This window comes from Hibiscus syriacus, unplaced genomic scaffold (genome assembly GCF_006381635.1).
Source record: "Hibiscus syriacus cultivar Baekdansim isolate YM2019G1 unplaced genomic scaffold, ASM638163v2 tig00112609_pilon, whole genome shotgun sequence".
In the NCBI taxonomy this organism is placed as follows: Eukaryota; Viridiplantae; Streptophyta; class Magnoliopsida; order Malvales; family Malvaceae; genus Hibiscus; species Hibiscus syriacus.
Window position 1 is genome coordinate 316,477 of NW_024063367.1, and position 60,948 is coordinate 377,424.

The 60,948-nt window shown below is 32.0% G+C and overlaps 2 protein-coding genes and 1 pseudogene across 2 annotated transcripts; 2 read left to right on the forward strand and 1 right to left on the reverse strand.

Moving 5' to 3' along the window:
* Positions 1-2,368: 2,368 nt before the first annotated feature.
* On the forward strand, positions 2,369-3,600 carry LOC120181920 (transcription factor CYCLOIDEA-like). Its single transcript, XM_039186946.1, has 2 exons — positions 2,369-3,437; positions 3,562-3,600. Exons 1-2 carry the CDS (start codon positions 2,544-2,546, stop codon positions 3,598-3,600), a joined length of 933 nt encoding a protein of 310 aa, XP_039042877.1. The 5' UTR covers positions 2,369-2,543.
* A 15,387-nt stretch (positions 3,601-18,987) lies between these two features.
* On the forward strand, positions 18,988-19,452 carry LOC120181921. Its single transcript, XM_039186947.1, has one exon. It carries the CDS (start codon positions 18,988-18,990, stop codon positions 19,450-19,452), a length of 465 nt encoding a protein of 154 aa, XP_039042878.1.
* Positions 19,453-47,264: 27,812 nt separating this feature from the next.
* On the reverse strand, positions 47,265-52,620 carry LOC120181923 (annotated as a pseudogene).
* Between the last annotated feature and the right edge of the window lie 8,328 nt (positions 52,621-60,948).

The window sequence follows — 60,948 nt, forward strand, 5'->3', positions numbered from 1 at the left end:
TATATATATATATATATATATATATATATATTAATATGACTAGAATAAAATAAAAATAATAATCAAAGTATTATATTGAAATTGAAATGATAATAAATTACATTGCAATTAAATAGTGACTAAAAAACATAAAATTAAAATAATAGGATTAAAATATAAAATATTAAAATTCATGGTCAAAAATGAAAAGAATTAAAAAATTAGTAACTAAAATATAAAATATAAAACCTAAAAGTCCTAATTCAAATTATTATAAAATTCTAATGCTAACAGTGTAATTTATCCATAATTAATTATTCGGGATTAAAATAAAAACAAATAAAATTAAAAGGACTAATCATGATATTTTACCTTAAACATATAAATATACAGGTAAGGAATAAAATAGAATAAAATAAAATTCGAAGACAATATTAATATGCTCAGAAATGTAATTCCAGTTACTAAAACGTAAAATTATAAAACTTGAATGACTGCGGAAAGGGTTTTCCCATTAGAAAATTACACATATACCCCTCCCCAAAACGACGTCTTTCGGGGAGGGGTATAAATACCCATTAATCGATCCTCTTGGACCAAATTTTTCATTTTTTTTCATTTTCTCTCTAGGAGAGAGAATTTCAAATTCTCTCTCTCCTCTCTCTAGAAACCTCCCACCGGAGGTTGGCTGGCCACCAGCCGGCGGTCAAGTTCCGACGCCGATCGCCACCGCCGGGCACCATTCACGATGGCCAGAACTCTGGAAAATGACACCGAATTTCCCTCTTTTAACCCTAAGGCCGAATATGGCCTCCATTTCCCCTAAAAATCCCTGTAATTTCCTAGATCTAAGAAAATACCTTCAGTATTTTCAGTTCTCTGATGACATTTGGGGTTCTCTGGCAAGGTAAGTTCTTCTTCTTCTCTCCTTTTTCTTTTCTTTGGTTTTGTTGCTTGCTGTTGGTGTTCGTCATTGATGTTCGTGCCTTTTTCTTTCGCAGGATCGGTGGCTTTTATAACCACCACGAACCTTGCCACGGACCGGTTATAAGAATGGCCCTCGGTGAGTCACTGAACCTCTAGTGGTGACTCACAGTAGGGTCTCGACGTGGGTGGTCATCTGTGCTTTCTGGAAGCTTCTTAGAGGCGGTGATGTCGTGGCTGCAGCGGGTTGGGTCACCTGGCAGTGGGAGCGTCGGCAGTGGTGTGGCAGAGGCGGCTGGAAGCTTGAGGCGGTGGCGGCGACGCTAGGGTTAGAAACCCTAGCAAAAACCCTTAATGGGTTTAGGTTTCCATCTGGTTTGGGCCGGTTCTGGTTGTGTAAAACGGGCCTCAGGATCTTGGGCTTGTAATTATAAATAATAATAATAATATTATTAATAATAATAATAATAAAATGAAAATGAAAAATTAGTGTCTACACATGTACAATTGGATTAACATCTTATGAAGATGATAATGAAGGTCTAATTAAAAATTTTACCCCTTTAGTTTCTAAATGATGATAAGATACTCCCTTTAATTTATGAGAATCTGGTATCCCATTTTACAAAGTCTGAGATGTTAGTCTATTCGTTTGTAAACACATAAACCGGAATTGCATATTTTGGTCCGTCAACTTCAACAATTAATATGCAACATATTAATCAAAGTTAATGAGGTAGAATTCACTTACGGTATATAAATTTGATTAATTTTACATAAAAAGATAATCAATGGATGAATGATTTCTTTTTTCTTTTTTTATGTAGCAATTGGAAAGGAAAAATTGATACTACTAATATACAAAGTTTAATCTCATTCATTCATTTAGATTCATCTAATAACTATATTTTCATGTAAAACTAATCAGTTTTATGATATGTAAGTGGATTATATCCTAAAATTAATAATTAAAGTTTGTGTTTACGAACAATTAGACTAATATTTTAATTTCTGTAAAGTTTGAGGATCAAATTCTTGACAAATTAAAGCAAATAGACAAGCTTTTTAGCTACCACTTTCAGAATTTTTTTATGAATTCTAAAGTATGTTTGGTATTGCATTTCGAAACCCGTAAAAGGGTTTAGAAACATTACTCCATTGACAAAAGTCTTAGTTTTAGTAAAGTATAAGGATCGACTTCATGTCTTTCGTAAAAGTAGAGGGATGGAATTTAGAATTAAACCTAATAATAAAAGATGGTTTTATTATGTGTGGTATCGGTTCTTAGGGGTATATCTCCCCACAAGTGTTATTCAATTCCCTGGTTTCCTCTCTCTCTTACGACAGTGACATAGCACAGTGTTCATCATCTCTGCTGTCTTTCCCAGGCTGTAGTCGTCCTTGCTTTGCCTTTTTTGAATGCTAGCTAGTTAAGTATCAAAGCAAGCAACAACACAGAGTTTTCGCTTGCAGATCATGGAAGCTGTTCAACGGAAACACCATGATTATATTGCTTTTTTTAGAGATAAAAATGTTGCATTATGATTCATGTGTCATTCTCAAGTTTGCTACAACCATCTAGCTAGCTCCTTAGGGTAGGGTTGTTTGATTGTTTCCGGTTGCAAAAAATCTCTTGAAAAATGTTTCCTTCAAACGGCAATGGCTGCAGCAGTGACCCAATGGCACATTTCGCTGCAGATCCATCACTTTCCTTCTTCAATTTCCCCTCTCCTTATAACAACCAATGTGAGCTAGAAGCACTGCAAGACTATGATGTTTTTCTCCAACAAGACCGTGATCTATTACTTCATAACCACACCTTGTTGGCGGCTGATTCTGTCTCGGCCGACACCATCACTAACGTGCCTGATTCCAGCAAGAAGAGCAACGATGCAAGCGAAGTAGGGAAGAAGACACCTGGGAAGAGATCGTCGAGTTCCAAGAGATACCTACACAGCAAGATTAACACGGCGAACGGGCCGAGAGACCGGAGAATGAGGCTCTCGCTTGACGTTGCTCGGGAGTTCTTCGGTCTGCAGGACATGTTGGGCTACGACAAGGCTAGTAGAACCGTCGAGTGGTTGCTCATACAGGCGAGGCAAGAAATCAAGAGGCTAGCGAGAACCCATGCCAACGGCGGCGGCTTTGCATCCGCCGCAGCAAAGAGCCCTTCCTCGACATCGGAGGGTGAAGTGTTATCCGCAGCGGAACCTAAAGCGATAGAGAAAAATATCAAACATCAAGCTAAAACCACTTTCAATCCACTCGCGAGAGATTTAAGGGACAAGGCCAGGGCGAGGGCAAAGGAGAGAACAAAAGCAAAGAAGATTTTGACTCAAACGCCATGGGGTTCCTTTGAGAGCACTGCTGAAGAATCTGGTAATCTTCAACAGGTTGAAGAACTCGGCTCTCGAGGCATCGAGCACTTAAGGATTAATCATGACAATATGATTGATGAATCTTCGGCAGTTCTTAATAAATGGAGCCCGAATTCGATTCTCAATTGTCTGCAAAACTCTGGAATTAACCAAGTGGTAAGTCTCTTCAGCAAAAGTTTCTTGATTTTACCTAATTATAACAATGAAAAAACCACCTTCACGTATGATGAACACACACACATATATATATATACACACACATGTATTTGTTTGTTTGCAGCATCAGGTCACAGGCTTTCTGTCTTTCGGCAAATCATAGGAGACCTACAACAATAGCAATCTATGAAAACGTGGTTCACTAGAGGGCATATGGATAAATTTTAGAGGCATCATGCACTGTTAATTGCTTACTTTCTGTATGGTATGTAATATGGTATGAACTATGAACAAGCTTTTCATTTCATTTCATTTCCCCCCTCTGTAACATATTTCGGATTTTGTTGTGGACTGATCTTTTAATTGTTAATGATATTATGCTTTTCCCTTATCTTAGCTTTCATCGTATAACCTTAATTAGAACAACCGAATCAAAGAGTCCGATATATTAATGTTGGTATGATCTTATTGGATATATACCACTTTCAAATCATGTCATCTCTTCCAAGTAACATTATTCCACTTTCAAACCATGTTTTTCAATGTGTAAAGGAACATAAGAAGACATGTTTCAACATACCAATCATTTTGTTCTCCTAGTATTTCACACTACTAGATATATACCTTAAAATGTGCACAAGCAAGACATATATATATAGAGAGAGAGTACAAATTATGGATATTTTTCATTTATGATAGAATTTACATGTCAACAAGATACTGATTCAGTGACAATACTTGGCATAGGTTGTGTAAACCCTTCGATGGTTTGGAAACCACTTAGGCATTAGATGAACTTTTCCTATAGGAAGTAGTAGCCAATTAGGTTGTGCAAATATTTAACCATGTTTTTCTTTTTACAACTCAAAACCATTCCTGGATATGAACACACATACTAAGAGGTATGCTACATTATCTAAATATCACGAAATTATTATTTTCTTATTAAAAGATATATTTAATAGAATATATAATCTTATCATTTTTGAAATTTCAAACAAAAATTATGATGTATAATTAATGTCTTTCGTCTCTCTAAGGTGTGACATAAGCACACGCTAATAGGTATGTTTACATTTGATATATTATCTAATATGATTTTGTGAATGCTATGATAAGATGTAATTAAATATTAAAGTATATAGATTTATTTTTAATCAATTGACTAACAATTATAGGATTACATTGTCCATGTATTGAATATGAAATCTGATTAAATTAAAGATAATTATTATATTAAAAATTATTATTATTTTGAAATAAACCTATTTTTTAAATAGCAATAGATTAATTTTTTTTGGACAGTACTAAACTAGGTTAGGGCGTTAATAACAATAAAAAGAAGTCTAAAGTAACACAAAGCCAGAGATGTCATCGTTATTAATGGAAAATGAAAACATCATAACAGAATAATTTCATTTTTTGGTGACAAAAGCAATCACTTGACAATTGATGGGAAATTAAAAGCTCTAATACTAATACTTTCCCAAATATTTGTTCTTACGTACTACGGAGGATGTAGATTTTTATATTAATAGTGTGAATTTTTAAAAATACTACATTAAAATTTTAAGGAATGTGAACTTTTAAAATTTTAGGATATATAAAATTAAATCATTAATAAAAATTATAAAAAATACTTAAATATAATATAAAAAAAGATTTTTTTTTAAAATTATGAAAATACAATTGGATATAAAAATCAATTGATTTAAAAGCAACTAATTCAATAATGTAAAAAAAATCCAATTTAATTGGTCTACCTTCTCATATAAGTTTAATGCCTAAAGTTTCCAACGAAGCATTATGCCCACTGGCCAGCATCTTCAATAGTTTGCACGCTTGATGCTTCCATGTCTAATGGAATTTGGTGAATATTCAATAACCTTTTTTGTCGATGGGCCATTGGTTTTTTGTGAATATTGAAAAACATGTCTAGTTATGATAATATTATCTAAAAATTTTAAATTTTTATATAGTTTACGTATTTATTTATATTTTTATTGATGATCTAATTTCACAATATTCTCTAAAGTTTTATATTTTTAAATAGCTTTCTTACACTCTTAATGTAAAATATGGTGTTTGTTCTTATTTAGATAGTAAATTCCGAGAGTAGTATAAGAGTTGTTTTCCAAAGAAATACAAGATATAGAAAAGCAATAGAGCCCCATGATATTGGTCATTCTTGCACTTAATTGATCATATGTTGAAACTAGAACTCACCTCATCATTGATATGCTACAACAAATGTTACCCATTCCATGGGATAGGCTCCTAAAGGAAGTAAAGGTAAAACACGTGGAAGACAAATGAACCTACAAAAAGAACAAATAGAAAAATCATATATATATATATATATTATGTTTTAGTTTTTAAAATTAATATAAACAATTGATATTGACTCATTTAAAATATGGCTTAGTTCAATTTAAAATGTAAGCGAGGTTTAATATGATTATCAGGAGATTTTCAAACACAAAAAATTCAAATGACAATGTATATTTACTCTCAAGTCATTTGTCCAACAAAGTAATGAAAAGAAATAGGGCTTTCCTACAAATACAAAGAGATCTTATTATATCCTGTATTGGCTAACACAATAGATAAATCCATGTCTGTCCTATGACATCTCGAGACAAGAGACTCGAACTATAAATATCTAAACCCCAAGTACTCTTAATCTCTCGATCATATTTTAATCACCCTACTTAACAATCTTCCGTCTTGAACTAAACGGGATGAACGGTGAGATTAGGCATTGCAATATTGCATCCCCAACGGTAACAGTGGGAGTCAGGACATTGCACAAATCTCATAAGATTTGAGTGCTGGATCTACCCATATGAAGTGAATAAGTGTCTGTCTGAAACCACAAAAGGGAAAACAGAACGAGTACTTTGACCCCAAACTCTTTTGATCATTTCTTTAATTTCATTTCTTCCCACCTCTCCTTTTGAGCATACGCAGTTAAACCCCTCCATTGAAGCTTTTGGACCTGTCCTCCAAATCCCACCCTAGTTTACAGAGATGAAGCGAAAACCCTAAAGCCGCTAACCCCTAAAACTGCTGTTTCCCAGTTCTCTCAGCTTAGAACACAGATCAGGCAAAGAGGAAAGACCCTAAGTTTTTGGGATCCCATTGTTTTAAAGGTTTGATTTGTGGTCAAAATTAACCTAAATTATACTGCGTGTTGTGTGTGTGTGTGTGTGAGATAGAGAGGGGGATCCAAGTTATCAGCAGCAAACCCTAGATAGACCCCAAAACCTAGAACATGGAAATTGAAGATCTGAGTCATCGGGGGGTCACTTCTTGTGAAACCCTAAAAGGAGATGTAACAAGCTTTGAGGTTTCATCATCAATGGAAGAAGAAAAGATGCGCTTTAAATCCGTATGGCAGAAGCTAGGGATTATTATGAGTGGTTGGAACAATTGTAGTGGTGGAGAACAATTACAGAGGGTTGAGTGACTCCTCATACCAATCAAAGGACACTAGCTCTTGTTTATGTTACTGTTTTTTTTATATTGTATGATTTTGTTAGAACTCGTATTTGTCATCTATGAGACTCGAATCTTGATATACAATTGAATCGTGTTGGTTATTATTATATAATTTACACATATAGGTGGAATTTATTAAATTGTATAAGTGGTAAAGATAAGTGTTGTTCTTTCTCAATGGTCGAGTAGTTATGTCTTAGGGTGTCTATGCGTTGTCAATAAATTAAAAAATATATTTGAACAAATATTATGCTCATAAAGATTAATGATTTAATTGTATTTTACACATATAATATTTTTAAAAGGCATAATACTAAAATTAGTCCCCCAACGTTTATCAAATTAGTCATTTTCCCCCTATTCAATTTTTTAAAGTGTTTTGACCCCCCAACTTTTATTTTAGGACAAAAATATCTCTAATATTTGATAGAATAATCAATTTGCCCCATATTCTTTTTTTCTGAATATTTAGCTCTCACGTTTCATTTAGGTTAAAAAAGTTCTTATATATTTTGGAGCCATGATCGCATGTTAACTAATTGTTTTCATTTATAAAGAGAGTTTTTTGTCTTAAAGTGAAACGTTAGGTGCTAAAATGCTCTAAAAAATAATAAGGGTCAAAATAACTATTTTAGTAAACGTGGGAGATATTTTTAGCATTATGCCATTTTAAAACCATTAAAACTAAATCATGTCTCATTCTAAAAAACTAGTTTTAGAATTAATGAATTAAACATGTGAATTAACCTAAAAGTAATCAACTATTTTATTAGTGATGTGAATTAAGACAAAGAAACATGTCAAGTTCAAGAGTACTCCTTTGCAACAATCATTCTTATCATCTCTTCGAGTTCCAACAGTTTTGTACTGTCATTTAAACATCTGCAACCCATGTGTTTTTGGTCCTGTCTTGAACCAATTACCATGTGGATCATCAAGTTGATTCATATTTCTAATAAATGCATCCCCACTATCTTTTGCAAAAGGTTGTTCTCTCATCTTATCCTGACTCATATAGACATCGCATGTCTTAACTAAAATTTCCCAAGTTTTTCTACACACCCATCATAGCATTTGAATCCTACCCACGATTATCCTTTGTTTATGTCACTTCATGTTGACTCAACACTCTTCACCTCTTGGTAGCAATTATCCCTATAGAGAGAGAAAATTACACTATATCAAATAAGATATTTTTAATTTTGGACTTGAATTTGATTCGATCTTGTTCTCAAAATTCTATTTAATTCAAATTTGACTCTAATAAGATCGATTCAGATAAGAACCCGTCAAATTTATATTAAATTATCATCACTAATTAGATCCTCAAACCTTCATATATTAAGATAATTAATACCTATTTCATAAGTTCATCAACCACTCAATTCTATCCTCATCAAGGCATCCAAGCCCCTCAACCTCACCTAGGATTCCAAGGCCTAAACTAGTAATTTTCGTTCAGTAAAAACCATTCCTCCTCGTAAGTAAATTTTGTACCATTTGACCTAAGTTCTTCCAAAAATCAATCACTTGCTAGTGTCATTTATAATCCTATTTACGATACATATGTGTCGTTGCTACCAACCCTGGAATTACAAATTAATCCAACATGCATTTTAGGACAGAACAAAAGCACAAACCCCTTTGTTCTAGGTTGTCTCAGATGTTTCCCGTAGCTTGGTAGGTTCTAGACAAGTGTTGAGCCACCTAAAACATGCTCCCAACCATAAGAAAAAAGAGAGGAGAAAGTCACTGCTGCTACAATATCACTAATATATATGAATGGCATGCGAGTTTGATATTAATTTAGCATAGCAGATGTGACTATTTTCTATATGGTTTGTGGATGGAAATGTAGGCTTGCCAGGAAGGCAGGAATATAGAGTAGCTCTCCACTTAGAACTCGCCAATACCACCTCCAATAAGCAGAAGGTTAATTTTTTTTCGTCGTTCGACTTTGATTAACGATTTATCTGTGATCTTTCAATAGTTTGATTCTTTTTTGTGGTTGGTTTTTTATGCGATCAGATATATTCGTATGTATATTTTATCTGAGTTTAATTGGTTTTTTAACCTTCTCCTTATTTGGTATTTATGTGATGGCTAATTTATTGTGTAAATAATTACAAAAAAAATATCATTATTATTTATTTAATTTACGGTTGTGATCGTAAATTTTTTTTATATTTTAATTTTTTTTATTTTTCATAAAACTAACGCGTTCAAACTAGAAAAAAGAATGATGAATTATGATTTAATTAATATAATTTTAAAATTAAAAAGGATCTAAAAGGAAAATTGTTAACATCAAATTCACATCTAAAACGAAAATTTGTCATGTGTATATATGTGATAACCAAGTGTGAAATGGACTGACAAATATAAAAATATAACGATAAGATATATACAACACTTTTAAAATAAAAAATTTCGTTCAAATTTTATGATGATGTTATAGAGAGAGACAATTTTAAATTGTTTTCACACTGGGCCTAAATTTTTATGCACTGTACTGCTGGGTATACTCCTCATTCTGTACTACGGGCCCAACTATATGAACTCCTAATTTGTAACTGGAAAAAAGCCCTAAATGCACGGTTTAGCCTTTAACTGTAGGGTAAAATACGTTATTTCTCACTAAATTATACTCTATCTCCTATTTTACTCATCGTACTTTTAATTTTTTTAATTTACTTACTGAACTTTTGAATTGCTCATGTTCTGATCACTCTGAATTATTTTTTTATTATTTTTGTATGACATGATTTTTTATTATTTAATTTCAAATATAAAATAAAACAAAAGGTGGCTGGATGCCACCGTCTACCACCGTAAATCGTGGTCGTTCCGTCACAAATTTCATGGGTCTTCTTCGTCTCGACCCCCTAGGTCCGAATATAGTGGTTGTTTCATCAGAAAATGTCTAAAATCCATGAATCTCGACTGAAATGTTTTGTCTTCCACTTTTGAGCTCCAATTCATGGACTTAAGAGCAAGTTTCGGAAAAATGGAGGGTGGATTCGAACTCAGAATGTCGAGACAAAACGACCCATGAAATTTGGGACCAAACGACCATCATCTAAGGAGGTCGACGGTGGTCGGCGATGGCGTCCGACCACCTTCTATTTTTATTTTATATTTTTAATTATTTTATATTAAATAATAAAAAATGTCAAGTAATAAAATAATAATAATAATAAAATAATTCAGAGCTATCAAAACATGAGCAATTCAAATTTTAATGAGTAAATTAGAAAATTTGAAAGTACAATACGTAAAATAGGAGAGATAATATAGTTTAGTGAGGAACAATATAGTTTACCCATAACTGTATCAATCTTTTCACTTTAATATTTAAATATTTTTGTTTGAAATTAATATTTAAATAATGTAATCATAAAACTATTCTATTTATTAATTATATATAAATCTCGTATAACCCCACTCATAACTACATATTGAACAATTTTTTAGAATTATATGTTTCTACGTAAAATATTTAATTATTTATCTTCATAAAATAATTATCACGAGTTTAACATTAAATGCATGGAACATAACAAGTAACTGTTACTGTTTACTTCATAGACAATAACAAAAAGACAAATGAAATGAAACTAGGAAGAGATAGGACGAAAAGACAGAAAAAGGATTGTATTAATTTCTTAATATTAATATAAAAAATATTTATTATATTTGTTATAGTATTATAAATAATATAATAAATCATAAGATTTCTCAAAAAATATTTAAAAAATAAAATCTTATCATTTTTCAAATTATAATAAATTCACATTTTTTAATTTTAATATTTTTTTATATCATAAATTTATTAGATATTGTCATTTCTTTTAGTTAATTAACGATACTGGTCCAACAAATAAAAAGTAGGATAGAATTAAAATTTTAAAAAATATAAAAATAGAATTTGAAATATTTAATTACTAACTTATATTCCTAAATAAGTATTTATAAAATAAAACAATTATTTAACAAAAACTAAATAAATACAAAGGCAGTAATTTCCCATTAATGAAAGTGACAGAACAGATATCGAAAGCAGCACTTGTTCCCATGCAATAAAAGCTAAATTGTCGCTCTTTGACCTCATTTAACACGCTTCATTTTTGTATAACCTATGACTTCACTTAATTAATGTCTAGAAAATTGGTTAAATTTTATTTAATATTTTTATCTTTTAAGTGTTTGATTAAATTTGAAATTTAATTTCATTGAGTCTTGTCTAGAATAAATTAGAAGGATAAGTTCTTTTAAAATTTTCGTATTTATATATCTTGAATATAATATTAATAAAAAAAATTGTGATTCGTATATTATTTGATTCAATTAAAAAAAAATCTCTGACATAACATGTTTGATCAAGGATTAAAATTAAAAGAGAAAGTTATGATATATGTACTTAAGATCAATACGTATGTTCTGTTTTTGTTTCTTTTATTTAATATATTATTTTTTTATCATTTAATTATGTAGACATTGATAGAAATTAACATTTAGCTTAATATGTTAGGCATTTATGAGAATAATACCTGTTAAAATTATTTAGATAAATAATATAAAAAAGATTATTTAAAAATTATATTTTCTAATAAAGATGCGTCACATAACCCACATTTTTCATAAACGATCCTTTGGTGATTTCAGGCGTAAATTTCAACACTTAAACGAATGAGTTGGTCGACTGATCTTTATATTTTAACCTAAATAACTATTATAGCTTATTATAACAAAGGAGAAATAATTCACTTTTAATGACTTCAAAAAAAAGTACAAAAACAGCAATGATTACTCAGAATCCTAGGATTTTAAACAAATAAAAAGGCTTAATTTGTGCAAGTGTTTATTACCTTCGACAAAGCCACTTCAACCGCAGTTTCTATATTTCTTCTTACAGCTGCCCAAGTTTGACCCGCCATCATCATTACCATGCAAAACGAACGAGGCCAAAACAAGTCAAAAAACAAAACTGCAAGCAATAATGTTTGTTAACACCACAATACAATGATTCTCTTACATTACATATGTATCATATGTATGTAAGAACATCCACCTTAGTTCCATGACGTTTAAGCCCAAAGCTGCTGCATCTGAAGGAGAGATCGATTTATATAGACAAGGAAGAAGAAGAAGAAGAAGAAGAAGAAGAAGAAGAAATTATAATAATAGTAGCTGTTGAATTTGAGAACAGCAAGAAAAGGAACAAGACGGGGTATTTTGCAGATATAAATAATATTATACTATATGTTTACAACTACTAAAAGACGATAAGGAAAGTACTGGAACAGGAAGCTAGGTCTGTAAGGCTGTAAGATCTTTATTTATGGTAGTTTATTGCTTTCTAGCTATCTATGCAATTTAGGTTTCAACTACGAAGCTTTTGCGTGTGGGCGCTGGCTGCTCCGTTCTGTTTTTCTCTTCTCAACCACTTTCATCTTTTCATGCCTTTCCATCGACACGTTTCACTTTAGTACTAAATTCTGGTTGTAGTAAAAGTTTTGAATGCGGTTGTGATTGTTACAAATTATGAAGATGAAATAAGAGGATTGAAGAGAATATTGAAGAAATGAAGAGATTGAAGAAAAAAAATAGACAGAGGAAAGTGAAGGTGGAAGCATATGAAAAAGGGAGAGAAAACACTGGTGGATTCCCCTTATGCTTAGGGGGGACAAAGGAACATTCTGAAATTTGAATTATATTTGATTATATATAGTAGCTATTAATTGTATTTATTTTAAGATTTTATTTGTGTCTGTCTATTTTGTATTATTAATATACGTGTTAATTCTAAAAAATATATTTTAAAATCTGTCACCGAGAGAAAAGATGAATTATGTTAACCTAAAAACAAGTATGTGTGAGTGTACCTTAAATTTAATTTTGCTCTAATTTTGACATACTCTTCCAAGAAACTCATTTACCTTGTCAGGAATTCAAATTTTAAAAAAAAAAATATCTTATAAGATAAAATCAAAATACATAATTTTTAATTTTTTTACCCATATCTAATTCAACTAAGGGGGCGTTTGGATGGGGGAATGTGGGATTTCCCCGGGAATGGAATCCACATTCCCCCGTTTGGTTTGGCCGGTAATGTCATTCCCGGTAATGTTTTATTACCAATAGTGGATTTTTTGGGGTATATTACCGGGAATGTCATTACCTCCATTCCCTTAGGTATTGTAACATTACCGGCGTTTTGGACTAAAATGCCCTTAAATTTTTATTTTTTTTCCAAATATCATTATTCTGTCATTGAATAATAAAAATTCTACGAATGTTAAATTACAAATTTATCCTTAAATTATTTTAGATTTACAAAAAAAAGTCTATAATTAAAATTTTTATGAAGTTCAGGGGTTAAAAAAAATTTTACCCTTTCATTAAACCTTTTTTTTATATTTTTAATTTTGTAAAAAAATTATATAAATATTATGAATTTAATTTTTTGAAGAAATATATAAATATTTTACAACTTGTAATATTACAAATATAATAAGGACAATTTGGTCAAATATACATTCCAATCTTTTATTCCTTTAACCAAACACAGTAATCTTACATTCCTGCTAAACCAACCAAACACAAAATACAACATTCCCAGTAATCCTATTCCCTGGTAATCTTTTATTCCTACTGGTAATCTTACATTCCGTGAACCAAACGCACCCTAAAGTGTTAATGCCAACTCGTTGGGTGTGCTTACTGGCCATCCATTCACCACATAAAAACAAAATAAAGAAATTGATGCGCAGCTTTTGCTATATATAGTTGCTGTAGATTAATACCTTACCTTTGTGTGACTACTGACACACACACATCATCAGATATGTATATATAGCTGTGAAACATAATGAGAATGTGAAATGGTGCAGCACAGTCCCTCTCTTTTGACTTTCTGAAACCCTGAATCTAGACGATGAAACAATTAGGGCTGAGATCTTTAAGGATCCCCCACACAGGAATTGCAAAAACTTTAGACCCCAAAGTGATGTTTTGGTACACCCTACCCTAGCAGCAGCAGCTGATTCGAGAGCGAACTACACAAACTGTTCATGTTATAAATCTGGGATCAACTTTCCCATGTTTCTGTAATCAATATTGAGAAAGGAGAGAAGCATTAAATTAAATAAACGAATTTATTCACGAACCTAAATGAAATAAATATGCATTTGTTAGCGAAATTTTTCATAGGACATATTACAGGCCAAGGCATCAGTTCAGCCATGGAAGCATACCAGATATCCTATTTAGCACCTGACTTAAAGATAAATTATCAGCACTGTAAACATGCTCTATCTGCCCACGAGCCTATATCTCACAACATCGTAGGCTTCTCTACTCCATTAGTGGAGCTCACTCAAGTCTCTGGTCCCGGCGACAGCTTTCCGATCACTCTCGCGATGACATGGTACACGATAATCACTTTTCAAAGTTAGAACAAAATTACATCACTCAACAAGCACAAGCCTCTTTACTGCACTCATTCGAAGAGATATGCAATTAGTTACATAGTTCCATGTCTAGCGCTTATTGGTATCGTTCTCTGTCAATCAAGTCGTGGTACAGTAATAAACTTGTTAAATTTAAGTTTTGATTAACACCTGATTGTGAATTCGATTTTATACAATCTCTCTCTCTAGATAAAAAAAGGATAAATCGATGAGTAACTTTTCCAATAATTAAGCTATTCTCTTTTCCTTTCTTTTTTTTTGGTTACAAAGCTATTCTTCATGCTTCGTCGTTATGAATCGATTTTAAAATATTCATTCATTTAGGTTTAGAGATGTTTTTAATGAGATACTTGAGGGGTGTATTTTGTAATTGATTATAATACAAAACCTTCTTTAAAAAAAATTAAATTCAAATCCCTTATTAACAAAATCAAATTAATTTTAAAGAGTTAATTGCATCACATATCCTCAAAATATGACTGCTATAGTAAATTGGTCTAAAAAACTTTTGAACATTTTAAATTCATCTCCAAAATACTTAATTTTATATAAGTCCCCAAACTTTGAATATTCGAATTTCATCCCCAAACATTTGAACATTCCAATAATGTCTCCCAACGTCATTCAAAAATTTAGGGATGAAACTGAAACATTCTAAGGACCAAAAGAATTAGGGTCATTGCTTGGGATGAATTTAAAATGTCCAAAAATTCATGGACCAATTAAAAATGGGGATCATTTTAAGGATAAATTAACATATTTAAAAGTTTAGATATCAATTTAAATAAGATTCATTTAGAGGTGTATAATGTAATTGAATCAACTTTAAATAAATAATTTATATATTATTGTTTAATCTAATTTCAATCAATCTCACTCTCAAAGGTTCAATTTCAATTTCAACCAAAAATATAATTAATAATTAAACTTGTTTATAAATTGAATGATTTTTTTGTCTAGATTAGATATGGTAAAGATTTTGAACTTATAAAAATAAAAAGATATATATTTTACTAATAAATTAAACGATTTTAATCATTTAAATTGGATCAGATCGACCATGTCTACCCTAGTGTGGGTTAGACGGTATTTGTATGGTAACCAAGCACTAAGCAATATGCCCCAATGGCTCATCACCATTGAATATCTACGCTTAAAATTAAAACAACGCATAATTGTCAATGTCAAAAACCATAAGTCGGCTACACAAATTCACACACCACCAAAATCATCAAATGTGTGGGTATATTTATTAGGTGATAGTGACTGATTGATGTACATATTTATAGTTAGAGGACAGAAATTAAAATCGAATTCCACTTAAAACCATCAACTTGGTTAATCCACTATAACTAAATTAAAATGGAAGGTAACCTACCATATATAATATGGACGGAACGTAATCAAGGCTATATATATATATATATATTCACCTTGAGTTTTAGGTCACCAGACACTAACCTTTCTAATATGACTTTAGTTTATCTATCTATGGTAAAGTACACAAGATTCACCTTGATGTTTAGGTCACCCGACACTCATGCTTTTCCAATATGAGTTTGCTTTTATCTATGAGAAAAGTTTGACTTAGAACTGATACCATAAAGGTTATTCACGTTTATTTGAGATCATTAATTAATTATCCATAGCTCATAATTTCTGGGTTGCTTCCTTGGAATCATACAAATGAGGATTGATATATACATATAATATATTCTTAGTTGCTTCCTTGGAATCATGCAAATGACCGTTGATACTCGTTGCACTAGGTGAACAATTCAAGGAAGTTCCTTGATCTAAAAAAAATGTCATTTTAATGTCACCTTTTAGTGATTTTATGGCAATAGTCTCGCATGATAATCAATGATTTGAATTTTAAATTATTGACATAATTGTAAGATGTCTTTCAAGTATGATTCTATTTTAAAATTTAAAATGTTTTATATCAGTTTTTAAATTATAATTTCATCCTAAATTGATTTTTAAATTTTAAAAATATTACATATCATTCTCTAAAATATTAGTATTATTCTATTTTGATCATCTTGTTAGTGTGTTGTTAATTTTATTGGTTAAAAAATTAAAATGATTTTAATATATTGAAAATTGAATCTATGGCCTTTTAAAAAATTCTCAAACCTTAAAAATATAATTTTTTAGAAGGTCGCAAGATCAATTCACATGATCTCCAAAAGCAAATTATTAAAAAAAAAAGTTATGAGTTCGATTCTTAAGACCATCAAAAACTAATAGAGTTAACGATTTGTTAACATAAGGGTCAAAATAAAATGATATTAATAGTTTGATGGCTGATATAAAATATTTTAAAACTTAGAGACTAATATAGAACATAGGTCATAATTTGAAAATTGATATAGATTATTTTGAAATTTAAGGATTAGTTTAAAATGGATTATAATTTAAGATCCTCTTATATAATTAACTTTAAATTATTTATATTAATTATCACGTCAACTCTAATTAGATTTGCTAATATAAATTAATTTTTAGAATAAGTCTAAAGTTTATTCAAAAAAAATTATTTGAATAATGAAGTAGAAAATAATGCATGCTCTAGGTTAATCAGAATAATAAGATTAATTAATACCCTAAAATATAAATTTTTTGAAAAAACCCATACGTTATGAATCCCCAACAAACATTCTATTGACAAAACAAATATTCTTTTTACAGAAAAAATAATAATGATATATTCTTCAATCACGAATTATTGTTATTGCAATTCCCGACATGCACAAGCATTTTTGTTTATTGATTAAGGGAGTACAATTTCCAATAATGAGAAATTGGGATTCAATATTTCAATTAGTATAAAAAAATTAAATAAATTTTGAATTAGCATCGAGGTTTGATTAATATATTATTAATTTTCTGTATAATTCAATCATTACTCTTTTTGAATGAATATATGATGTATTGACTGTGTATTTTCATATATTATCCATAAATTAGATTATGGTATATTAATAATGATAACTTTAATTTTAAAATTTTATAATGATATTATCATAATTTGTTTAATTAACGATACATCAAATTATAAATTATCATATTTGAAAATTTATAGATAAGAGTATAATGGAGAATAACATAAAAAGTTTCAGAATTAAACGATAATTTAAACCCAATTTAATAACATTTATATATTTTATCTAAATGAGAAGTCCGAACAACAAAAGGTTGTGGTGGGTCCAAATGAAGGGATAAACACACAATTTGTACAAGTCTCGAAGGATGAGTCCAAGTGGGGCACAATCCCCCTAAGTCCACTTCAATTAAAATAATCAATAAATTAATACGAACCAAGAAATTAAAGTAGTTAAAACAATATTATTATTTTGAGATATTTTAGAATTAAATACAATGTTTAAAGAGATGTTTGATAATTTACTATTAAAAATTTCAATCAAATATGACATCATAATCATTTAAATAAATAGAATAATAATAGTAATAATAAATTAAAAAGGTTGCGAAGACTTGGGATGGCGGAATGGCCAAACGAGTTGACCTACCCACTTGTTTTTCTTTACTTCAACTGAGTGCACGACACGTAGAAAATCCATGATCCGGTGCTTCCCTTCACTTGTTTCCTGAAACTGCAATCGCCAATTACTTCCTTACACGTGGATTTAATATTTGTTATATATTTTCTTTTTAATCCTTTTTTAACATTTCGAATTCATTTTCGAAATCATCTTATTCTTTTTGGTAATAAACGGAGCTCAATGCTGATGTCATGTAAAGATTGATATAAAATTCAAATATTTAATTGATTATGAATGTATGTTAAAAAATTAAAGATTAAATTGTATGCCAGAATTATAGTCAGAAGTTAAATTGCATACTATAAGTCTAAAATAAATAAAAGGGATAAATAATTTTTTAATCCTTGAATTTAACATATTTTTAACTAAATCATCGAACTCTTTTATTTATATTGACCAACTTGGATCCTTAGTCAATCTTTTTGTCTCTACAATGATACAGCTCACGAAAAGTATGTTATGTAATACAGTCTTAAAATATCGTATCAGCGAAAAGAATTAAATTAAAAATTATCAAGTTCTTGAATTAAAATAAAATTTGAAAACTTATTATACATTAATGAAAAAATATCATTGTAATATTGATTAATATTATATCTTCAATTCAATCCTAAACAACTCTTCCTTTTCTATAATATAACAAAATAAAATAAAAACTTAACTACTAATAACTCATATTGCAGTTAGATACCAAATTTTAATTAATATAATTAAATAGATTAATTTATTTTAATCGTTAATCACAATTTTCTCAAAATAACTTTCGTTAATCACATTTTATGGTTGATCAATCAACTTAACCGAATTATTTTTTTTCTTAACTAAAACTAAATAAAATAATAAATTATTTCCCAGTGAATACTCTCCAATACCTACCAAAATAAATAAATAAATAAATAAAATAACCGGTAAACCGGTCCACACCTCTCTCGTCTATATATACCGCCAAGCCTCTAAAACCGCCAAAAATTCCATTCCACGAAAAGCAAAATAAACGAAGAGCTGAGAATGGATTCATCGGCACACGGCTCTGCTTCACACAAACAGCGGCTAACTCTCGGCTTCCTTATCTCATTCATGGCTATATGCGCCAAGCGCGCCGGCCGACTTTCCAAGAAGCTCAAGTTAAAGCCTAAGGGAAACGGTTTAGCTTCCGGTACTCCGAGATTCTACTCGCCGAAATCGCCTCTGAGATCACCGACACCGAAGCAGCTCCTTACGACGATAAGCAACAAGGCGATCACGCTGGTGCAGGGGAAAAAGCACGGAGACGGATACGGTAAAGGTGCGGAGGATGACTACGGAGACGGCGGGGTATGGCAGAGGTCGATCCTTATGGGGGATAAGTGTCAGCCGTTGGACTTTTCGGGCGTGATTTATTACGATAGCAAAGGGAATCAGCTCGACGAGTTGCCCATGCGCTCGCCGCGTGCCAGTCCCTTGCCGGGTTACCTCGCTCAGAGAAGGCTTTGATTAGATCACCGACCGAGGTCGTTTGAAATACGGTTTTTGTTCAGTTGTGTTTTCTTTCTTTCGTGGGGTAAGCTACGTGTTGCGTTCCTATTTGGTGGTTATGGATTGAGATCGAAGCTCTCAGGTGATGACCTCTTCCCCGCCTGGACCCTTTAAAAGAAAATTTGCTCTACTATATAAATTAGTGAGTTAATTCCGCATCATAGATTTTCATGTTCATTTTTTTTTCTAAACGTATTTGTACAAATATTTAGGAAAATAAAAATTGCATTCCACAACTTCTATTAATGCAATATTCTCTTGCGTTTGATACAAATATTCTCATTTAATAATGATATTTTTGTTATACCTATAATAATATTATATTAGCGAAATCCACTAAAGTTTTTATCGATTATCATATTTTAATCATGTTATAAATTTAAGAACAATAAGTCTCGGATAAAAAAATATTATTTCATTTTCAATATTTTCCGATATCAGAGTACTCATTTACTCTTAAAACTCTCATCATAGTAATCAAACCAGATTCGACCACCATAATAAAACTCTTTATATGCTTGAACAAAATACAAGGAACAATGGGTTTGGGATGTTTGTAGGAGTTGGGGTTAGAGGGATGGAATGTCAAAGTCTGAATATAAAAGGGGATAGGTCATGCAATTACATTGTTGTTTACTTAGGTAGGAGCTTGGAATAATTAATTGAGTGGTGCCTCAATTTTAGCCTACAAACTGTATTTTTTAAGTTCAATTCTCACTTCTCCAAACTATTAATTGTTGAAATTTCAAACTGAGAAAACCTTCAAATCTTTTAAAATCAACACATTTTTATCAATGACCCTTCAGCACATAAAGGACTAATTTCAAAAGTTGAAATTTGAAGAGGTCCTACAAAAGAAGTTTCCAATCAATTATATATATAAACAATTTTTTAATTAATTTCGAATGATGTCAGGGCTGACAAAATATTAAAATATGTATTTATATAAATACATCATATGTAGAGACAACGACGCATAATAAGGGATGGGGCATGCCCCTAAATTTTGGTTTTATTGTTTTTTTGGTCCTAATTTTTGAGTTAGATAAATTAAGTTTTGAATCCTAATTTTTTAGATTCAATTACTTTTTAAGCCTCTCTTGATTTGAAAAAGAAAAAGAAAAAATTTAGCTACTTTTTTTCCGTTTAAATATTATTCAGTTGCTTTTAATTTTAAAATTAAATAAATTAAATTTTGATCTCTCAGTTTTAATTTTAAATTAATAGATTAACAAATAACAATTAGACTTTGACCATCATTTAGTTCTTTTATATATATATATATATATTAAAGTTTACATAAGATTGTCCATTTTAATATTATGTATCTTATTTCGAGTTTTATGATTTATGGTTTATGTTTATAAATTAAAATTTAGAATCTGAGGTTTCAAGTTTCATATTTAAAGGTTTAAATATCTCTCTCTCTTTTATATATCCAAATAGTCCCGTAGATATGAGTCATGTGTTGAAATTAAGTTGATTTGCAGATTTAATAAAATTTGTTTTGATTTAAACAAAATAAAATTTTGTTAAAATAAAACTGGAATGAGAAAACTGAAATGAAAATTTTGATGCGAAAACTGAAATGAAAATTTTGATTCAGAGAGAATTTTATTATTTGGATACGGAAATGAGGTCGTGTCTCTTAACATAATTTTAGAGCCTTTTATAGAGAGCTCCAGTCTCTTTTTACGTCCTTTTCCAATTAATAAGGATAATTAAAGTTATACAATAATTCAAAAGATAATAGTTTGAAATGATAGAAGGCTGAACCAAGGTCTTCTCGTTCTTTTGCCTTGTAATGAAATCAACTTTTTCTATTTGGTCCATCATGGATTGCAGGAACAATAGTGTTTGGCTTGTATTTCTTGATCCATTTTCATAGACTACTAGTCATCTTTCTTTTGGTGTTGCAGGGAATCTTGAATGCTACAACTTTTACTATTGCTTCATCACGGGTTACCGGAACAATGGTGCTTCCATTATTATGGACTATTATTCATCTTTGGTGCTTTATGGACTACTATTGATCTTTATTTTGGTGTTGCAGGGAATCTTGAATGCTTTTCAATAAGTTTTTTTTCTTTTTTTTCTTTTTGGTCTTGATAATCTCGACGGTGGTAGTATCATCAGCAAGATCCACTATTTTCATTGATGAGGATTGGGAGTCTTGCTCTTCATTTCTTGGTTCAGATTCAGAATTCATTGAACTTAGCATTTCTGCCATCAATTTCTTGTATTCCTTCTTGCCTTTTACTTGAGCTAATATCATACTAGCATTAGATTTTGCTTGTAAAAATCTTGTTACGTCTTTGTCTGGAGAGGCTGATTTGCAGAGACTTGGATTTTTGGCAAAGAAATTATCCAAGTATTTAGAGTCATACTTTTCGTCATTGAATTTGTCCTACCATTTAGTTTTGAAAACTCGAACCAAATATGGAATTCTCAGGTAGTCATCACGTTCATATTCATAACTCCAAGAAACAATCCAAGAGATGTATAATTTTGAGAAAAAAATGGATACTTGGGTAGAGATGTGTTTGATCCATTTCGGGTTGGTATTTGTCAAAGAATTTGGACCAAATGTCTTTGATTTTTTTAGGTAATATTTCAGAATATGATCCGTACCAACTTGAAATATATACCAAATATATATTGATATATTGATTCATCGGGAATGCCACACACCAGGCTGCATGGTAGTCCCAGTACGAGAAATGGGTACAATGGGAATTTTTTTTCTTCAGAAAATGATGTTGGAAATTTCATCAAGGTTGATGGGTTTTCATCCCAATCTTTTGGTCTAAGCGCTTTAATGATATGAGCTGTAGAATAGGTAATAAAATTCAAATCTTTTAGATCATTGTAGTATTTAAATGCCACAAATCCTGTTTAGATTAAAATATTTATATATTATTAATGGGGTTTCCCCATTTTTATTGGCATAAAATGAGATCCATTAAAAATTTGTTTAACAAAAATATGTGGAGATTTACTGGAAAAAACAAAATCATCCTCCAGTGCAAAAATATGTTGAACATCTTTATTTTGAAAATATTGTAAAGAGTTTTTAGTAGAGTTTTGTGATATCACTATTCATTTTGAAAAAAAATTCTTGAAGAGATGTTTGTTTTGAAACATTTGTGAGACTTTGGTTTATGTAAAACAATCTCTTTGTTTTTTAAAAAAATTTTACTTCTTCAACAACAATTTTTTGGAGAGGATTTTCGTCCTTGATTTGTGTAAAAGCCATTGCAACTTCTGGAGATTAAGATAGAGACTCAATCCATTTTTTGACTTGAGATGACATCTCATTTGGATCTTGAGCATCTTGGAGTGATACATTAGCTGAAGATTTTGACGAAGAGGTTTTTTCATTTGATTCATTTTGAAAAATCTAGGACTAAAATTTGATTGGTTTTGCTGAAATTGGGTTTTTTGATGGTGCTTCTTGCATTTTTTTCCTTTCCCTTTATCTCTCAATTTGGGGGCATTTTTTAAGAAACTCTCTAGTGAGGAAATCGGGTGAAGAATTAGATTATCCTTTAATATATTCAATGTCAAAATAAAAAATACTTTAAATAGCTTGCCATCTTGTAAAAATTTGTTTGGAAGCAATATTTTGAACATCTTTTTGTATAACTTCTTTTGCTGACTTACAATCAATTCGTAAAAGAAATTTTTGATTTAATATGTAAACCCCTCAGACCGATGCGGGTAATCCAATCTGATCTGGAGTGTCACATTAGGGCCATCAGAGCGACCCACTGTAAAACAAATAGCGGAAAATTTAAAACTTTTATTAAAACACACACACACACACACACACACACACACATATATATATATATATATACCCCCATCCGTTCACATCATAAATGTCAGAACTAATAATTGTTAACTTGTCAATTCATTAACCTTCCAGGGTATTTACTCTTTAATACCAAATATTCTTATCCACAAATCATCTTCTGAGTTATTGCTGAACATATCTTAAGGAGACGAACATATATTCTAATGCTTTTAATTTCATGTTCACGCTTTCACTATATCATGAACTGCTGACGTGCTTGATTTGTAGTTCATGATCCATAAGAACATTACATTATGTATGTTCATTAACATTTCCAGACTCATCCAAATCAGTTAGTTAATCCTTGGTCCTTGAGGTTACTTAATTCATTTAGTAGTCAAGTCTATTACAGTTACTTCGGGGTTTTTCAGGGTAATCCAAACGTTTCTGAATTTCATATACAAATTGTACTTCGTTCAATTTAATTTGGTCTTCGTGGTTGATTTGTCTAACGAATATCCATTTCTTATTACCGAATGTGATATATAGTTGAGCTGAGCTGAGTACTTTCAAAATTATCATCGAACCACACTTGAGAAGACGAACACGCATTCAAGTAACATCTATGCCGTTCAGATACTGACATATCATTAAGATTGATCAACTCACTTAAGCTGTGTTCCATAACTTCTAAAGGTAGTCCAACACCTATGCTTATTTGGATTCCTTAATTAATCCAAGACATTTACTTAGTATAGGCTATAAGGGTATTTTGGTCATTTTGGTATTCGATTTTATTTCATTCATTTAAGAGCTTGAGGATATCCACTCATTCCTGAGCTTGGTGATATTCTTGGTCATTTGCATTCTAAAGGTATTCTAGTAATTTTACAGATCCATTGTAGTCCAATAATTCATTCAGTCCGATCTTATTATTAAATTCAAACTTATCATTTATGTCAGTCCCATCGAACTATTCTGACAGATCCGATGTATTTCAATTCTTTCTATCTATCTGATCTTATTATTTAATTCAAACGTATCATCTTTTCCAAACCTTTTGAACAATTCTGACAAAAGAGCACCCTCAATAATTTATTCTTAACTTGGAGATTTTCAGGTCAATTGTCTTCTCAAAAGTTACCAACAGGTTATCAGGAATTTTCTATACAAAGACATGATCTTAATAATTAAATATGTACTTTATCGAGTTAAGTACGAACCCTCAAAGTATTTTCTCATTCAGAGTCTACTCGGACTATTTTTACATTTCAAGGGCATTTTCGTAATTTCTTAACCAAATAGTTTCGGTATTAACTCTTAACAAAAAATAACTATAATTTAGAGATCATATAGTTAATTCTTTCCTGAACATTCTCTTATCTTGAAATAATTCCTTAACAGACTTCTAGTATCCTGCACAAACCCTTATGAAAACCGGTTATCCAAATTTTCCAAGCAAAACTAGCATTTCTTATACACATCTGTAGTTTTATCAGATCAATAAGTCTTTTCAGAGTTATTAATTAACTTACAGGGATAATTCTTGTCATTTTACAATATAAGGGTATTTTCATAATTTTACCCAACTAGAGTATTCTCATAATTTCTCATCCGAGTATCTTTAGTATTTAACCTTTGTTGATATAAAATATAAGTTACAAATCCATGTCTGATTCTTTTATCACTAATCACAAAACTTGTAATTTAATTCTAATAATCCCTCAATCTCTTATTTTAGTCATTCGATCCGTATTCAGTTACCGAATTTCTACCGCATTCATAACGAGTGTATAAATTAATCAACTCCACAAAAGTGACCAACATTATCTTATTCATGCATTTACCAATAACAACATGTTCCATAAAGCATAAAGAGGTAGTAAATTATTACCTCGATTTCCGTGCCATATTGATCGACCATAAAAATTCCATTTGAATGCCCCCAATCTTGAAATCATCTTCCAATAACTCCTCAAATGCATATCAACAGGAATTATATAAAAAAACGGAGCTTAACTCCGAAAAACAGATCGAATTGGGTGATAAATCAGTCAAAAATAGTTTACCGAGTTCGAGTTTGGCGAAACGGACCCCAAAACAGATTCAGAACATCGAAAAATGTCAGAATAGGTATACCCGATCAAAGTCAAAGGTCTTTTAACTCCCGGTCAACACAGTCAAAGTTCTGGTCAATAGTGGTCAATGGTCAACGCCGGTCAATGGTCAACAGTCGACCGTTTTACACAAATATCACCCTAACATAAATTAATTACAAAATTAGCCACCTTCTAAAAATATTTACAAAACTAACACCCGTATTTTTACACAAATAGCACCTAAACAGAAATTAATTGCAAAATTAACACCTAGACAATGCCCACTCTCAGGGGTGGCGCGTGCGGTGCGTGAACAATAACACGGTGTCGGAAAATTCACGAAAAAATTCCTAAAAATTATTTTAAGCGATTTTGAGGCACTTACAAAGCTCAGTTCACAATTTTGAACGGCGGAGAGCTCGATTATGAAACATCAGAAACTTTGACGGTCTCACCCCTCCATGCATCAGCGACGACGGAGAAACGGAGGACACCGGCAGACTCGGAACAATGTAAGGAACACGATGGTGCGGGAGGTGTCGAAAACAGATGGTCGGATCGTCGTGAATCGTTGAAAAACCAACGGAAATTGAGTTAAAACCGACGATACTTCCGACTGAAATTAACGACGAACGATGTCGATTCAGAACGAGAGGTTTGAGGGGTTTTGTTCATCGGTCGACAAGGAACACAGTGGTGGTTTTGGTTTGTCGATCGGAGGTCGGATGACGAGTAGATCAGAGTTGAAAGGAGGGTTGAGGGGGAGGGAAAACTGAGAAAATCCCTCTGGAAAACTAACGGGGGAGAGTTTATAATTCTCTCATATATAAAATTGGCTAAATTATTAGTTTAGCCACTGAATTTCATGCACTTTATAAAATAGTCTTCCAACTTTGAAATTTTATAATTTAATCCTCAATTTCTTCCAAATACCATTTAAATCCACACCTTTATAATTTCTTAAATTTAGCCCCTAAATTGGGGTGTTACATAATAAATCACTTTGAAAATTTTTAATACATAAAACTATTGATAAAATTTCTTTTTTAATAGTACTATAATTTTGTTGAATCGGACTCCAATGCTTAGATGTGAATTGTACTATCTGTTCTTTTCCATTTTTGACTTGTTTTAAAATTCCTCCATATCCTATTTCTGAATCATCTGTTTCTAGGGATGGCAACGGGCCGAGTTCGGGCCGGGTATTGGTCCCCTCATCCCCGTCTCGTTTAAAAAATCCATACCCGTCCTGCTTAAAAAACCGCAGGGATTTAAACGGGGATCCCCATTGGGTAATCGAGGAAAACCACTGGGAAACGGGTATCCCCGTTTAGCATAAACGGTTATTTAAACGGGTAATTTAATACTTCAAAATTGTATCAAATTAAAATAATTTAATATTTCAGTAAATTTAAAATAAGTTAAATGGAATCGAAACACGAACCAAAATTGGGTGAGTAGTATATTACAGGGAGCTAATAATCTTCTTTACTGGTTGTCATGATTTCCAGTGACGGGTACAAGGCCAGCTGATATTATGAATAATTCTCCATCATATTTGGCACATATCTGATTGTTCAGCAATGTACAGATAATTGAAAAATTGATTGATACTGGAGATAGTGAACAAATATTCCATAAAGCAATTCAGGAGTAGGGACGAGGTCAGGTTTGTCTTAAGTTTCCTTTTTTTAATTAATAGAATTTTCTTATGTGATTTCAGGAATCTTATAGTAAAATAATGGAAGGATGGTTGGGAAATTAAATGCAGAAAACAACAAACTCAAATCAAAATATAAAAACAAAGGGAAATGTTGTCTTAATATGAAGAAAACCAAACTGAAATAACAAAGAGCACTTCGCTGTTGTGACCCCAAATGATTGAAATAAAATTAGCAATAAAGCATGATAAATGTGAATCACTCCTCCGACTCAGACTCGATATTCTGGAGCCACTCAATGAAGGGCTTGACGCCACCACCGTCATCAAACAGTTGTGACCCCTAATTGCTACAATTAGACAAAAAAATTATAAGCCGCCAAAATTTATATAAAAAAGTTAATGATATCACGTAAAACTTGTATATCAATTTAGTACCTCGTCACCATCATTACAATCATATTCGATGCTTTTACAATATGCTTCGGACTCTTGTGAACAAGTTGTTGTATTTATTAATTTATATAACATATCATATCAACAATATAATTGAAAAAATAAACTTATAAGTAAAAGAAATGATTGATTACCTTTTATTTCGTTTATTAACCAAATTTGGGCACACATTAGCGCTTCCAACGTCTTTGGATGAAGACGACTCTGATGAGGACTCACCAATCTACCACTTGTACTAAAGGCAGACTCAGACGCAACAGTGGATATTGGAATTGCTAATATGTCTCGGTTAATTTTTTGTAATGTTGGATACTTGAAACCATTTGTTTTCCACCAAGACAAAATATCAAGATCTGAATTTTGTGTCCTTACTTTATCTTGAAGATAATGATTAAGCTCCGACATGATACCTACAATAATAATTTTATACATTTAAAACATAAATAAAACAATCAAAAGATAAATAAAACAAACTCATATAGTGATATCTGTATGATTATCATCTTCAATGAATGTAAAATAGTCGTTGAAAAACCCCCCTCCACCTGAACCTCCATGTCACTAGTGTTGCGACTTGAATCAACATCCCGATTCCGTGAACTTTCATAATTACAAGTTTTATAATCTTGAAACAAACGAGACACAAGCACCTTTAGTTTTACAATTTCAACATCAGACTTTTCAAAACCATAAATCTTCGGGAAAGCATACTCCATCATTTTGAACTTGTATCTTGGATTTAATACAACTGTAACTCCCATAACTCCATATATAACTGACCAATATTTATCAAACTTAACAAGCATCCTCTCCCCCATTGCTTTTATCACTTCATCTTGATCTTCACTCCACTTACTTAATGCAATTCTTATCTCACATATGGATGGGAAAAATACATTAGCCGTAGGATACTTGGTACACGAAAACATCAAAGTCACCTTATAAAACAGTTGCAATTTTCCACAAATAATTGAAGCTAACTCCCAATCTCTATATGTAGGTAAACTTCTATATTGTGCTTCTCGTTGCTTTAAACGTTTGAAAACATCCTTGTACACTATAGCAACACTCAACATCAAATATTTGAGTTCTAACGTGTTTTACAATCAAGAGACAATTTTTTTGAGCAATCAATTGTCAAGTGATGAGCCACTTCTTCAAACTTTTCTATTCTTTTTTGTGTTGCGCTCCAAAAATAAACACTATCCCTAATTCTCTCAATTCCATCCCCAATAATAGATAAACCATCTTGAACTATCAAGTTCAAGATGTGTGCACAACATCTCATATGAAATAACTCTCCTCCTAAAATCAACAAGTTCAAAGACAACTTGTCTAATAATAAATGAATCATCAGATCATTTGTGCTACAATTATCAACTGGAACTATTGATATTTTTCTATCAATGTTCCAATCACATAGAGATTCATACAACACGTCAGCAAGAACTTCAGCAGTATGAGGACAAGGCACGTATATAAACCTAGTAAATAAGTAATTAGAATCAATTTAGTTCTTATATTTAGTACCTAGCTAGCAAAGGTAAGTTTAAAGTACCTCATTATTCGGCTTTGCATTCCCAGTTATCATCAATCAAATGCGATGTGATTGACATAAAACCTTTTTTTTTATTACTTGATGTCCACATATCTGTCGTAATGGCAATCTTGCTTCAATTCTTCTCCAATAGACTGAAATAAATACAACATACAAATTAGAAACCAAATAAATACAAGATACAAATTAGAAACCGATTAAACAAATAAACATATTGCATTGTTTTTTCTTTCTCGAAGTCATAAATCTTGAGAATATTATTTTTTAAGGTATTCCTAGATGGAACCTTAAATAAAGGTTGAAGACCAACCACAAACTTTCGAAACCCATGATGTTCCACCATTACAAGTGGATATTCATGCATTATTACCATCTCTGCAAGATCTTTTCTTAATTTTTCGGGGTCAAAATTTAAACATGATATTTTTGTTTGTCCATCCGTTGTTTTTTGCCCCATCCCAATCACTTGTTGACGTATATCTCTACAAGTTCGCCTTGGACAACTCTTGAAATGATCATGCAAGTGTTGTGTCCCATTCTTACTATTTGCTCCTAATTTTTTCTTGCAATAACGACACTCTGCCTTATCCTCACCGTTAACATTCACCTTCTCAAAGTGATTCCATACAATAGAAGTAAGTTTTCGCTTTCTACTATTTGTACCAACATTGCTATCATCGATTTGTGTTTGTTCTTCTTCTATTGGTGAAATGGATGGGCCTTGGTTATTTCGCATCGGAGATGATTGAGTCATGTTATTGCTTTCAACTTGTGATTGTGCTTGTGCCCATGCATTAGAATTATCATCTATGGAACGCTGACCTTCCATTATTGCTATGAAACAACCTTCATTAAGAAAAGTAGCTATTAATGATCAGAAATGGTATTAGCAATTAGCAGGTGATTTCTATGGTTTGAGGTAGTAATAATTAGATAATTAATGTTCTCAACTATGAACAAGAACTTCTCATCAGGACAAAGCTATAAAAGTTAAAAGGAAGTCATCTCGAAAATAGATCAGACATTCACATTCGCCTATTTGATCAACCTATCAAAATAAATAGGGAAAGAAAAATATTTTCATTTCTAGTTCTATGTATAAAATCACAACCACCCTACATGTAAGAAAATTAAATTGATTAAACTTGTTAGGGGATGCATAAATGGACACAGAAACGTTGCTCTTTTACAATGGAAGACACAAGGCTAAATCATTCTAAGTTGCTTCACTTGCTTGTAATACCCTAAACCAAGCAGTGTCACCTTCCTAGCCCCTGGTTTGGAAAGGAACCAGCAGAGTTTTTAAATTTTACTAATTATATCCTCAACATATCTATGAATGGCTCCTCCGTCTGGACGGATGATATATTCACATATTAGGAAGTATGTTTACAATTTCACTTTAAAGGTCTATGGAGGTCACATCAACTGTATTATTTTTACCTCATTATTGATATATAAGAAATAACAATGTAAAACCGTAGATTTCAATAACCTACCAAGTAAGATTGAAGAATAACATAAATGGAAATTATCATAAGAGTGATGAATGTCGTATTCTACATTACTTTATTGACAATCACCCAGTCCACTGGCCAGATAACAACAAGATGGTAATAGGCCAGAAATAATTTACATTTTAAGATTCTAGTGTTTCACCATGATGAAACAAAAATGCTTTTCCAATATATTATACTTCTAAGGATGTTTTCTTTTTCCAACGATGAGAAAATTGAAGTATTAAATCCTAAATATCTGGTTCCACCTCAGTTGACATGCATGCACGTAGCCTTCTTTGGGAATTTAGAAGTTGCTTTCTGCCATTCTATGTCAACAACAACACTAAAGGGAAGTGTTTCACAGTCCTAAGCTGGCTTATACTGAAAAGACAGATTCGCGAGACTAATATTTTGATCAGAAGCTGCACCAATTATACCCACATGATAAATGCAATCTGTAATAAGAGAGACGAAAATGCATGAATGTTTTGCCTATACATGTAAAGGAAAGCCATAGAATCATTAGAAACTAGGACATAATGAAAGGAATTAAGAACACTTGGGAATAAAAGGATCAAAATACATAAACAATAATTATGGGCTAAACAATAATACTAACAATAATCTTAACCATCAAAATAAAAATACAAAATGAGAGATAGCAAGCATCATAACAAAAATTATCGCAATACAAACCATGCATGTAGGACAGATTGTTTAGGAATCATAAAAGAAAATTATTTGTGTCATAAATGGGTCCAACGTTCCTATCAAAGGCAGACCAAATCCTATTGAGAAATCTGACTCTTCATATCTTAGTAAAACAAAGCCAGTAAAAATTGATAATAACTTGCTGTAAAATAACCTCAAAAGAAGGGAAGAAAGGCAGATCACAATCTCAAATCCGTCTAAAAAACGGGACAAGAAAACAAAACAAAAAAGAATTGAATTATCCTATAAAAAAGAGCTAACATCCATTAATTAAGAGTTGATTAAAAGTATGAACATTATTTAACATCCACCAAGAGTGCATGAATTATAATAATAATAATATCAAAACAGTAATGAATAAGAAAATTTGAGAGGAGAAAATGCACCATAAACAAAAGTTACGGTAGAGTAAACCTAAAGAGATCTTGAGAAAATGTAAAAGACGAAGAAAAGGGTTATGGTGCTGAGAGCCTTAGTGGGTCCGTAGACTTCAGCTTATTGGGCTATTTGAGTCTGAAACAAATTAAGTATGAATACCCGAGTATCTGGTCGGGTATCGGGCCGGGTAATCAGTCCGGGTAATCGTGTAATCGGGGCGGGGATTACCAAACCCGTCCCCGTCCCCGTTTATCATCCCCGAACCCGCCCCATTTAATTCAATTTTCAGGTTTCCCCGTCGGGTTCGGTTTTTTTTGTCATCCCTATATGTTTCAACTTCCTAAGAATATATGTCTAAGGTTGTGGATTCTTTTTGAGTCTATCATATAAGGGTTTACATAATTTGCTAAGTCTCGGGTAAAAATCAATGACATAATTTAAACTTCCTAAGAATTTTTGTAATTGGACTTTGTTAAGGATTTGATTTGGAAATTTGCCAGTAAATTCTATAGATCTTTCCATTGGGGTAATGGTTCCTTGTGTAATGTAATGACTTAGGAATCTAATTTTTGTTTGAAATAAACTTAAAGTAGATTTGGAAACAACTAAACCATTATTCTCAATTATTTTAATGAAGATATGTAAATATTTAAAGTGTTTATCTAAATTTTCTGAAAATACGAGTACATCATCTATATAAACAATTGTGAATGGAGAGTATGGACTAAAAATGTCATTCATTATTCTTTGAAATTCAGAAGGAGCATTTTTTAAACCAAACGACATTCCATTCCATTCATATTGTCCAAATGGAACTGTAAAAGTTGTTTTATATCTCTCTTCTTCTTTGATTTGGATATGCCAGAATCCTGTTTTCATGTCAAATTTGAAAAAAAAAATATTGACATTCAGAGTTTTTGTAACATGTCTTTTTTATTAGGAATTGGGTATCTGTTCCATTTAAAGGTTTATAATTAATAACTAATCTTGGTGTTCCTCTTTCTAGTTCTACATTTTTTATAACATAAAAAGATGAACAACTCCGAGAACTACTTTTTCTGATCAATTTTTTGTTGAGAAGATCTTGTATTTCCTTTTTACAAAATTCTTCCATTTCTTTATTCATTTGAATTTGTCTTACTTTTGTAGGAATTTGTCTTTCATCAAAGTCATTTTAATAGGGTAATGTTATCACATGTTTCTTTATATTCCAAAAAACATTTGGAATATTTGAGCATATAGTTGATTATATTTCTTCTGTTATTTGATTTATTCTTTTTATAATTTCTCTTTTTTGTAATTGCTCGTTTAATTTTTGAAAACTTGTTTATTCTTTCAGAAAAGAGATTTGCTTATGTTTATGGTTAATAAGGTTATTTATATGTTTATTATGGATAGATAAGGATTTTAATAAATTAAGGTTTCTTATTTTAGGTTTTTCTAAGAAAGCAAATTCGACTTTAGTGTTTAAAATTTTACAATTAATTGAGTGTTATGTAACTTTATAAGGCTTGAGTAATGAAATGAATGGTGTTCCTAAGATAACGTTTTGAGTAATATCTTCTACTATTAAAAAAATGTTTGATATTTAGTTCATTTATTACAAATTTCTGCCTTATGAATTTTATAAGTGGTTTTTAATTTTTTACCATTTGTTGCCTTAAGGTTTTTGGAAGTTTTGTCATAGTATTTTGTTGAAATTATACCTTATCTGATACAGTTTTGGTCTGCCCATGTATAAAAAATGGCTATCATTTGTAAAGAGGTTCATTTTTGTTACTAAATTTACTTTTATTAAATATCTTTAGATTGATACTTCAGTAAGAATCATTATTATTTTTTGTGTATTTTCTTCAGGTTCAAATTCTTCTGTAGAAGAAGTTTCATGTCAATCTTCATGTTTTAGATATTGGATACGTTTTTCATCTGTTGTTGTTTATTCTTTAAATGTGAAAATTCTTTTTTTAATTTCTTTTATTTTCGTTTGTAATTCTAAATTTGTAATTTGCTTAGATTTTGTATTTTTATATCTATTGAAAATTATGCCTTGCAAATTATACATCTGTGAAGGATTTGAAATAATTTCTTTTTCTTTATCTTTTAAGGAATGTTTTAATTTTAATAAATATTCTTATTTAAGGTTTGGATCTTGAATTTTATCAATAACTTCAATTATAAATTCTTGATCTTTAGTTAACATATTTATTGCGGATTCATTTTCTTTAGAGGATTATGATGTTGTATGTAATTTGTAAATTTTCTAATTCTGTTGATGTATTTTGTTCAGAAGACGTAGATTCTAACATAATTTCATTATTATTATTTTTCAATATCTTCATTCAGATTTAAGTTATTAATTTTTCTTTTGATTCTACAATATTTTAAAATATGTATTGTTTTTCCACATTTGTAACATTTTATTGTTTTGTCTAATTTATTTTCTGACCTTTGTTGTTTCTTTTTTTTTTGTATTTTTTATATCTTGGTTTCTTATAATATTCTCAGATGTTTTTTTCTTTCTGTTGGCTATATTGGACAACATAGTTTTGAAAGGGGATACTCATCTCTAATGTCAAATTGACGACAGAATGATCCTAATTCTTTTTTTTTGTTGCAAATATATCTTTCTTTTTTAAGTTGTTTTTGTAGTTTTAAACCCTTACAAACTTTTAATCTTTCCTTATGGGTAAAACTAATCAATTCGTCGTATGTGAGTTTCTCGTATGGGATTACTTCTTTGTAATTTTCTCTAATTTGGTTTCTAACTTTTCTCCTAGAAGATTAAGAAGTCATGGTAAAAATTTTTCTTACTAAAACAGTTGTTGATTGTCAGATCTTTGCATTACTCTTGTTGCAAAAACGTATTTATACCATTTAAAATCTATTAATTTTTTACATTTTAAGTTTGATAATAATTCTGAATTTCTATCTTTAAGGTGAGATGGATCACCTATAAAATGTTTGGAGATTGAAAAAATCAAAGTTGCAACTGCATCTTGAATTTCTCTTCCCTGGTCATTTAAAATAATTCTTCATTGATCATCTTTTTTAATAGCTTTTAATATTTCTTCATGTTGTTCTTTGGTAAGTGCATGATCCCACCATCCTTTTAGTTGGTCAGTAAATCCAACAACTAAAAGGCTGCATATAGCTTGATCACTAATTAGACCATTTTGGTTTTGTGTTTTATAAACATTCGAAACCATTTTCATTTGTTGTAATAAACTTAGGATATTATTTTCAGATATACCATCTATGTTCCATTCGTAGATAGTATTAGCATTGTATTTATTTTGGAAAACTGTTTTTCTTCTATATTGAGGTCTGGTGCAATTGTTTTTGGATAATATAATTTTTACGTTCTGTCCAATTCATTTTATTGATTTGGTTATTTTCAGATTGTTCTGAATCAGACTGAGAAGTCTAGTTCAGAGTATTTATTGAGTTTTGAGTTGATATGGGAGTATCTGGAGCTATAAGCCCAGATTCTAAGGTATTAAGTCTATATTGTATTTCAGTTTAAAAATGTCTTATGAAAATTTTTAGGAATTTTTTAAGGCGTAAATATTGGCTCTATCGAGTATTCTTTGATAATTTCTTTTGCTATATGTTTTTGGGTTTGATTCAACTAGATTTTCTATATAATCTAATTGTTTTTCTATGGAATGAAGGCTAAGATTCGACAAATTATTTTGCTCGACAAATTATTTTAATATCTTTAGATGATATTTGTTCTCCTTCATTAGGACTCCTCGTTTTTAAAGGACTTGCTTTTATACCATTATTTTTATGAATATATTGAACTTCTGTTAAAGGAGCATGTTAAGACTCAACTTCTCCTTTATTAGTTTACCATTTGGTATAATTTTTTTATCGCATTAACGAAACCTAAAAAGTATTCCTCGAACCATTTAAAGAATTTTATATGGACTTTATGAGTGTTCATAAACTCGTAATATTGTCGAAGGATTTCTTCCTTTTCATTTTTGAAAATTTTAAAATATTTTTCCCTTAGTTGTTTGTTTTTTTTTTTTGGAAAAGAAATGTTTTCTACACCATTCTTTATTAATTTCAAAAGGCTTTTGTAAAACATAAATTTATGAATCTTTTTCTATTTTAACATTACTAGTTATTGAAGAGTATGTTGGTGACATTATTAGCGAGTTATGAGGGTTCTCTATATGTCTAACATTTGAGGAACTTTCTGTTTGCCTAGTATAAATAGGTTAGGCTATTTTTGAGGAATTGTATATTCCTTGTAAATTAGTTCTAAATGAACTAGGTACAGAAGATATAGAAGCTCTAGCTGTTTTGAAATCATGGTGTTGATTTTCTATAAATGAGATTGGAACAGAAGAGACAAATGTTCTAGTTGTTCTAAAATCTTGTTGTTGGGGGGTCTATGATTGATTCTTTTACTATATTTAGTTTTTGGAAGGCTGAACGTGAACTAGCTATATCAAAAGAATATCTTGGAGGCAATCTATTTGGTCTATTAAGTATTAATTCGACGGTGTCATCTTGATTTGAGAAATTTCTTTTAATGAATTATTTCTAATAGGGACTAATTCTACAGGTCTGTAGTACCTTTCAGTTTTCAACTTTCATGAAGGTTAACCTCATGCCAATGAATAGTTTTTGGTATTACCATTTGAGTGCTAGTAGTGTTACTTTTCTATTAAAATTGTAGTTTCTCCTTTTTGGGCTTTGAAGTAATGCCTACAGAATACATAGTTTTGAAATGCAACCTGTAAATTAAAGTTAAAACTTCAGATCCATGAAGCATTTTATAATTATGGGTATGGATTTGAAGAGTTAATGACTGCAAGATATTCTTATCAGTTAGAGATAACCATAAAATTTGGATAACAATTTAAATGTATTGGACCCATAAAAAGGCTTGGTTCTATGGTTCTTAATAAGGAATCATTGAACATATTATGTCTTTGGTCTCTTAGAACTATTAAAGTTGATGTATTTTTAGTGGCTTCCACACTTAGAGGCTTGACACCTACTTGGACTAATCCAAAATGAACGGACTTATACTTTTGATCTTTGAGTTTATTAATGATTGTTTTATCTAATAATTGAATAGTTTGGTATTTGTAATCCCCTAGACCCAACTTAAGCATTACGATCAGATCTAGCGGATTACAATAAAAAATATTCCAAAATTTTTCTCAATAATTTAAAAACCATATTACGAATAAACATCTTTTAAAAATATAATAAATAACATTAAAGTTCAATTCCAGTAAATTAAAGTCGTAATGTCTGAGTAAAATAAAATGTTCCATAATCAGTAACAAAAACAACATATGTCATAAACCAAGTATTTTCAAAACATAGGCACATGTCACCCAAATTAAACGCGACTCGGAAGATAAAAACATTACAACCAAAATAATACTGTGCGAATGTGTCGATCCTCCAAGTGCCAGGCTTGAGATGCTTATCCAAAATATCTGAAAGAGAGAAGTTTGGGGAAGTGAGCTAGAGAGCTCAGTGTGTTCCAACAGTGCAGAAATAAAACATATAGTTAAGTTTTCCAAAATCAGTTCATAATTAAAGTCATGAAATGCAACTGTAGTTTTTAGTTTGAAAATACAAAATCACCCTCCAACCATACACCATATGTAATTCTCCAGAATTGCATCCATAACGACTTACCCTAGGCCCAAAGGGCGTAGGTTCCAACCTATGTGAACACCTTGGGTCCATAAGGTCTTACCCTAGCCGAAGCGTAGGTGCCCACCTGAGGGGTGTGCCCTCAAGCCCATAAGGAGTTACCCAATGCACATAGCAGAGGTGTCACCCTAAATGAGTACCTTAGTGTTCATAAGGTCTTACGACTAGGCACATTGGGCCCAAGAGCCCACCCAAGGGTCACCTTAGGTCCATAAAGAATTACCAGTTGATCGATGTTGAACCTATATAAGGAATTACCATCTTGATCAGAACTGAACTTGCATAGACTTCATATCAGATCCCAGAGTACCCCAAAAAAAATAATTTCAGACAGTAACTAACAATAGCACAGGAATCAGAGTTCAAACATATATCAATTCAGTATAAACGGTAACCAGAGATCATGAATCAGACAATCAAGCTTAAAACTTTAGTCAATAAAAAATCAGGTTGAAACAGATAAACCATGCGAAATCATGTCAAAACAGATAGTCACATTATAAATCAGGTAAAACAGTCATGTGCACATGATATTTCAAACATGTATTTAAAACATATATATATAGAACATAAGGAACACACCTTGCAAAAAGAATTAGTCCGGGAGATCTATCAAGCACCGGCTTCACTACGCTCTTCGATTATACAAGAACCTAAGTCATATCATGACAGGGTTATAATCAGAGTAATATTCTGAACTGGGTATTTAACAGGATTTCAGAGCTATACGAGTAATCACGAGATCACGAGGACGGATAGATCATGAGGAACCAGGTCAAGTAGACGAATGATCAGGAGATGCACGAGTACCTTAATTAATGACATCATCATAAATTACTCAGTTATGACCTTAAATTAAATGAACTTAATTAAGTTACTTAAATTACATATGCATAATCGAGTTTGACAATCAATTCAGAGGCTTTCGAGTTCGAATTTGGTAAAACAGACTTCAGATTCGAACTCATAATATCGATAAACATATAATATGACTTTTTGAAAAATTTGACTTTTTGGTCAAAGTTAACAGGAAGATTAACGGTTAGGTCAAACTCATACTGTTCTAGAAAGGTTTTTGTGGGCGATGACGAGCCCTACGCGTACGCGGTGGCGCATGACTGCGCGTGATGACATAGACTGGTCGAGGGGCGACAACTGACTACTCTGATAGTTTCCACTCACTCAAAATGATCCACAACCCATTAAATCAACCCAAAATAGTTTAATAAACCTAAAATATTCAAAACTTACCCCAAAATGACGATCAGTGACGGGACGGATTTGGACAACGAACCCAATCGGGTTTCAGACGGATGTCGACGAGGAGTTTAGCTACGGTGGTGGTGAGGCGAGCCGACGCCTTGAACAATCGGGAAAATCAATTAACCGAGATGACAGGGGGTGGTTTCGAATAACTTACAAATGCTCCTCAGTGGCATATGGTAAGTTATTTCAGCGAGTGACCGGCTGAGTTTGCTTTGCAGTGGCCTGACGCTTCAGATGGTGTCGGCGGTGGCACCCACCGGCAGGTAGTGGCTTTGTTGAAAACATTTTGATGTTTCGATATAACAAATTAAGTTAAATGAATTTTAAGATTTTACAAAAGATTTTCTAAGTATATTCGATGTAATTATTCGAATATCAAAATATTACTCCAAGTTTTTCAAAGTTCATTTTAATACTTACTAAAGTGTAAAATTGTGTTTTATACTTAAACTATTTTAAAACAATTTTACAAAGTATTTCGAGCCTTAATCAAGCCAAAAATATTTTCTTTTTAAAGGGTTTCAAGAAAAATCAGATTGCCTAGGAGGTACAGATTCCCCCCCAGGGGTACCGATTCCCCCTGTCTAACGGTCAAAAACATATTACACTTAGGGAATCGATTCCCCCCACGCTCCAAGCTATTTTATTAATTGTTTCTCATCCCCAAATGGCTCCAAAACATCCCCAACGACTATATACGACTTCAAACACATTCCAGGCTATAAATACAAGCTAAGGACACTTGAAGAAGCAATAGCACAACTATCCAAGTAATCAAACACAAGAGAAGAGTTTTTCATTCTTATTTCATCTTTCTCTTGTATATATTTTGTTCTTGTGAGCTCAATCTTGTAAACACCTACCTTAGAGAGGTTTTCTTGTTTACATTTTTTATCCTTTTGTAAAGGGGAAAGGTTATAGCTAATCTCGTGTAAAAGCTAGGGAAATGTTCTAGTTTAGCCCGGAAAAACTAGGGAGTTTGTAAGGTTACTCTTTATCCTCAAAAGAAAGAATAAATTAGTGAATTTGTTGGAAAATCCTTGGTGAGGAGCTAAGGTAGTGGACGTAGACTTTGATTGAGAAAGTCGAACCACTATAAATCGCTGTGCAATTCTCTATCTTTCAATCTCCTTACTCCCTAAACACAAAACCGTTCTGACCCCTCTTTGCAAACCGTTCCGGTTGTCGATTCGAGCTTCCGAAAATCCCAACAATTGGTATCAGAGCCTAACTCGTTAAGAAGGTTTAACCACCTTGAGATGGTCCTCGAAGAAGCTCTACCAATTCCCGATGCAACCGACAAAGAAATGGCTTTTTCCTCCGGTGCTTATTATCTTGAAGAATATCCTATTATGGATTCACAACCGGTCAACAAGCCACCTTTCTTCAATGGAGAAAATTATGCACATCGGAAGAATAAGATGATGTACTTTATTCAATCCTACAATCTAGGAGCTTGGAACTCAATCATGGACGGTTACTGATCTTCACCTGGCAAGTACAACGACTGGAGTAGAGAAGAGTATAAATATTTACAGCTTAATTCTAAGGCCATGCATATTCTATTTTGTGCTTTAGGCCCAAATGAATATGGAAGAGTCTCATCTTGTTTTAGTGCAAAGAGATTTGGGATAAGCTCCAAGTCACTCATGAAGGAACCAACGAAGACAAGTCTTCTCAACCATAGCTACGAGAACTTCAAGATGAAACCCGATGAAGACATCAAAGCTATGACGGATAGATTTTCCGTGATTGTCAGCGGTCTCAAGGGATATGGAGAAGTAATCCCAAATGAGAATCTTGTGAGGAAGATGACCATTATCAAAGCAAGAAACCTAAAGTCTCTCACTCTCGACGATCTAATTGGTTCCCTTCTCACTCATGAGATGATGGTGAAGGAAGATGAAGAAAGGGAAGAGAAGAAAAAGAAGAAGAAGAAGAAGAAGAAGAATGAGGACGTAGGCATCAATGAAAGCTATCAAGATTCAAGTGATGAGGTGGATGAAGACGATGATGAACAAAAAGAAGAGATGGTCAATCTCTTGAAGGAACTCAAGATATTCATGATTTCCAAGGAAGTGAAACATGAATCAACCAAGAAGAAGAGTCCCCCGATATGTTTCGATTGTCAAAGAAAGGGGCATGTCATGTATGAATGTCCTCTTCTAAATAAAAAAGGGGAATAAGGCATTTGTTGCATCTTGGAGTGATGAAGATGATTCCAATGATGAAGATGAAGTAGTCAACCTATGCCTCATGACCACTCAAGAAGAATTCGAGGTATCTTCTAACTCAAATGAATTTAATTCATTTACTTTTGATGAGTTACAAGATGCTTATAATAGGTTGTATTTGGGATTTGAGACCATGAATTCCAAATATACGAAATTAATTTCAAAACTCAAAAACAAAGATAATTTGATTTTGAAAGCAAAAGTTGATTTTGAAAATCAAAATGAAATTTTGAAAAATAATTTAGAGCTTTCAAAAATCAAAATAAATGATTTAGAAAAAGAAAATTTTGAGTTAGGTGTTAAGTTTGAAAGCTTAATAAAACAAAAAGAATTAATTTCTAAAAACAACCTATTATGTTTAAATATGGCAAAATGCTCACATTGTCATTATCATGGTCATATGGAACATACTTTTCCTTTGAAGAAAGGAAAACGGTTTTAAAATTAGGCAAGTATGGGTTCCAAAAGGAACAAGGGGCATTGTAACTAACGTTCAAGGATCCAAAGCAATTTGGATACCAAAATCTACTTAAATGTCTCTTGTAGGTGTGTGGAAGCAATTGCGATGAAAATGATGATATTCAAGATGCTCTAGCCACACATGAAAAAGGAATGGGTAACCTCTAAGCTTAATACTTTTAATTTTGGATTATTTGGTTGCTCATTTGATTTTAAGCATGCATGAGTTTTGGTTTTAAATGATTATGCATCATTGTTTTAATCTCATGTATGTTGAAAACATGATTATGATGAACATTTTAAAGTTGTAATGATTTTTCAGAATTTTTAGTTCATCATAATAAAATTTTGGTCAAAATTTGTCTTAATGCAAATGATATCTCTCTAACAATTGATATCAACTTTTCAAATACTTTTATTTTATAAATCTTTAAAAAAAATTGACCTAAATTTGAATGTTTATGCATGCGGTTTAAATAAAAATGATATATCTCTAATAATTGATATCAAAATTTTTCAAATGCATAGCATTTTTAGAAAACTTTATGCATATGATCTTAAATTCAACAATTGATATTGCATAAAGTATTTTAGTCTTGGATATACTGAATTTCATATGCTACTAACATGTTTGTTATTCTTTGTTGAAATTCAATTTTGTTTAAGTGTCAAGATCCTAAAAGCAAAATTTTATTTGGAATGCATTTATTGAGGGGGAGCTTTGATTTTTTCAAATGATTTTTAAAATGTAAAATTTACTACTTACTCTCCAAAGTTATTTTGAACTTCAAAGATTAGAGTCTTTTTGATTTAACAAAAAGGGGGAGAAGTGTTAAGGTGTTAAAGGGGAGAAGTGTTAAAGCAAGAGGGAGTAATTTCAAACTTTATTTCAAAATCTTAAAATTACTCAAATGTTTTGTTATATCAAAAAGGGAAAGATTGCTGAAAACATTTTGATGTTTCGATATAACAAATTAAGTTAAATGAATTTTAAGATTTTACAAAAGATTTTCTAAGTATATTCGATGTAATTATTCGAATATCAAAATATTACTCCAAGTCTTTCAAAGTTCATTTTAATCCTTACTAAAGTGTAAAATTGTGTTTTATACTTAAACTATTTTAAAACAATTTTACAAAGTATTTCGAGCCTTAATCGAGCCAAAAATATTTTGTTTTTAAAGGGTTTCAAGAAAAATCATATTGCCCAGGGGGTACCGATTCCCCCCCAGGGGGTACCGATTCCCCCCAGGGGGAACAGATTCCCCCAGGGGTACCGATTCCCCCCTGTCTAACGGTCAAAAACAAATTGCACTTAGGGAATCGATTCCCCATGAGGGGGTACCGATTCCCCCCACGCTCCAGCTGTTTTATTAATTGTTTCTCATCCCCAAACAGCTCCAAAACATCCCCAACGACTATATACGACTTCAAACACATTCCAGGCTATAAATACAAGCTAAAGACACTTGAAGAAGCAATAGAACAACTATCCAAGCAATCAAACACAAGAGAAGAGTTTTTCATTCTTATTTCATCTTTCTCTTGTATATATTTTGTTCTTGTGAGCTCAATCTTGTAAACACCTACCTTAGAGAGGTTTTCTTGTTTATATTTCTTATCCTTTTGTAAAGGGGAAAGGTTCTAGCTAATCCCGTGTAAAAGCTAGGGAAAGGTTCTAGTTTAGCCCGGAAAAACTAGGGAGTTTGTAAGGTTACTCTTTATCCTCAAAAGAAGAACAAAATAGTGAATTTGTTGGAAAATTCTTGGTGAGGAGCTAAGGTAGTGGACGTAAACTTTGATTGAGAAAGTCGAACCACTATAAATCGCTGTGCAATTCTCTATCTTTCAATCTCCTTACTCCCTAAACACAAAACCGTTCCGACCCCTCTTTGCAAACCGTTCCGGTTGTCGATTCGAGCTTCCGAAAATCCCAACAGGCTTCAAACGAGGAGGGGGCGATCCAACGGGGAAAACTTGACCGGGAGGGGGTTATGGGAATTGGTTTCACGAATGGGGTTGAAAAATGGGTTATAACTGAAACCAAACTATAATAAATCATATATTTATTAATTAAAAAAACAAATAAGATCCTAGCCTAATGGTTACGGCATGGGTACCCATGGCCCTAGGGTTACGGGTTCAAGCCCCCTAAGCCATACCTAATCCATTTTTTTATTTTTCAATTGATCAAAAAATAGGATATTTATGAGACTAGTCCTTGAACTTCCTATATATTTGAACTTGACCCAATTTGTTTTTCAAAATTATCTATTTTGGTCATTTAATTAAATTAAATAAATTTTAAATTAAAATTTCGGGGTGTGACAATATTCTTTTTGAATAGGAAGACTTTTTTCGTTTTTATAATGTAATTACAAAAAAATATTTAAACTCTCAAAAGTGGTTTTCTTATAAATTTGATTTATAAGGACAATAGGAATGTTCCAATTGTCGAATTTTTGGGGAATATTTTCATAATGTTCTTCTTGTTTATTAACAGTTTGAGCGGTTTAGTCAAATTCTTGGGATTGATTGGAAACAAAGCTTGTAGAAGAATTGGTTCTCCTAAGAAATGGAAACATTTTTTGTTTTCTGATTTCCTACGAAATGGGGTTCAACCTTCAATATTACTAAATGACTACAATTACCTACGAGGATACTAAATCCATGACACACCTAACCCATGGGTTACTGGACTACTGTATCAAAACTTAGCAATCATAGTAACATTTTAATAAAGATATTTAAACCAGAACTCATAAATCCTTTAATATATTGATTTGGGTGGATTGATTAGAAATAGACATGAGACCCGAATTTAATGGGTTTCGACTCAATTCAACCTTATAAGATCATTTTTTGTTTAAAAATTCAAGTTTGGATCATGTTTTTTTAATAACAAGGACGTTCGAGTTCATATTTAGTATAAAAATCATTGATTCAAGATAATAGTAAAATTATCTCTTATATATATAGAGATAATTATAATAATACATATATCTCTACATCTTTTCAATCAAGTCCCTAGTTTACCTAATAAAAATAATTAGACATATGTGTGTCTCAGATTAGGTCGTGTGCGAGTTATTATCCTAAAAATATAATCGAGTAAAATCTCTTTAAATAAAAGATCAGATGACAAATAAGGAAATTAAATCGACAAAAAATCTAACCTAATTCGAACCAAAAATTATCATTGGATTAGTCTTTTTGCGTTCTTGAATTAAATGAAAAATAATTTTATTCACTTCACAAAGTTAATAATTTTTAAATATAAATATTTTGATTTTATCTACTCTTAACAAAAATTTCTAACTTCACCCTTGACTCCGGACGAGTAAACTATGTATTTAAAAATAAATGAGATAGTTTCGTATATATTTTATTTGAGAAGAGAAATAAATAAATATTGATGGATATACATTCTTCTTCTCTCATCTCAGTGTACTTTCAAACATTTGAATAATATTAAAAATTTATTATAAAAAAAGATATAAAAATGGTCGTGCAAAGTTTCATCTCGCTTTCTCCACTAAAGGGGATGTATTCTTTTCGAAGGATATAACACATATATTTAATATCAATTACAAATTTAATTATTTTATAATTACGATAATTAGTTTATAATTATATAATTAATTTAATTTAATTAGATTAATAATTATCCTAATTGAATATTTAGTTTATTTTAAATAATTTTTAAATTAACTTATTTAAAATAATAATTATATTTTTTCTTTTTATATTTAAAAATAAATACTACAATATATTTCTCTAATTAAGTCTTTATTTTATTGAATAAAAAACTTTATTATATATGTGTCGGATTGAGTCGTGCAGATTTTTATCTAGTTTGAGTTTTGATTTGGGTGAAATCTTTCTAAACTCAGGTCAAATTGAATTTTGAATAGATGATACGCTACTCAAATTAGATCGAATTTTAAACATTATAACTAGAATAAATTGAATAAAAGAATTTATCTTATAATAAACATTATAATATTTAATTTAAATTAATTAATTAATTAATGATAAAATATCAATAATTATATTAATTTTATCCATTCAATTTGGCATTGATTTTAAAGAGATATGGTTTGGATTATAGGTGGCGGCACTAATTTAATGTGTTAAAATTAGTTTTAGGGTAAGAGAGGTGTATGTTGGATCTGCCCTTTTTTGATAGAAAATTAATTAGAGCGAATAGTCTATGGCCGCATGATCGGTGTGAAGAGGAGACATCTAGAGGTTTTCGAGTCGACTTCCTTAATTTCGTCGTCATATTTGATACGCCATTATTATAATATCCATATCTTCCACCTTATCGCTTCCTTTGACTCGTATTGTAGTATTTTAAGATTTTAAATAAAAGTTTAATCTTTACGAATTATTTACATAAAAATATAATATTTTAAAATAATTAAATAATAATCTAATATTTTTATATCGACTTAAATCAGAACAATGACAATTAAAGAAAAAGAAAATAAAACGCATGCAACTGGAGCCGCATCGTTTACCTTACTTTGCAAGTATAGCTAGCGTCTGACATTGCACAAAACGGGGAATAACCGTATTTTGATAATTTATTTGTTAAACTTAAGGTTAATGTTTTATTTTGGGAATTTAGTGTAAAGTAGGGATGTGTTAGTGTATGATTGTATTCATGCAACAGAAAGAGACAACTGTCTATTACCAAAATAAAGAAGATGCTTCTTTAAAAGGTTGCTCCAAAAAAATGTTTGAGCTTAAAGAACGGGTGGAAAAATCACATAAAAATCAGATTAGACGAACTACTAAGATGACAATTGTTAATTTGATGATGCATATTTTATCTGTTTTTGCATCTCATTTTTATAAATTGTTGTTAGTGTGTATAGTTTATTCATGAAACTATAAGCATGAATTAATGAATAATAGTATTTTCATAGGTTGAGTTAAAGATGAAAATGTCAACCGCGAGGCTCAAACTACAGTTGAAAGAGGAGCGAGTGACACGTAAGAAGACTGATATACATGCTAAGTTTGCCCAAAAACATCAAATGAGGAAATTCACAAGCTTTGAGAGGATCTAGAAAAAAGCACTGAGGGAGAACGAGGGGTTCCACAGGAAAAAAAACCAAAAGCAAATGTATCATCCTCTAAGTTTGCTATTGACATAACTGTAAAAATTACCACCCAAATTTCTAGAGCTACTGGTAATGTTGCATGCCCAAAATTATTGACATGAATAAAATAGGGGTGATATATGGTGGATATATACATTTTAATGATGGTTTAATGTGAGATATGGTGGATATATGTACTATATACTTAGATTAGAGACATGTTATACTTTGTTTTAAGCATGTTATATGATAGTTTGAGGTATTTGATGCATTTTGGCACGATCATGTTAAATTTAGGGACTAAAAGATTAAATAGTTGAAGATAAAGTTGATTGAACATTGTTGTTGAAATCTAATACAACTTCTAGGTAAATATATAATTATCATTTAGGAGATATATCTTGAGAATATTCTAGATTAATATAGAAAGAGTAGATGTCTAGAAATATTCATAAAATAATATAGATATTTATATTATTTAATATTATGTCTATAATTATCTATTATAGGAATCTAGATCTGTAATGTTAAATAGCTAAGATATTAACATGTGTCAATAATCCAATGACCACTAAAATCTATAAATAAGGGCGAATTTTATCATTGTAATAAGAGTGAAAAAGAGAGGAGATTAGCTAGACTAGTTTTTTTTCTCCCCCTTTTTCAAGGCAAAAATACTAAAATTATAATTTAAATTCTTAAAATTTTCAAAATTTTTAATTTGACCCCCTCAAATTTTTTTTATAAATTTATATTAAACTTTAAAAAATTTTAATGTTCTTAATTAAACTTTATCCTATAATTTTTAAAAATTCTCATTAAGTCTTTCAAAATTTCAAAAATTTTGGTTAGTCCCTAATTTTTGGGGAAAAAATTAGCAGTACAAATTGAGGTATTAGCTATAGTTGCAACAACAGCCAATTCCATCAACCTCTTGTAGTTAATTTCGGTTGATTTATATTTTAACTTGAGACCTTCCTCGGTTCATGATCTGATACATAAGATAGCTTGTGCGCTATCATATGGCATACAATATCGTTGCTTATCGATCTCATCGCCTTTGCTGCAAAGTAGTTCCTCGGGTTTCATTGAAGTTGCTTGGACAGTTAGAAAGTCTCTAGTCATTGTGGAGAGCCGAGGGTAGTGTGTACTGTTGACCTTCCACCATTTCAAAATATTTACCTTTGTAGGAGTTGGAGACTCGGAAAGGTACTGAGTGAGCTCATAGGTGGCATTGCTCATTCTCGATCTTCGCTTCTTTCGAGCGGTTTCCTCGGTGAAAGAAACACTTCCTCCGTTATCAATATCTTGAGCAGAGTATCCACTTGTCATGGATAAAAAATGGTTGCTAAAATAATTTCTAATGAAATGGGATCTTACTTCTTTTAGATAGTTTTCCGAGTTGAGACTCTTGGGTATGAGTTCACATTTAATCCGGGGATCGAGATGGTTGTCATGTAGATGAACATATTACAACCTGATCATTGTAACTTATGAGCTTTTCAAACATTTCTTCAGCTGGATTCTTTAGTCAATCTAATGGTTGTCGAGCTGCAATCGTATCCAAAATGTGATCTATATAGACAATAACCATCCCGATAGTAGGAGGATACTTGTTTACACATATCTCGTTGATGACTTTGTAGAAGTGCTCCAAGTAATCGTGAATGATATTGACGACATTCTTCTCCATAACATTCAGGAACATCCCACTTCTCGGCATATCCTTTTTCTTTCTGACAACATCCATTGAATTTCCAGCCTGCACTGATATTAAAAAAATTCAAATAAATCTTCTCATAGCGACACCTAATAAGGAGTTCTTAATTATCCAAAAAAAATAAGGAGTTCTTACATTAGAGAAACAAGTACCTTGTACCTTGTGAACAAGATCAAGCATTTGGTAATTGCCACTCCACCTTGTTGAAGCATCAAGGGAAATTGCCAACTGCCTTCTTGGTAAGTTGCTGCTAATTGAACAAACCCCTTCGAGATATCCACGGATGCACTCATCTCTTGCACGAATTCCCTAATCTTCGAAATAATAGGTTTCACCGTTCTCAATACATCATCTATAATCGAACTCAATGTACAAGAAGTGTAAGGGATATAACAGAAGGGTCTGACTTTTTCACCATCGAAGTTATCCCTTAAAGTATGGCAAGCATGGATAGCGCTTTAACTGTTATTGTGGGTGCAGGAGAGTACTTTATGCTCTATATTGTACATCCTGAGAACATTTACCAGGGAGTTGTATATCTTAGAACCTGTACAAGGATAAGGTACTTGACACATATTGAAAAGCACTTTTTTGGAACCAGGGATGAGCATGAGTCATGAGTTGAGTCAGATTTTTGGCCTATCCGAATCCGACCCGAGAAGTAGTACCCTTCACCTGACCCACCTTCGATTTTAAAGGATTTGATCCGACTCAACACTCGACCCAAAATTTAAAATAAAAACTTGATTCAACCCGACCCGATCAATTCTAGATTTTTATTATTTTTTTCATCTATTCCCTTCTTTTCTCATTATTTCTTCGACTTTCTTACTAACCAGACAAACAAACAAACATAAAAGAACTTAAAAATAAAACAAACATAAAAGAACTTAAAAATAAAACAAACAAAACAACTAAGCTAAACTATAAAAATTTCTGAGATTTTTAAAAATAATCCCAAAGCAAAAAAATTAGAAAAAAAAATTAACCCACAAATAATACATGCAATACTTGAATATTCGTTTAGATTTTGAAATCTTCATGAAATCTTAAAAAAAATATTGTGAAAATGAGATGGGAGATGGGAGACGGACAGGCGACTGTTACTGGTTATAGGGATAATCGAAATAAACTTTTAAGTAAAAATAAAAAACAATGAAATCAAATGAAAAACAAACAAAAGATACTTTTAATGACAGAAGATTAAAGAAAAAGAAAGAAATAATAGAGGAACGGAATAAAGAAGAACAAAGAAAAAGAAGGAAATAAAGAGGTGAGAAAATGAAATGGGAGATGAAACCAAAATCTTAAATAATATATATATAGATAACATTTTTGTAAATATTTTAAATATTATTTTGTAATTATATCGGTTTGGGTCAATTTTTTTTATTTTAAACCCAACTTCGACCCGAATTCGATTTAAAAAAATGACCCTATAAGATCAGATTAAATAAAAAACCATCGGATTCGAGTTAAATAACCATCTTTATTCGGAGGGACCAGTTCTCATCGATCCAATGACACGTGATGCTCATGTAAAAGATTTGTTCGTAGGAAGTCCAGAAGTCAACAGTGGCCGAGACCTTGGAAGAAACTTGTCCTAAAGATACTCTCACATAGGTATGGGCATGAGATCCGAACTTGATGAGTTTCGACCTAACCCAATCAGGTCGGATTTTTTTAAAAAAAATTGGGTTCGAGTCGGGTTGGGTCGAGTTTTTTTAATGTAATGTTCAGGTCGAGTCTGATCGAGTTTAGGGTAAAAAATACCCAACCCACCGAAAAATATATATAATTTTATCTTATATATTTAGAAATAATTACAATAATACCCCTCTATATATTATTTTTTTCCAATTAAGTCACTGTTTTTATTAAATAAAAATATTTTTTTATTATTTCAGGTTGGGTCGGATTTTTAAGTTATATATCGAGTCGGGTTCGTATCAGGTGAAAACTTATTTTGATCGGGTCTCGGGTAGAAGATTTCTTATTCTCGGGTCGGATGGACCAAAACCCGACCCATGCCCATCCCTACTCTCACATCTTCTCTCATGCTCCTAGAAACTTCACGAAACATTGTTTTGTACTTTTCACCCGGCCACAATTGTATTGATGGATTCAAAATTTTAAACGAATTCGATAACCTCTTCTCCTCTAAGGTAGAAGGAGGAAGAGCGGCTAAAACGAGCCATTCAATAAGCAACCAATTCAGATGATCATAACCAACGTGAGGTGCTTTCCCTTGTGGTTGAGATTTCTTGATCACGGTGGTGGCAGGCAGCGACGCCAGAGTAGCAAAATTCTCCCTTATCATATACGGATGTTGATTACTAAGGTGTCTTCCTAAATTGCCTATAAAACGAAGGGGTTCATTAGACGAATCACAAGACTTGCATGTTGCAGTTGCGATAAAATAGCTCTACCCGTAAAACTTGCACCTTCGAGTTTTCCCGTCGGGAGCTGTCTCGAAATACTTGAGGTAAACTGATGTCATCGTCTTTTTCCTATCCAGAAAGCATGCATGGGCCGCGCCTTCGGTATTTATTCAGTCCCCAACCAACGTTCACACCCTCTATACCGCCCTATAAATACCCCCTCTCAACTATTTTCACCACACCAAATCCTCTCAAATCCTCTCAAAAATCAAACCTCATTCAAGTTTTATTTATAAGGTATATTTTATTCTATTTAATATTTTGTTAGTATTTTATTTAATTATTTAATTTTTTTAGTATTTTATTTAATTATTTTATTTTTTGCAGTTATAAAATGGAAGGCGGTCTGCTTCATTTGGATGAAAATCATATATCGAGACATTTTGCTGATACAATAACATTTTTAAATTTAAATTTAAATTATTAGTAATAATTTATTTATTTATTTTTTTATTATTAGTTTATAAATTAATTTTTGTAATTATTAATATTTTTTGGAGAGCGATCGTATATTAAATCCTTTGATCTGCAACCTTAAGTTAGCGATACCAACCTGTGTCTGGCCGTATTTAGTCGAGGCTGGATTTGGTTACATAGCTAGATATGAAGGTCATTGTAAGATAGAACCAAATCTGATTTCTGCATTAGTCGAGCGGTGGAGACCGGAGACACACACATTCCATCTTCCGTGCGGAGAGTGCACGATTACACTAGAGGATGTTTCCATGCACTTGGAACTTCCGGTGGATGGAGATGTGATTTCAAGGATGGCGCACGGTTACTGAATTTCTTTGTGCCAGGAATATCTAAGAGGTGTCTCGCCAAATTTTAATGGTGGTCGGATTCTGTTAAATAGGTTGGATGCAAATTTCTAGAATTTGAGTGAGGACGCCTCAGAGGTTGAAGTTAAAAAGTATGCACAAGCATGCATACTACAGCTGATATGAGGGTTGTTAATACCGGACAAATCGCGCAACCAAGTTCACTGTATGTGGTTGCGGCATCTTGGCGATTTTCATCTGGTTGGATCACTAAGTTGGGGCTCGGCAGTTTTGGCATTCCTGTATAGAGAGATGTGTCGAGCTACTGACTACAAGAAAAATGCTATCGGCGGATGTCTCCTTCTGCTGTAGTCTTGGGCATGGTATCGTTTGCCCTTTTTATGTCATGTTGTGAAGAACCCATTCGTATTTCCGCTACTATTGAGGTAATTACAAAACTGATTTTGTATATTAATCATTTTATCTAGTGTATAATAAAAATTATTTTCTTGAATAGGTGGTCTATTGATAGGAAAAATCATCGGGATCTACCTGATGAATTAGAAATAATCAGGCTACTAAATGATCAGAAGGCTGGCACAGAGGTATGTATTTAAATGTTTGAAAATCTATTTTGTATTATAGTTATATAATTATATTATTATTTTGATAAGAATTATATATATTTTTAGTTTGAATGAGCTCCTTATTGTAATGATGATATGAGAATCTGCATCCCACATGTGTTAAGGGGCCCATTAGATGTTTGGATGGTTGTGGTCCCTTTGATTTGTTATGCGATTATCGAGTGGTACTCCACTGATCGCGTGCTCCGGCAATTTGGTTTTGTACAACCAATTCCCAAAGCACCTCAAAATCTCGACCAATTACATAACACCGATCGACGCAGTAAGACATATATAGATTGGTTGCTGAAGCTTATGAGTGGGTCATGATATGGGAGGATAGACGTCGGTGCATTCCCCATGGAGAACCCATTTATGTTGACCATTTGACGGTCACAGATGATTATTACGATTGGTTCAACAGTAAAGGGAAACCGTTCCTGCTTTCCGAGGATGCATGAGGACAGAGCAATTATCGACGTCGACAGAGACTTGCACCGTCACAACCCTATCGTCCCCCGACTCGTGGACGGAGAGCAGGTGCTTCCGGTTCTTCGTCAGCTGCAGCACCGGAACCTTCACAACAACCACCGTCTGCAACGACGTACACCTCGCAGCCATATTAGATGTTGCCACCGCCGTTCTCATACCAGATGTCGCCATCGCCACAGTTATATGACCCCTCCTAGAGGATATTATGATTCTATGTTTGTAGATATGACTTGGGGTTCATACACTGGTTATTTGACAGGTACAGCCTCACCACCGATGATCACCGCACAGACACCTCCTCTACAGTTTTCTCACTCATCGATGTTTTTGTTTTCTGAGTTTTCCCAATTTTCTATGAGCAGTGGGATAGTCAGTCATACACCTCCAGGGTACTTATTCTATAGAGGTGCTACATCGTCATCAGTTCCTCATCAACAAAATGTGTCTGCTCCTGATGATGACGATGACGAAGACAACAATGATGATGATGGTGATGATGATGACAGTGAGGAGTCAGAACCAGTTATACGAAGAAATTCTCCTCGAGACAGACAACCACCGCCATGCGGAACATATTCGCACCGCAGACATCGATAGTTTTTGATATTTTTATTATATTTGTATTTACTTGTTTGTTGGACTTTCTTTATTGTAATTTTTTTATTTACCATTTAATTCTTAATTTATTTTGTTAATTTTGTTTATTACTTAATTCAAGTGAATGGTGATGATCTTTTAGTGTTTTTAATTGTTTTTACAATAATAATAGTAAATTTATATATAAAAAACAATTGTCTTTTAAAAGTTTATTATATTTAAAATTATATTCAAATACCAAATTGTTATTAGTTTGATAAAATTTAATAATTGTGTTCGATAACTTTCTTAAGGTTGTCACTTATTATCTCTTTTATTTTAATCACATATAACGCCAACATCGAATCCCGAGCAATAAAAATGTGTCATATCTTTGAATGGTTCTTTGATGGGTGACAGTGAGGAGTCAGAACCAGTTATACGAAGAAATCTCTCGAGCAGACAACCACCGCCATCGGAACATATTCGCACCGCAGACATCGATAGTTTTTGATATTTTTATTATATTTGTATTTACTTGTTTGTTGGACTTTCTTATTGTAATTTTTTTATTTACCATTTAATTCTTAATTTTATTTTGTTAATTTGTTATTACTTAATTCAAGTGAATGGTGATGATATTTTGTGTTTAATTGTTTTTACAATAATAATAGTAATTTCTACACCCACATATTCTGTTTTGTCTAGATGTTTCTCGAATATCCATATCACAATGAATTCGAGTGGATTTTGGACGACCACGGTCCCTCAATAAAGTCAAATATGGTACAATCGGAACCCAATTCTGAACCTCATTAGGGTATTTGTCATTACCTATGGGGGAACTCAAATTCGTATACCTTAAACACTTCTGATAGTAGGTATACGGAATCCAAAAAATGGTTATAGTCTTGACGGGTATACGAGCAAGCTGCTATCACATGAGAGCATAGATATTTCAGATCTTGTAAAAACCCACAGTCGCACCATCTATCCCGTAGATTTACTCTTAACGAGTTAGCTTCAATCCCTTGAAGAGGTCGCAACATCACTATGACACAAAATAATTCATGCGTTCTAGAGAAGCTTGTTATAGACATTCCATGTTTGAGCTTATCCCCCGAGCTTCGCAAAAAGTGCCCCCAAACAAAAATATGTCATTTTTACCAAAGCCTCTACAGGTAAGTGACGTGCCCCCTTTAAGGTCGAATTGATTGCCTCAACCAAGTTGGTCGTCATGTGTCCATATTGATATCCAACATCATATGCATTTGTCCACATTTCTTTACTGATAAGGCTGATTAATAGTATCCTTCCCCTTCTTCACCCATAAATCTTGAAGTATGGATTCAAATGTTTGAGGTAGTAGTACGTAATATGAGCATAAAATGTAGAACTGACTAAATTTTATTCTATTAAAAAATGAAAATGATTGAAAGAAAAAAAACTACAGGAGTTTCACTTACCCATGCGCACAAGTAATTGATGCTCATCATTCTTCTTGAACTTTTTATGGTAGTTTGCAGTAATGTGTCGGATATAGTACCTATGTTGGACGAAGGGTGGTTGCCACATCGGACCCAAAGACTCCATTGTTGCTTTGATCCCAGCTCCGTGATCTGAAATGACACAGATGTTTTCCCTCGTGATAACATGTGAACGTAAGTTTCGGAGGATAAAAGCCCAAGAATTTGTATCTTTTTCTTCAACAAGGGCAAAAGCAATTGGAAGAATGTTGCGATTATCATCTTGGACAACTGCCAATAGTAAAACTTTCTTGTATTTTCCATACAAGAAAGTCTCGTCGATCTATGTTGCGATTATCATCTTGGACAACTGCCAATAGTAAAACTTTCTTGTATTTTCCATACAAGAAAGTCTCGTCGATCTGGACCATAGGCTTGCAGTATTTCACAATATTAATGCACTGTGGATAAGTCCAAAAAACTCGATAGAATTGACATCGATCGTGAAGAACTCGATCATTATGGTATGCATGGCAAGTTTCGAAGTCCACAATTATCTCAGGATTCAACCTCCGTACAACCCTAAACCAACTTGAAAGTTCATTGTAAGATGCATCTCATTCGCCGTGAAGTTTTTTAATCGCAATCTGCTTTGCCAACCATGCTTTTTTGTATGAGACGAAATACTCATACTGCAATTGTATAACTGAAATCAACACAACAATAGCTATATGGGAGCTTGCTTTACCATGGGCATGATGGCTTGGCAGATCACTTCAGAGTCCAATTTGGGATGATATTGGTTGATCCCTCTAGCACATCATGCGTGGGGACCATTGCATACCATTAGTTCCCATCTATTGTTTTTTCTCTTCCTCTTCGATACACTAATCATCCAATTGCATCCGTTTTCATGTCGGACACAGTGGCAGACATACTTTTCTGGCTTAGAGCAGTCAACTCTGGACTGAACAAAATTATGGATATTGTATTTTTTTATAGCCATCATCGCTTCTTCTTTGCTTGAAAACTCCATGCCTAAATATAACTCACCATTAATTATTAATGAGTTAAATCCATAGTCACCGAGATTAGGCATATCCGCAAATTCTGGTCCGTATATTGCACCATAGTAAGCTTCATATATGTGTGCTGGAGGTTTAGTTTGTGCCACATTTGTGGGAACTTTATCTACATCATCATCATCATCATTATCAGATTTGAACTGCGGTGATTCTAAGTGAACGAATAGTCCAGTCTCAGGACCATCCGTACCTGGCTCATAAAGCGGTTCTTCTGGTGGAGATGAGGGTTCCTCCATGCTCTCCACATTTAGATCAAAGAACCTACTACTTCTATGCCTTCCCTTTAACTAGAAGGCATCTCGACATTGAGATCGAAAAAGCTCGCAGTAAAATGCCTCCCCCTGGAGCTTGAAGCTATCATGTCAAATGGAAACTGCGCAGATTGTTGAGTCGATGGCATCTCCATATTTAGGTCAAAAAATTGGCAGATGAATGCATTCCCCTGGAATTGGACGCGATGTTGCTATATGGATTATTCGTGGACCCACCTCAGTACAGATCGTAAGGAGTTGTTGATGAATGTTTCCCCATTGAAGTTGATGGGATGGCACCTTGATGCAGATTTCCCATTATGACATTAAAATCATTACACATTATTGTAGTTGGGGTGTCAACTTGACCAGCTTGTTCAGCCAGCCCAACGTGGGAGCTTAATGATAGACCCCAAATAGCACGCACTTCAATAAACTTTGCATACATCTCCGTATCGGAGTTTGAATAATGATTTTAAGAATCAACCATCATTTCAACATCATCATTGTTCGATAGTTCGAACGCTGTATAAGTTAAAGGAAATAATGATGTTGGAAATCTGTACTGAAGTGACGACATTCTTCTAGTACTGTAATATCCCAAAAACCAGGTTAGTGACTAAAATGGAAGTTTTTGAAATTTGACGATCAAATTATAAAAATTAGAAAGTTTAAGGACTTAATGGGGAATTTTATTTAAAAGGATTTATTGGTAGATATGAAAAGGATTGAAGGGTAAAATGGTCATTTGACTATCAAGATAATTATTTGAAATGGGGTTATATTAAGCACACGTGGAAGTAAAGAATAGGCAAAGTCCAGTTTCCAGAGTTCTCTTCTTTTCCTTTCTTCCTTCATACGTGAGAGCCAAGCAAAGGTGAGTCCTCTTGTTAGTTAATTTCTTTCTAAATTTAAGGTTGGTTTAGATCATTAGATGATAATTAAGCTTAAGGAAGCTTAATTTGTCTCAAAACAATAAGAATAAGAGAATAGAAGGGATTAAAGAAAAGGGTAAAATGGTCATTTGACTATCAAGATAATTATTTGAAATGGGGTTATATTAAGCACACGTGGAAGTAGAATAGGCAAAGTCCAGTTTCCAGAGTTCTCTTCTTTTCCTTTCTTCCTTCATACGTGAGAGCCAAGCAAAGGTGAGTCCTCTTGTTAGTTAATTTCTTTCTAAATTTAAGGTTGGTTTATGATCATTAGATGATAATTAAGCTTAAGGAAAGCTTAATTTGTCTCAAAACAATAAGAAGAAGAGAATATAAGGGATTAAAGAAAAGAGGGGGATAAGTGGAATTTTGAATAAGGGTGTATAAATGAATTTAAAAGTTGAATTTGACTTGTCATAGGTGTAAATAAGAAGTTATAAGTGTTAGAACAAAGTTTGGATTATATGGAAAATTTAGTGAGATTCTTAGTTTTAAGAATTTGGATGATATATGGAAGATAATAAGGTGTTGGAATAATAGAAGTTAGTTAAAGTGTTTATAGTTGAGTTTGGTAGTATAAAAAGGTCTTTATATATGGAAATTGGGTGAAGTGTTGATAATTTTTGGTGAAAAGAGCCTATTCTGAGCAACGGGTACCGATACCCTATGAATGGGCACCGATACCCTAAGACCAATTCAGATGAACATCTTTATGAGGTATCGATACCTAAGGGAGGGGTATCGATACCATAGGTACCAATACCATCAGTCATGTATCGATACCTGTAAACATCGAATTTAATATGTGTACAGATACCCCGTAATGTATCGATACCCTTCTAAAGGGAAGTATCAGTACCACACATAGGGGTACCGATACCACTTAAGGGAAAAATGGGAAAGTTTGTTCATCAAATAGTTAAGAATCGAGTTATAATGTTTAGGCTTCTGATAATTGTCTTGGAAATTACATTTATGTAGATATTGAGCCTAAACGAGTTTTGAAACAATTGGAAAGTAAGGTCGATCGAGGGAAAGACAAAGAGATATAGGTGAGTGCATACTATTAGAATATATGTATTTCTACATGGAAATTAGGCTTGTGATAAGTCTTTTTTCGATATGTTGAATATATGATAGCATGAGTCAAAGCATGATTAAAATTGTGTACTATGTGAATATGATGGCTTGCTTGTATTACATGTTATGTGATATGCATTGTGTGATATGTATTATATGATAATGATCTATAAAATAATACAAGAATGTTATCTGAGATACTTGATAATAAGTTATAAGATTATATGCATATGTAATATAAGATATAATATGAGAAAATAGGGGTTTATATGTATATGAGAAGATATAAGAACAAGAAATAAGTCATGTATAATTGTGAAAATGAGATATTAAAATATATGAAAATATTATATGTGTTATGTGAAAATATTATATGTGTTATGTGAAAATATGAAATAAGAGATAAGATAAGGACATAAGGAATGATATAAGCTATGCGACATATGAATATGAGATCATATGAAAAATGATATGAACTATCATGAATGCCCATGTTATGTGATATGAGAGTTAGGGGTATAGTTGGTATGCCAAGAGTCGAGGGTTACATAGATCCTTCGGGATATAGACACAGGTCCTTTGGGACATATTCATAGGTACTTCGGGACATATTTCACATGCCACTCAGTGAACCTTATACGAGATGTGGTGATAGCATATGTACACAATCTCAATGTACTCACATACCTTAAGTTCTCAGTAATGTACATGGGCTAATCAAAGATAACATAAATAAACTTGATATGATAATGTGTTGGGTTTTGTGCGAAGTGGTATATGTAATATATGATGTGCATGCATATAGTTGTCATATGAATAATTATATGATATTTTAATTAAGTTAATAAATGAAATATGTTACAGAAACATATATAATGATATGTAAATATTTGGTTAACAATGTTAGGTACAAGAGGTCATAACAAAGAAATATGATTGTTAATCATACGAATAATGATAATAATAAGAATAAGAATAATGAAAGGATATGTATATGTATGTGTTTATTTTTTGATGCATAATGCATTCTATAGTTTATGAGGATTATATGAAATGTGCATAATAGGAACTTGAACTAGTAATAATACGTTCATTTATGCCTCACTAAGTTATCAACTTAGCGTGTGACTGTTTCACACGTAGGTTTCAAGAAGCAAGAAGAGGAGCAAAGCAATGATATGCAAGGCAAGACAGGTCAGCTTCTCTTTCCCGATTATCAGATCAGAAAAGTCTTTTATTAATATGTATTTTGTTATCTGAAACTGTAGTTGGCATGTAAGATAAATGATTTGAATTGTATATGCTCTGATAAGTTTGTAAACTTTTATTTTGAAATAATATGAAGTTTTCTTTTAACGGGAAATTTTCATTATTTTGAACACGTAAAGGTTTTGAAAGTTGATGTGACACCTTGGACTCGGATCTGGGTTGGATACGGGTTGAGGGTGTTATAAATACTTCCAACATGAGAGGATTGTCGGGTGATATTTACGGGTTGAAAGGTTTATTGTGTGATTTTTCGGGTTGAGAGGATTGTTGTGAATGTTTACACGTTGAGAGAGTATTTATATATAACACCCCAACCCGTATCCAACCCGAATACGAGTATGAGAAGTTACATTAAATTTTAAAACAATATTATTACAAAATATCAAAACATTTGAACTTATATTAAGAAAATACGATCATATATTGGTCAATTGTATTTGTTATAAAATCTTGAGGCAAAAACATATTTATGAACAGTAAAATACGGTATGAAAAGTACCGTATGAACAGTAAAGAACAAATACTGTGAACAGTACCGAATGTTAAAATTTTCCAGATTGTCATAGGGGAACCGATTCCCCTGCTACAAGGAACCGATACCCTGCTACATTACTGCTAGAGTACTGCTACAGTACTTCCGTAAAACAGATATAAACTCTTAAAATTTAAAACGTTCATCTCTATACATTTCTCATTTACAAAAAAATACGTTTAAAACATTACAAAACTTGTTCAGAGCGTATCCAGTATAAATCCTTTATTTATTACATGCCAACTAAATTCTTTCTAATAAAATACATGTAATTCAATCTACATTTCTGATCTAATCTTTGGTAAGGAGAACTGACATGTCTTGTTCCTCTTTATTTCTCTTTTCGCTTTCCAAACCTACATGTGAAACAATTACACGCTAAGTCGATGACTTAGTGAGGCATATAAGAATATAATGGAAACCATAAAACATTTCAGCTAAGTCGATGACTTAGTGAGGCATATAAGAATATAATGGAAACCATAAAACATTTCATAAAGAAATACACTTAACATCATATAATTCATATCAAATGCATGAACATTTATTACGATCATATCATATGAAAATATATATGATTTCTGTAACATATACCCACATGCACATATATCCTTATCAACACGTTTAACATTTCATATTCATTATTATTAATCCTTATAATTTGACACCCTTATACATAACGTATCATGCATTAACCAAGCAAAACACCATTACATAAATCCTGTTATCTATTCCATATAACAATTCACATATACATATAATATTCAGTATACTTAATAAATTTCTTTGTTAGCCCATGTACACTGTTGAGAACTGAAGGTATGTGAGTACATTAAAGTTGTGCACTAATGATGTCACCACAGCTCATATAAGCCCCACTGAATGGCATATGAAATTTGTCCCGAAGGACCTATATATTTGTCCCGAATGACCACTGTATATGTCTCGAAAGACCGCGTAGACCCTCGACTCTTGGCAAGCCAATTATACCTTTAGCTCTCGCATTATATAACATGGGCATTATCATTTATACATTTCATATCACTTGTTCTTTCTCTTCTATCACATACCACATGTATGTGTAACCATATATTTCATATCATATCACATGTACACAAGTGCATGTATTCACGTTGATAGTTTCATATGGCTTATATCATTTCTCATTTGTTCATGTAAACTCACATGTCATATCATGTAACATATATCTCATCAGATAACATGTATTTCTCAAGTATTTTCCATGTTACATATACATATTCTCATATATCTAATTTCATACATATATCATTTATGCATACCTTT

Excerpts from the sequence above, each read along its gene's own strand:
- LOC120181920 (XM_039186946.1), top strand. The coding sequence starts at position 2,544 with ATGTTTCCTTCAAACGGCAATGGCTGCAGCAGTGACCCAATGGCACAT. Across the intron at positions 3,438-3,561 it reads ACTCTGGAATTAACCAAGTG|CATCAGGTCACAGGCTTTCT; the intron begins GTAAGTCTCTTC and ends GTTTGTTTGCAG.
- LOC120181921 (XM_039186947.1), top strand. The coding sequence starts at position 18,988 with ATGGATTCATCGGCACACGGCTCTGCTTCACACAAACAGCGGCTAACT.